We start from the raw sequence: 72,089 nt of genomic DNA on the forward strand, positions 1-72,089 counted from the left end.
GCTCAGTCGGTTAGGCATCTGACTTCGGCTCAGGTCATGTTTGGTCATGTTCTCACAGTTTGTGGTTCGAGCCCCGCGTCGGGCTCTGTGCTGACAGCTCAGAGCCTGGAGCCTGCTTCAGATTCTGTGTCTCCCTCTCTCTGGCCCTCCCCCGCTCACGCTCTGTCTCACTCTCTCTCAAAAATAAATAAACATTAAAAAAATTTAAGGTATTAATACCCGTCAGTCATTTCAGGATCATGCTAATGTCTAGGCAGCCCCCTGCCCGCCACCACTGTATTCTTTATACAACCATTGTATCCCATCCACTTACTACATGTGCCAAGAATACAGAATGGGGAACAGGTAGTGTCTTCAATAAATGGGGCCGGGAAAACTGGGTATCCACAGGCAAAAGAATGAAATTGGAACTCTTATCTTACAGCATACACAAAAATCAACTCAAAATGGATTAAACGTTAAGACCTAAAACCACAAAACTCTGAAAAGAAGACATAGAGGGAAAGCTCTTTGTGTTGACCTTGGCAATGACATTTTGGATATGACACCAAAAGCTCAGGCAACAAAAGCAAAAATGAACACATGGCACTACATGAGACTAACAAAATAAACTTAAAACAGTGAGGGAAACAATCAACAAAATAAATAAGCAACTACGGATTGGGAGAACACATGTATCTGATAGGGGGTTAATATCCAAGGAGTTTATACAGTTCAATAGCAAAAAAAAAAAAAAAAAAAAAAAAAAAACAATTTAAAAATGGGCAAAGGACCTAAAAGACACACAAATGGCCAACAGGCACATGAAAGGTATGCAGCATCACTAATCATCAGGGAAACGCAAAGCAAAAGCATAGTGAGATATCCCCTCATACCTGTTAGGATGGCTGTTACCAAAAAGATAAAAACAAGTATTGGCAAGGATGTAAACAAAAGGGAAACCTTGTGCACTTTTGTTGGGAATGTAAGTTGGGGCAGCCACTGTGGAAAACAGTATGGAGGTTCCTCAAAAAAACTGAAAAAAAATAAATAAAAGGAACTACTGTATGATCTAGCAATCCCACTTCTGGATATATAACTGAAGGAAATGAAGTTAGTACTCAAAAAGATATGCACCCACCCTGTTAATTGCAGCATTACTTACAATAGCCAAGACGTGGAAAAAACCTAAGTGTCCATCAACAGATGAACGGATAAGAAATTGTGATATGTAAATCGAGAGAGATGTATATATATGTATACATACACATACACACATATAATGCCATGTTATTCAGCGTTTTAAAAGATGCTGTCATTTGCAACAATATGGATAAATCTGAAGGACATTATATTAGGTGAAATCAGTCAGGCACAGAAAGAAAAAAAAATTCATGATCTCACTTATATGTGGAATCTAATGAAGTCAAATACATAGAAACAAAGACTTGAACGGTGCTTACCAGGGGCAGGGAGGTGGGGGAAATGGGAGACATTGGTCAAAGGGCACAGAGTTCTTTAGGGTGGGTAAGTCTAACGATCTAATGTACACCTAATGACTATAGTTAATAATACTGTACTGCATACTGAAAATTTACTAAGAGAGTAGAAAATTTTTAAAAAACAAATTTAATGTTTATTTTTGAGACAGAGAGAGACAGAGCATGAGCAGAGAATGGGCAGAGAGAGAGGGAGACACAGAATCTGAAGCAGGCTCCAGGCTCTGCTCTGTCAGCACCGAGCCCGACGCGGGGCTCCAACTCACAGACCACAAGATCATGACCTGAGCCGAAGTCAGACACTCAACCGACTGAGCCACCCAGGTGCCCCACTGTGAGAGTAGATTTTAAGTGCTCTCACCACACACACAAAAAGAAAATAACTATATGATGACATAGATATGTTAATTAGCTTGACTGTAGTAATGATCTCGCTATATAATATGCATATCACATCATCCTGTTGCATACCTTAAATGTATACAACTTTTATTTTGAAAAATAAAAACATAATAAAGTAAAATGAAGCAAAACCTGAAAACTATATGGGCAAAATGTACTGGGCCAAACAACAAGATCAAAATGCCCTGCTTCCCAATTTTCTGATACATCTCTGTTATCCCAGGGCCTTGTGAGGTGTTTGGCCGGAGAGTTGGGCAGGCTGTGCCAACCAGCTCCACAGTCCAGATGTTCCCTGGACTGCAGGGGAGGGACATGTGCCAGCTGAAGCAAAATTTCATGAAGCCACTTGCCCCAGAAGCAATTGCAAAGGGATACTGACCCCACTATAGCCAATATAAAGAGTGGGCCTTGGCACTTGCTGCATACTAGGTGCTCACTAAATGACTCAGAGTTGGACAAAGAGGGGACCCCTTCCCAGACTCCACTTCTTCCTCACAGGAGATGGAGAAGTCATGGCCTGCATCAGTATTGCTCTATTCGGCATAAATATAAATAAATCCTAAATTTATTTTTTAAAAAGCAATCCAGAGTCCTGCTGCTGCTGTCGCCCTGGCTGATAAGCACCTGTAGATGCCAGAATGGAGATGAAACAAAAGATCAGATGACCCCCTCCTCCCTCCCATGAAGCTTTGTAAATAGCATATAAGCCTTCATCACAGCCCTTGGAAAATCAGAGACATGAGGTGGTTTTGTCATTTTCCCCGTCATCTGGTGTTTTGGCTTGGCGGGGGGGGCGGGGGGGGGGTTGTTTTCTGGTTTTTGGTGGGGTTTTTTGTTTTGTTTTGTTTTTAGTTTCTGCATAGTTTGTCATTAATACTATCTGTAAAGTTTGGTAGAGATACAAAAATGCTAACACACACATCAAAGGGAGGGTTTTTTTTTTAAGCATCTGATTCAGCAAACGTATCTTAAGTATCTATTATATGTGTCAGATGCCTTGCTGAGCACTTTTAAAGGTGAAACCAGGGAGCTATATAGCTTTTCATTCAAACCAGAGCTCTTTGTAATTAAAGGGGGCACTATTAATAATTACATTTGGGTATTGGCATAGACCAGCACCATCCTGGGCAGACCAGAAATACGGTCCCCTCGTTGTAGCTTGCTGTCTTAAGTAACCCTGAATGAAGATCCTGGGGCTCAGAGAGTTTGAAACGTCCAAGGTCGTGCATTTGAATCGAAGTCTTTCTTCCTAAAAGCTTACGCCAGCTCCGTCCCACATGGCAAAAGTAGCTATAATACAATGCAAAAGTGACAAAGTTCATTGTAAGATGACAGAAAAAGAGGAAATACATTTTACAGGAAGAATCAGGGAAAATGTGAGGGAGAAATGTGCCGTTTCTACCTACTCCTGAGTGGTGGGGAGGATTCAGGCTCGCGGAGGTAGAGGCTGCATTTTTGAAGGGAGGGAGAATAAGATAAAAGGAAGAGGCTGGTCAGGAGCTGGGAGTGTCAGGACCTACCAGGTAAAGCAAGTTCCTGCCACCCAGCATGGCCAAAGGAAAGGAGCTGAATCTCATTAACTGACATGACCCTTGAGGTTTTCTTCCGTTCTCAGACACACAGAAGCAGAATAGGCTATAAAATTTGCAAGCCCCAATCCAAAGTGAAAATACAAGGCCTTTTAGTTCAAAAAGTGCTAAGAATTGCAAGATGGTAACAGCACAGCATTAAACCAAGCTTCGGGCCCTTGTAAGCACGGGTCCCTATGCAGCTGACTAGATCACATGCCCGTGACACTGGCCCTATACAGAAGGCTTGTTTTGCCTGAATTCTCACTGAATCATGAACTGTGTAGAAACCGCCTGAAAGCCCCGCTTTGGTCCAGGCAGCAGAACGAGTGGGAGATGAACACCTGTTCTCTGCCGCAGGAAGATCTGGAATTCCAAGGATGGCCCTGACTGCCAGTCTGGAAATGTCTATTCCTAAGGCCCCATTCATTCTTTTTGGCCCTGACAAGTGAAAAGGATCTATTTTTCTGGTTCTTTCCTCCTTGTCTCCTTCCATTTGGTTCACTTCCATTGTGAGGCAGTGAGTCTTTGGGATGCAGTTGTCATCTTGGGATCTGTGGATTCAAAGGGGGCTTTTGACGAGTGCCTCTCTGTTGACTTCTTCCTTCCCTTTCCTTACCAAAAGGCCGTAAAAAATCTGCACGGGGCGCCACGAAGGAGATAAGGACAGGTATCTGTCGTAAAGCAGATGGCAGGGTTCTGCCTCTAATCCCAGAAGTTTGGAGTGGACTCAGGATTCTCTCTGGGTCCTAGCATACAAGTTGGTAGGCATGCAGTAAGCCAGGATCACTTCACGTCATCCCTCTCGGGAAGAGAAATTCAGATTTGCTGCAGAACCCATCTGCAATGCCTGCCACTCGCAGCCTTTTGGGAGCCAGCCCCTGCCCCCCTGTCCTTGCTTCTTTCTTGCCACCACCTGTGATGGATCTCAGTCTCCAGCCAAATATTTATTCCCAAATGTTCCCTGTGCTTTGGGCCTCATAACTTGGCTCTTACAGTGTCCTCTTCTGGAACCGCTTTGCCTACATTGGTGGGCAAATCCTGTTTACCTCTTCAAACATTTCCACCTGTTTCCTGAGCTGTTTATTGAAGTGATCACTCGCTTCTAAATTCTCTCAGCATTTTCTCCAGAATTCCCTTCCCCCATAATGTCATGGATCCATGCTGTATCAGTTGTAACTCTGTTACACAGGACTAATAACTCCAACTCACATCACTGTTAGCAATAAAGGAAAACACACTGGCCCTTAGCTTGGGGCAGGGCAGTTTCTTGGATCTACTCCCTCTGGGTTGGCTCCATGATCCACCTGCTTCCCTCATACAGCCAATTGGTTGCAGAAGCCTCAAGCCTCACATCCTTCTTTCTAACCAGTAGAAGCCAAGGTCCCCTCCAGCACCCTTCATGCCAAGACCTAGGGCTCCTATTTTGACAAGAATTGGCTCAGATGCCCACCCCTGAATAAATGTGATTAATATGATCAAGCGAGATCCAGGGCAGTCTCAGAGTGCAGAAAAAGTCACCTGACCTCCGCTTTTTGCAAGAGTGAGGGCCAGAAATACTTCTTGGAAGAGGTATCCCCTATACTGAATCTTGAGGGATTTGAGGTAATCCCCAGAGTATCTTATTTAGTGTCTGGCCTGGGATAGGTTTTCAGTAAATGACTGATAAGTGAATGCACTAATATAAAAAATGTCCAAGCCTTTCCTTCAGGGAGGACAACTAAATTAATTAAGCTTCGTCACAATGACCCATCCAATAGAGGGAAGAAGTGTTGCTTGAAAATCTGCGAATCACTCATTTTTGGTTAGAAATACATCATGATCCTCATGCATCCTAACGTTTTGCCTCAGCTAGTATGGGAAGGCGTTTGCTTCTCATGTCCTCACTGGAGTTAGTAAGAAGCTGTCAGAAGTAACTTAAATGAAAGGAAAAAATCAATCTTGGACCGAAAGTGACATGAGTAATAAATGAAGTGGATAGATCAGTTGGGATCAGCTGAAGGTTAGACATATTCAGGGGGAAATCCCCATGTAGCATAATGAATTGCCTGTTCTTGCCTCAACTGTAAAATCAGGATAATAATATCTACTTTATAGCGCTGTAGGAATTGGAGATTAATGAATGCAAGCATTCAGCTCTGGCCTGACAGTATTCGCTCAAAACGTCATACTTGTTTTTATCATTGCTTTTGTTGCTGAGGATGCTGTTGCTGTTGCTGTGCCCGGAATGCGTTGCATTTGGTCTTCCTTTCATCCTTTTATCCATGATGCTCCTTCATCCAGAGTTCCTTTTACCACCAGGTTAATTCCTATCCATCTGTTAAGTGTCATTGTCTCCATAAAGCCTTTTCTAACTATCCCTTTCCCAGGTTGGTGAGAAGCCATCTCTGGGCCCTGCTTGGACACAAGCACTAATCACTAGACTCTTACTGCCTGTGCATGTGTACATCAATCCCCCTGGCCTGGAATTTCCTCAAAGCCAGGTATTGGATACATTTTTTAATGTCTGCCTCCAGCTGTGAGCACATAGCCTATGTTCTACACATGTTTTCCAACTGAATGGAAGAATGAATGAATAAGCTACCCAAAATTTCATATCTGTAAAATATTAGAACCAGAAGAGCCCTCAGAGATCATATCATCTAATTTTAATTAGATGAGGAAAGAGAGGCAATGACTTGCCCAGGGTCACACGGTAGCAGAGAGGATAGAACTGGACTTAAAACATGGGTCCCCACTGGTCCCAGATACCCTTGGTCCTGTGCCTCAGAAACAGTGGCCGAGGGCTTGAACCCATTAGGCCAAACCTAGTGTAGCATTTCTCCAAGGATGATCTGCTGAACGCTAGCTCTGGGAGAAAATGATTATGTGGACAAATAGGTTTTGGAAAAGTTCTATATCTCATCTGCCTGAAGATTCTCAATGCACTTCAACTCCCTGAAGCCTTTCAGTAAAGAACCCTGTCTGATTATGTATAATCCAGTTTGTCCATAGACTCCCGCCCCCTCACTGTGTTCTTTGTTGCTGTTATCTGGTTTGTGTTTTATTTTGACTTTTGCTTCATACCTAGTAGCATCCCATGGAACAACATTTTGAGAAATGTTGACTGCACACAGGCGACCCTGGATGAATTGTCATTCCCCATTACCATGGATATTGTATCTGAAGACAACCTTAGAGAACATCTACACCTACACCTACTCCCTCGTTTATCAGTTGGGAAACTGAGATCCAGGGAGGCAAAATGGCATCACCTGCATTATACAGCACAAATAGTAGCATATCTACTTTTTAATTGGTTTGGTCAAAAATGTGGTCTATTTAAATCATGTCATCCAGAACTCTCCATAGACTGCTGAAGTCTTAAAGAGTGACAGTTTAAGGAGTTGGGAGCTGAGTTCCAGGGAGGGCTGGGGAGAATCCCTGATGTCCACTACCTGTTGGAGAAGTGAGAGTGAAGTTCATTCCCTCTCCCCTGCCGTGATGACCTATTGCTCTGGGCCATGTTGCTATTATTCATTAAAGTATTATTCCCCAGATTGACAGAGTGCCTTCCCATCAGCGACTCCTGATTGTTTTATCCATACTGTCAGACTTAACCTTATGATAGTTCCTCAGACCATTCTTGACCAATGGGGGAAAAAGGATTAAATAAAGAAGGTCAAAAGCCTTGCCTAACTAAGGTGTCACATTTAGTCAGAATAGGAAGTGCCACAAAATTCCTGGGGTCCTGCAACCAGGTTTGAAACTCGTTTCCAGGCTTTTCTACTCCTGCCCTGACTCAGCGTCTTCCTCATAATCAGGGGCATGTATTCCAGGCTCTCTAGCACCCCCTCTTCTCAGCCCATCAAAGCCCTATCGATATTTCAAGACCTAATTCAAAAAGCACCCCCTCGTTTAAACTTTATCCTAACCGTGAACTTGGCAGTTCACCTGCCTCCAGGCTGGGACTGATCACATCTTGACCAAAATCTTAGAGCTTCTGTTGACATCTAAGTCTTACTGGCACAACTAGTTTCTTGGGTACAAGGTCTTGTTTTATCTCTTCTGCATCCTCTCTAAAACAGGACCTTGGGATTTGGGGGAGCTCAAACACAGCCTTTAAGCTGGAAAGGTGGGACAGAATTCCCAGAATGGCACTGACTAATCATCACCTCTCTGGATCCCAGTTTCTTCAGAGGTGAAATGGGGGCAACCATGCACAGCCTGCAGGTTGTTATGATGCCCCGATGAGACTCTATGGGCGAGTGCTTTGCAAAGTGCATTGGAACACGCTCCACAGCCGGAGACTCAGCAGATCAGAATCGTACCCAGCTCATGCATACACATGCACACGGCACATCACGTCCGTCACCCTGCCACTGCATCATCACTTGCCATTTTCCAAAACCCTCGCAGAACCATATACTTTTCTCGGTTCTAACACTATGCCATAAACTTGAACACACTCCCCTACCTTCTTTACCTTGGATCCGCTTCCCTCAAGGAGTCCCTGACCACAGGTGTCAGAATTAACTGCCCTTAACAGTGTATGGGCTTGTCATCCTTCTTGAATTCTGCCTTTATACTTCCAATGTTGACAATATGGTGACTAATCCAGTGTCAACACTCAGTAAAGGAAGGATGAATGAGTGAATGAATTCATGAATTAATGAATTCATGAATGAATAAATGGGTTTATTTTTTATCTTAAAAACATTTACAACTCTTGACAAAACAAATCCCGTTTAAAGTACTTATCACAAAATGATATGTGCTTTTTTTTTTTTTCATCTACTTCATGGTTCAAAGAAAGTTTATAAATGCTTGTAAACCGGGTCACTTCCGGGTAGAGTATTTGGCATATCTTCCATGCTTCCACATCCATATTTGGATGAGATGCACCGTAACACCCCTCTATTTAGAGATCAGCGATCCCTGAATCCCAATAGTCTGAGATGTACTCTCAAGTTCGCCGATGAGAAGAAAAGGCCTCTGGATTTGTCAACCAGCGACCTCATAGTTCAAGCTTCAGGTGTAAGTGAAAAGGGACTAGTACGTATGGAGTCTCTACAGGTACCACCTGCTGTGCTTTGGGGCAGGCAACAGTTTGCTGAGCACCTCCCAGGTATCAGGTCCTGGTCCAGGCATTTTCATCTGTATGATCTGATTTCATCGTCGCCATAATCCTGTGGAGTCGTCAGTGCCCCGGTTTTCAGACCGGAAACCAAAGGCTGAAAGAGTTCTCAAGACAATGAAGTGGCTGCCCCAGCATTTGAATTCAGGGCCAGCTGTCTCCGAAGTCCACGTCCTCTGGCTCATGCCATTCAGCATCTGATGTCAGGAAGTTACACGTGTGTGCAGCGCACCAACTCTGACAGCGCTAGGCAGATGAGGCTGTGTAATAGACATTCGCCACAGCCGCAGCTGCCCCGGCCCGTGATACATCAAAAGCAAGGGCCCGTCCCTGAATCACAGGCATCCATTCCTCACTTATAATTGAGAATTGCCTTTCATGTTTTTCCCCACCACTGTAAAACTCCTCTATATTTATTTCATCGTTATTATCATTTTCATCACCCTAACGATTATTCAGTATATACCAAGTGTCTGTGATGAAACATGCAGGGGATGAAAAATCCTTGGGTGGGTTGGCACGCTTCAAATTGTTAGTGTATTATTCATTAGTGTATTAATATTGCATGGGCTGTATTTTTATATGCAATTTAAAGAACAGGTAGCTTAAAATGGGAATGAGACAATATTATCAGATCAATCAGAGGCTTGAGCTTTCACTCAGAGCTTTTAAATGATCATTCCAATCTGTTGGGTGAGAGAATGTGTTGTCAGAAACGTGATGTATCTGCACTGGCTATTTTCAGGAAAGGAAAATGCATCTCAGCTGAGAGAGGGTAAGACTGTTAAAGTAAATGCTTTTCTGCAGAATGCAAATGCAGGGAAATTGGGTCAAGCTCATGGTCTGTCCTAGCAGGAGGCAGTCTCAGGCATGGGTGCCACAAGGATGGAGGGTGGGTTTTGAGGTTGCCGTGGGGGCTCGTGCCTTGGCACCCCCAAGTCTGTCCTTGGTAGAGAGTTCAAAGTGCTCAGGTGCATTTTCATATAAATCCCCACCTTCCCCACCTTCCCCACCTTTGCATGTTCCTGGAACCAAGAATGCATGTGAGTTTTACAATTCGAATGGTTCAGAGGGGAAGGCCCAGTCAGCCATGTTCAGGAAGTTCCCAGGAAAAAGGCCCCTGTATCCTGAATACCTGTACGCTCCTTACCAGGCACCATTTCACTTTAAAGCCTTCAAAACTGTTCAAGGTAGGGAGCAGAATAGGATGATCCCAGTTTTTGTAGATGAGAAAACTGAGGCCAATACCATTTGAGACACATCTTTTGTCTGAATTCTCTGTTGTCGCTATTCAAATCTACTTCCGGGAAATCCACTGACAGCCCCCAGGGTATAAGCTTTATGCCAGAAACCTTCCTGACCCCGTAGCACAGGTCCTTGAGCCATATCTCTAGACTGCTCTGGAGGAAAAGGCTCTGGGTTGAGAGTCAGAGCTGCTTCTGTTAAAATTTTTTTAAAGTTCCTTTCTTTATTTTGAGAGAGAAGAGACAGAGACAGAGCACATGAGTAGGGAAAGGGCAGGGAGGGAAGGAGAAAGAATCCCAAGAAGGCTTTGCACTGCCAGCAGAAAGCCCGACATAGGGCTTGAACCCACGAACCACGAGATCATGACCTGAGCAGAAGTCAAAAGCTGGACGCTTACGCAGCTGAGCCACCCAGGCTCTCTGAGAGTCACGGCTTCTTATTGAAGTCCCAGCTGAGAGGTCTTGGACAGGTCACCTTCCCTCCTTCTGAGTGGATGACTCACGTATCTGATGAAAAGACTTGACTTTAGGAGCCACAAACTCAAACTCCCCAAGTAGCCGGCTGGCAGTAAGAATCAGTAAATCAGGATATATTGTAAGACAATAAGAGATTTTAAAACATTCAAGAATGATGACCACCAAACAAAACCCTTCTGTGGGCCACACTTGGCACGAGACACATCAGGGCATGAGCTCTAGACTGGCAGACCACAGTGATTCCTTTTAAAATTTGCTCGGGCATGTGCAGTCTTAATCACCAATGCAGCCTATTCAGGTCAGTGCAGCATCCAGAAGCTTCCCAGGGCTCCAGAAAAGGACGTCCAGAAAAAAACCTATGCAGGCACTCTCTCTTTTGGGTATTTCTGAATTTAAAATCAAGCCAAATACTTGCTTCAAAAAGATTGATACGGACCTGAGTTTCTGAGTGGAGAGAGCCTTACAGGTTGTTTAACATGAACTTCCCGTTTGATAGGAGAGCTGAGAACCAGAAGGAGGATGGGAACTGGCAAAACTCACACAGCTAATGAATCCCACTCATTTGTGTGGGACCCCAGCACCCTGCTCCAGTCAGCCAGCGGGCCTGGGCTCTGTAGACGCAGGCAGTGGCCTTGACCTCCAGCGCCAGGCCCGTGAGGCCTGGGAATACAGGTACCAGCGCAGATACAGGGGCAGTAGGAAATGGCTGCCCTCTGAGCCCCATAAACATTCCCAGAGAGCTGAAAGAGAGAGAGACTGCAACAGCCCTCTTGTCTAATTACTGCCGGCCATAAAATAATTTATCATCTTTCACTGTCTCTGAGAACAGGAAGGAAAGTCTCTTAGGTACCGTACTTCCTGAGACCAGAACCACACAGCTCTGTGACGTGCCATGGACCCATATTTGCAGGGTTTATTCCTTTCGACATTGTTTTCACAAGTGTTCATTAGTTCACTTGTCCATGCGTTTGTTCGTTTACTTATGAATTCTTGTTCTTTGGGCCAGGCCTCCTAGGAGGCTGTGAAGAATCAGAGGCAGATGAGACAAGGGCCCTCATTAGCAGCCAAGGGAAACAAACTTTATATTTACTGAGCATCTAGTCTATGCCCAGGTCGGTAACAAATCCTGCCTATTTCATCTTGACGTGGGAATCATTAGACCTCTCACAGATAGGAATCTGAAGCTCATAAAACCCCTTGCTCATTATCATCCAGCAAGCAAGTGATCAAAATGACAGGTCCACCCAGATCCCTGTCTCCTGCTAGTCCCATATAATACCACAAATATGCACAGAAATCTTTACAAGACAGAAATGCTCAAATAGAAATTTAGTTACAGGAAAGGAGGGTGGGGGTGGGGGGAGGGGGGCGTGATCAAAAGGGAGCAACAGACTTACCCTCCTCCCCTTCACTACCCTGGACTCTCACCTTCTGTGCCCACACCCCTGACCCTCCCACTCCCCCACCCCCCGTCCAGGGAGCCAGGAGCACACCTTGTTAACAGGTCTCTCTGCCACCGGACAACTGTTTATGAATTTCTCAAGCTGTTCCTAATGTGTTACAAAAACTGTCATCCTATGACCTCAGCCCTATGAAAAGGATGATGAGAAAAATAAACAGTAACAGCCTCTAAACTCTGAGCACCTTTTTTGTTGCAGGCGTGGTACTTGCCAAACATTATCTCTGAACCTCACAACAACCCTCCATTCATAGCCCTAACCTTAGGTGAGGAAACCAGCCTCCCCTAAGCTCTCCGTGCTCACCAGCCAGTAAGTGTGCAAGCCTAGGTTCCATTCCATCCGGCTCTGTCTGACCCCACAGGGCACCTCCTTGCCTCCATGCTGGGCTGCCTCCTTAAGCACCGATGGCAGTTGTCATTTATTCAGCGCCAAGGATGGGCCTGCCACTATGTGTATTTTTTTTTTTTTCTAATACAGCAAGTCAGAGAAGTAGGCATTAAGTATCTTCATTTAATACATGGAACTAAGGCTTGGACAGGTGAGACCACAGAGCCAGTAACCTGGATTCCAAACCGGGATCTGCCTGTTTCCAAAAACTCCGTCCTTCTTTTTGACCTTTTCCCACCCTTCTGTTTTAGAAAGCAAGGGCTTCATCCCCAAGCCAGAGAGATAAGCACCCTCTCACTGTGCGCAGTAACCCACCCCCCACCCCTCAGTAGTTCTCACTGAATAGATTATCTGCTCACACTGGTTGCCTTCCTGTGAACATGCTCAGGACTATCCGTGCCTGAACCTTCTCTCTGTCTTGCTACCGTCTCTTACCTCCCTTTCCGCCCAGAGCTCGCTGACACACTGAAGAACACTCTTTCCCTCTCGCCCCCTCACTTCTGTGTCCCCCACAGTCCGGTTTCTGCAGCTACAGACCTTCGGAAGCTGCTCCTTTAAAGGCCACCAGCCACCACATGCTCATCAAAGACCACAGTCTGTAGCCTCAGCCTCACGCCCCGCTGTGGGGCACCTCAGCCTGGGCCATTCCCACCTTGAGAATCTCCCCTTCACTGCTGTGCCGTGCCCTGCCCTGCCCTGGGCTTCCTCTAACCTGACCAAAGATTCTTAGAGCTACAGGGAAATTCAAACATCTTGAACGAAAACCCTTACTCAAAGCAGGACTCCCAACACAACGTGGCATCAGCTGTCCCCTTTCCAGCACTCTATCTGTGGTGGCTGGCCCATCCCCTGGGTCTGTTTGATAACTGTTATAATGTGTTCATTTGTTCTCAGTGCTTCTCTTTTTATATTCCCATTCTTGGGTTGGTTTGTTTGCTTGTTTGTTTGCTTGCTTGTTTTTAATTGCAAAAGCAGTGTATGTGCATTCTAACTAAAGATGAACAAGTAAACATCTATATATCCCCTACTGCACACACTTTGCAACACTTTGCTCCAAGCCCATAAAAAATATTCACACGTGCCCAAATAGCATGGTTGCTGTTTGTTTTTACCCTCAAAATTATAATATATTCATTATGCTTGCTTTTTTCATTTAGCAGTACCTTGGGAGAGTGCCCCGGGTCAAAATTTATAAAAGGATGTAAAGCTAGCTTCTGGAACATAACTGCACAATATTCCATAGTATAAATGCACTACTATTTATCCTCTATCCTCATATTAATGGGCATTCACATCGTTTCCAAGTTTCTTTCCTTACTGTTTTGTATCGTTTTGCTGCAAAAAAAAAAAAAAATCTCTAGAAATGCATCCTTACATACCAATATTTTTAAGTGTAGGATACATTTCCAAATCGGAGGTCAAATGGTATGTGTCATATTATTTTCAAAAGACACTGTCAGGTAACATTCTGAAACCATCCCTGAAGCTTCCTCCCTGCAGGGATGTGAGACCACCTGTTGCCCAGCCAGCCTCTGTAGAAATAGATAGCATTGTTGTTTCCAGTGTTTGTCCATGTAGATAGTGAAAAGTGGAATCTCACTGTCGCTGCAATTTCTATTTCCCTGGGTACTAGTCTGGTGGGGGGTCTTTTCACATGTTCATTTGCCGTCTCCATGTTCTCCTCCATGAATTGCCTCTGCAAAATCTGTGGCCCATTTTTTTAAATTTGCTTGACTTTCTCCTGTTAATTTGTGAAAGCACTTTATGTAGAGACACATTTACCTACGTCCCCATAATCTTATTTCATATGCATTGCAAATATTTTCCCAAAGTATCATTTATTTCACTTTGTTTGGGATTTTGGCCTTTGTTTATGGTACCTTGACATGCACAAATTTTAAATCCTGATATATCCAAATATATTTATCTTTTCCTTTCAGGCTTCTAAATTTCCTGTCTTGTTTAGGAAGGTTTCCCTAGTTCCCAAGGTTATACAAATACTCTGCTAACTTTTGTGGTTTTTTTGTTTTTTGGGTTTTTTTTTTTTTCATTTAAATTTGTAATTGACCTGGACATTCTCGTTGTAGATGGTGGAGGCAGGAGATTCTTGATAATATTGCTTGCTTGGATCAAGCCAGAAGCTGCCTCCCTAAACTCTCACCCCTGGATCTTGCCCCTGCCCTTTATGCTGCACAGCTCAAGCTAAACTATGGGGCTCCAACCCTGGTTCTGGCTTTCTCCGCTTTCTCCCATAGAGGCTGAATCCCCAACCCTTGACTGGGTTCCGAAGAATCCCACCTAGGAAGACTTACGACATTTTATTTTAATTATAGTGCTGGTTTATTTTTTTTCCTATTTCCTTCTCTCCATAGTGAGTTCCCTAACGGTGTAAGTTCCCCCTGAAATTTAGCAAACCCCAATAACAAGTGCTTGTCATGTTGAATCCCCATCTCGACACCTCAGATGTCAGCACCCTGGTCCCCCTGAGGTCACAATACCCTCTCCTCTGCTGTCTGGGGCCAGAGCACATCTGAAGTGTTTTGTCCCATTTGTCTGGGGATAGGAACATGGGAAAGTGCCACTCAATTAAGCCCTTTCGGGTTTCCTTGGAGCAGTTGCCAAAATCATAATTGCATATTAATTTGCAACTCAAGTGGGTTTCATAATTGCTGCTGGGGGGTGGGGTGGAGAGTCCGTGTGCCTCCTGTGTCTGAGGGAGGCCGGGGATGCTGCTAAGTCATGAATTTTCCAAGAGGCAGAGATAGAAACCCCACAGAAACTCTCACTTCATCAGCCCCAAAGGCCTGTTGGGTATAATGGTGACTGTTTCGTGCATGGCTCATTTTCACACACATGTGTACTTTCAGGCTCTAGGAAGTTACTCAAGAAAGAAAGGAAGAAAACACACACACACACACACACACACACAGACATAGAGGGCAGAGGAAGGAATTGCAACTGCTGCATCCTTCCCATTCAGTCAACATTTAGTTGAGTGACTATTATGACTTTTGAGTTCTGACCCCTACTAGTTGATTTACATTTTGCCACCTGTAATATGGGTCCATAGTTCCACGAACTCAGGGATATAAATAAAACGAATCATGTAAAATATTTCACACAGTTTCTGACACTGAATGAGTGCTCAATAAAAATAGGTGCTATCATCACCATCTTTCTCAGCAGCAGCCGCCACAGCATGCTTGGTTCCAGACACTGCGTGAGGCTTTGAGGATAAAGCGATGAATGATGCAGAGTGCCTGCCCTCGAAAAACCAAATGCCTGAACAAGAGGCAAGAATCAGGGCACCTGGGTGGCTCAGTCGGTTAAGCATCTGGCTCTTGATTTTGGCTCAGATCATGATCGGCACAGGTCATGATCTCACTGTCATGAGATCAAGCCCCACATCGGGCTCCTCTCTGGGCATGGGGCCTGCTTAAGATTCTCTCTCCCTCTCCCTTGGCCCCTCCCTTGCACACACGTGCACGTACTTTCTGTCTCTCAAACAAAAAGAAGAAGAAGGAGGAGGAGGAGGAGGAGGAGGAGGAGGAGGAGGAGAAAGAGATTTGTTCTAAGTAGGAACGGGGTTTTTACAGAGAAAAGGTGTGTAAGATGTGAATTATTAGTAAAATGGGAGAAATGGAGGAAGGGGGAAATTTAAGATGATTGTGTATGGTAAGCAGAAATAGGGGAGTATGGGGTTAGAAATAGATGGTGAAAATTGCCGGATGGCACAGTCGGTTGAGTGTCCTACTCTTGATTTCGGTTCAGGTCATAATCTCACGGTTTCGTGAATTTGAGCCCCACATTGCAGAGTCTGCTTGAGATTCTCCCTCCCTCTCAGCCCCTTCCCCACTTGCACTCTCTCTGTCTCTTTCAAAATAAAAAAAATAAACTTTAAAAAGAAAAAAAAAAGAAATAGTGAAAATTTAGGAGTCCAAACATAGAGATGCAGAAATGAAGGAAAATTTTCAGCTCCATGCACTTCTTCAACATCGACTGACCATTGAGGGTGGTTCTTTGTTTGCTGCTGGGGCCACAGAACGTGAATCAGTCATGGCCCCTGCCTATGGAGGCCATGTCTCTGTCGCACCAGAACTTCAGTGAAGACAGTGGACCAAGCTGTGTACTCTCTTCTCAAAATCCAGTCTTCTCAATACGCAGCACAGAAGATACCTGAGTTTGGGAACTCATTCACAGCAGCCTGCTTCCAACTTCAGAAGGGCCTCCCAATGTCAAATGTCAAACCCAAGCTGGGACTGTTGGGGTTTCCCCTCTGCGCTAAGTTCTAGCTCTCTCTGGCGTGCCTAGTTGCTGTCTGACAAGCAGTGTGCTTGGAGTACCTAAGCCTGAAAACCCCTTCAAGTTCCGCTCTTCTGGGAATTCTCTCACTCCCTTGGAGGGTGACTCCCTCTCACAAGAGGAGTAACCAATAACAAGAGAATAACTATTTGTAAGATGAATCAGTGGTTCCTTAAACTTATTCTTCAAACATTTGTTGAGTGTCAGCCACTCTTCCAGAAGTGAGGTTGCTACCATGAACAGATCAGCCCAGCACCTGCTCTCAGGAAGCTCACAGTTCAGTGGGACAATAGACAGTCTGCAGCATTGTCAAGGAGAGTCCGCTGAGTTTTAGGAAGAAAATAAAGTAGGCTAAGGGGGCGTAAGAGGGAGCTGCATGAGACGGGGTGGCAGGAAAGGCCAGGCTGAAAGACAATATTTAAGCAGAGGAGGGGGAAAGAAAGGGAGAGAGGGAAGGAGTCAAGGGGTTCACTATTTCTCTTGAGTTAGCCACAGTCTATTAGCCACAAGATTAAGCCACAGTCTGAAAGGATCCATATGACCTGATCCTCATCCATGTTGTTGCCTGCCAGCTCCTTGGTAGCAACCTCCGAAATTTTGTCTAACGTGATCCAGAAGGAATCATTTATTCCTATTACCGAGGCACCAGATCAGAAGTTCTGCAGCTCCTAAAGATTTCACCATGATTCTTCCTCTTCCATGCCTGATACTGTTTACAAGCTCTTATAGTTAATGACCTCTTATTTGACCCTCGCAAGAGCCCTGTAAGGTAGGTCAGGTTATCTGGTCCAGTCCTTTGCCATTACAGATTATGAAGAAGAAACCCCTAGAGAGGAGAGAGGCCCATTGAGGCCCAAGGACCCACAATGAATGATAGACAGTGGGACCCAGACCTCATGGCCTGCAGGGTAATGCTGTTTTCCTCGCTACCATTCAGCTTCTTGTCAGCATCCAAAGATCTTGGGAAATGTCTGGCGTTCTTGTTCATAGGCCAGCAAAGAGTACTCAGAAAGCTACAGAAACCTGTCCACATTACATATCTAAGCCCATGTCTTGTAGTTCTTTGCTCTGTTTCCGTCTCACCACTGTCTCCATCTATCCCACAGTCATGATATGACAGAGAGTACAAGCTATGGTGTCAGACCTACCTGGGTCTGAACCAGGGCTCCTCTCATTTGGTAGCTATTCTACCTCCTTAGGACTTAATTTCGTAATCTGTAAAATGGGATCACAATAGAACCTGTCTGCACTGACCAGAACAGGTCAAGATTTGCTGCAGTAGCAAATATCCCTCACACCTCAGTGGTTTATAACGCACTGTATGACTTCTTATGCTAAGTCTGAGGTGGGTAAGGTACCCTTTCTCTATCTTGCAGCTACCTATTTGGAACATATGACCTCTGAGGTTGCTAGGGCAGGGAAGGAAAAAAATGGAGGGTTAAACAGGAGCTTTTACAGCCAAGACTGGTTAGAGGTATAATATTGACCCACATCCTCTCGGCCAGAACTTAGTCATACGGGCCCCCGAATTACTGCAAGTTGGAATGGAAAATGCCTCCTTTGTATCCAGGGAAGAACAATAGTATGATGGACACATAGCAATGTCCTCACTAGACTAGTAAACAGAGTAAATGTGACGATTATATCAGGTCAGGCTGTCAAGGTGTCTTGCAGCCGATATCATAAATAGCAGCAGCAAGTAAAATGCAGCTCTTTTTATGATGTCATCACCAGCTAACTTAGCTCTGGGCCCGAGCAGGGCTGTGTTAGCAGCAAGCATTCAAAGCTACCTCTCCTCTCTGGGCCTCAATTAATCAGAAGCAGAGTGAGGAGGATTGGAGTAAATAATGTCTCAGGCTCCTTGCAACTGTCTGCAAATCCTGTCACTGTATGAGGGCTGGTTCCTCCTCATACTCACTAGTTCTAAACAGTAGACAAAACAGCTCTCCTTTCTAGGGTTGACTCTAAGACTCCTTGACAAAGCTTGGAGGAGTCCTGCTAAATGAGGGTTGGGTTCCCCTGAAATGCTCCAGGAAGATCTGATAGGAAGTGGACAACCCTTCACCCCATCTTATAGCCTCATAGCTTTTCACGGTTGGGCCCCACCGGGCATCCTGCTGTGCTGGCCTTGGCAGGAGGATGGACTCTGAGAGTCTCCACCAGTGAAAGAGCTCACATCAGTCACCTTGCAAAGGCATTGTTGTCATTGCTGTTTTGGACAGAGGAAAAATGGAGCATCGCGACCCCTGTCTCTGGTTCCCCACTCTTAAATGTCTCACATGTTGGTCTTCTGTGTAGAATGTTGCTAATAGAAACACTTGTGCTCATAAGAAAAACTCCGGAAGTCACTGCTGGAAAATCCAAGATACCTGAGCTTCTGTCCACTACTTAGTACACCTCTACCTCCTTAATTTCAGACAATGTCTGCTGGAAGCAAAGGCTGAATCTCCTCCTACTTCCCTCGGGAAATATCCCCAGGCTCTGCTAGTAAATCATTAAATAAAATAGGGCAACCTCTTTTAACTTATTTACTATTTATTTATATTTACACAGATCCTGCCTTTTAGCCCTAAAAGTACTTTTTAAATCTTATTTATTCCCCAGACTCCAACCAAGCTTTCCTCTCTCACCCACCATGAAGGCATAGCATCTCAAGCCGATAACCTCTCCTGACCTGTCCGTGTGCACAGTACTGCCTCACCCAGAGACAGGAGCAAAGACCAGGAGGAGCCCAGCCCCATAGGCTAGACATGTCGTGTGAGAAAGCCCAGAGTCTACCCTACAGCTGTGTTACCAGGAGCCTTTGTTTCTATTCAGTGGTGGCAGTTTTCAGGCAGCCTGACCAACCACAGGGGGAGCAGATAACCTAGAATGATAACAGCAGTCGCTAATGTTTTGTGCGGTCTTGCATTCCTCCTTAGTGCCCAGCATTATTCTAAAGTTCTTTACATGAATTCACTCACTTAGTCTCCCCAGCATCACCAAAAGGTAGGTACTTCTTTTTTACTCCCATATGAAGTTGAGAAAACTAGCTCTTAGAGATCCTCCATCCTTGCCTGGGGTCTTGTAACCTGTAAGTGACTAAGATGTGAACCCAGCTAGTCTATCCCAAACCTCTGCTCTTAATCTCAACATGTTGAGACACCATACATTTCACCTGCACTCACTGATTTTTTTTTTTTTATGGTTGCAAAAAAGTCAACTGCAGGCACATGGGAAGGGAAACCAAGATGGATGTTTACCAGGCACAAAGGGCAGCTGAGGTGGAAGCTGAAGGGTGAGAAGGACTACGGGGCGGAATGAGTGACCTCACTTGCACCCCCACCCTAGGACCAAGGCTTGCCCAGCTGCCCAGAAGCATGCCTTCTCTTCATACACAAAGGGTTCAAGCAAGAAGGTTCAGAAGAGCAAGGTGCAGATTTGGCAAGCTTCCTCTCTGGCCTGTGTGCCCTGATGGGCTGTGGGCAGTCAGCTGATGGCTGGATCTTCGGTAAGCAGAGACGTCCAGAAAACCACAGAATTAGCACGCAAACTCGCAATTACCAGTGTTGCCCTTTGAGTGCCTGGCGAGACAAAGAAAAGCCAGCATCTCCTTTCAGGTAGACTGGCCCCCAGCTGCCCTCAGGCCACTCAGTGAGGGCCATCCTGACACTCAAAAATGGCAAAGTTCATAAAGAGGGTGACTTCTGCTGACATTGGTGTATGAGGTATTAGTCACAGGACACTTGTGGTTTCATTCCATTTAACCTCACGATGCCCACAGGGAGTTATTTTCAGATTTGTTCTGCAGATGAGAAAACTGAGGTGTAGAAAGTTTTCATTTTAACCCAAGGTCACATGGCTGGAAAGTTGCAGCCTTTCTAGGATGAGATCGTTGTAACCAAATGGCTAAATCCCAAACATTTACATGCTCATGTAGCCAGTCCATAAATATCAATTGTGTGCATATTATGTGCCAAACGCTAGGGATAGTCAGATAGAGACCTGGACCTACCACCAAGAAGCACAGAGTCTCTATTATATTTTATAAGGGAACTTCAAGAGACAGTTGCCTGATCCAGAAGTAGGAACTTCTGGAAGCATATAGCAGGCAAGATGGAAAAATGCAGATTTGGCCATTGGGGAGGCCTGAGTTCTTTTCTCATTTCTCACTGTGTGACTTGGGCAAGTTACTTCCTCTCCTGGTTCCCATTCCTTATCGTATCCTGAAGCCAAACTGCCTGTGTTCAAATCCGTGCAACCTGCCATCGTGTCCTCATCCGTAAATGAGGGTCCTGTTAGTACCTACCTTACAGAATTGTAGCAGAGATTAAATGAGTTACTAATGCAATGATTATTATCAAATAAATGAATTATTAAGTCATTGCTATTAATTGAGTTATTGCATGTAAAGCGTTTAGGACAGTGCCTGACACACAGGAATCATTCAATTCACGTTAGCTCTCGTTAATAATATTGTCATTATTATGAAAATGGTGATTGGGCTGGATAATCAATCTCAGCGCTCCCTACAGAAATGCATTTAGCCAGTTGCGGGTAAACCAGAAGTAACTTTGAAAGGCCTGCCTGCTCCTGAGACAATGCCTGGTTTAAGGATAATCTAAAGAGCGGATGTAAACAGGTCCCTTGTTCCTTTTTAACCTGTCCCTCATTTCCATTCACAAGCTTCACACCCCAACCTTCTGATGCTCTTGAGGCAGAGACTATGACTTCCATCTTTTACCCCCAAAATATGTGTACAATCAGGCACCTCGGATGCTTTCAATAATTCTTTATTAATGAACGAACAAACCAGGGGGATTGAAGAAGACTCCATGCCCTGATGAGCTGAACGTATAAGGAAGGATTTCAGCGACATCTATTTTCTCTGTCCTGGTAACATGCTAATGAGCTGGAGAGCTCTGACTAAATTGCGATTTCCCAAAATGAGTTAATTAATAAACTGATTTTGGGATGATTAACAGGGGGGCACAGTTAACATGATTTTAATGGGAAAGCATCAGTGAAGCACAAACTCATTAGCGCAAAACTATTTCCTGCCCCAGCAGGCTTGTCACATACTACTTTTTATGGAGGAAGCAGGAAAAGCCATCCTGACCGGGATCGGGCTCCTAAGCAGCCATGAGTCCCTAAGGGCAGCACACATTCCTGAGGGGGTATCCTCCATGGTGGGTCTGGACAGCACCTTTGTAAGTGGATTCTCTGCTGACTGCTCGTTGGTTTCAATGAGTTGTCAATTGCTAATAAGCATGCTTGATCCCCGAAGTTCCAGGGTACTGTTATTGAAGAACAGTAATAGTGAGTGAGTGTGTATAAACTAGCTCTGCTTGGTCCCCAAACATTAAAAAACTAATAATTGTGATAATAAGTACTATTATAATAATCTTTACATGGCACTTTTCTTATATGTAAAATGGAATTGTAATATTATTTCCATTTTGAAGGGTTATCAGGAGAATCAGCACTGATAATTAAAAGCTGCCATTCTCGGAGTGCCTGCTCTGTGCCAGTTACTACGTGAGATGCCTTCCCTGAGGATGACCTAGTCAAACCCATTTTCCAGATGAGGAAACTGAGGCTCAGAAGAGTAAAGAGAATCCACATATGTAAAAAATAGTTCAAGAAGCCCAATTTACATTTATTATGTTACTACAATCTTATGAGTGGCCTTAAGAGATGGATCAAAAAGGTGCTAATGTCCCTGTTTTCCTGGTGAACACATGGAGGCTCGAGGAGGTGGTGAGGTGCCCAATGTCCTAGGGTCAACAACTAATGCAAGTGAACATTTTAGATCAATTTCAGAAAATAAACCCTGTGTTCTTGTTATAACATTCTACTTCTTGGTAGACACAGTATACAAATAGAACGTGCAAAGCAAACAGTGCTACACATCCCTGATTTGAGGTTATCAGAGAGTAATAGACGAGTCTGTGCTAGAAATTTGGTATAATCAAAATTCTGTTCTGCATGGGACAGAAGACCCACTTTTATAATTTTTAATTATTCTTTGGACCATGGAGATACCTAGGCAGCAGATTTCTGAGTATATGTGGATTTTTTAATGATACGTAGTGATAGATAGCCAGCTTGGACACCTGAAATCTGGTTGGTGTAACAGAGAAGAAGCTAATATCTGTGGAGAGGGGGAGAAGTAGAATCCAAAGACCTTGTAGCAGACCACTAGTCTGTCCTTAAAGATCTATGTTAAATTTAGAACGCTAATACTAGAATGGACACCCTAGAAGAAATTCCCTAACTCACGTTTCTTTTAAAGATGAGAAAACAGACATCTAGAAAGGTGGATTACCCTATCCCTGGCTGGGCCAAGTGTTGATGGCTGAGCCCACATCAGAATCCAGTTACCCTGGCACCCAATCTAGCCTCAGGATTAATATGTCTTTTCAACAAAGGAGTAAGAGAAACAAAAGAGACTAACTCTTGTTTAGCACTCACTGTATGCCAAGCAAGCACTGCCAGGTCCTTTTAATATGTTATTTCATTAAATTCTCTCGATCCTGAGAGGTGGATGGCATCCTCCCTGTTTTGCAATTAAAGACATTCAAGCTTAATGAAGTAACTTGCCTAAACTAGTCAGCAGCAGAGCAGGAACTCAAATCTTGATCTGCCTGAGTCTAAAATCTACACATATTGTCTTTCCACAACACTACAGGCCATCAAACACGTCACTGTGTACTGAATGCCAACCTGCCTCTGTCCCATCAGAGACTGACTTTCTAGTTCCAGAGAGGGAGCAAGATGCAGGCTCTTTTCCCTCTAAGTGAAGGGCTTTATACAGAGAATACAGGATGAAAACCCTTCCTGTCCTCCCCAGACCTCAAGAGGAAGAGAAAGATCCCTGGCCAAAAAAGAGAGTCCAGGTCTTGCTTCTCATCCCTTGAGACACGTACTGTTCACTCTTACAATAGAGAAAGAGGTGGGAAGATGTCCTAGCAGTATGTTGGTCCCCAGGAAATTTTTGGTGGGAAGGAAACATCTAAGGACTAACTGTGATGTAACAGCCCAAGCTCAGATCACATGCATATCTTAGGGCTTAAGCTGCAAAAAAAAAAAAAAAAAAAGGTGGCTATAGCAGCCTGTTGATTCATGGGTGATCTGGGTGTGATTTTGGCTTTTGTAAAAGTGTCCAGGCATCAGGACTCAATGGCCCAGATACAAGTAAGCCCACCAGCCCCATTAAAACATAGAGCTACAATCAATTTCTCACATTTCACAATGTATTTTGCCTAAATTAAAATGACTACAAAATAGTTGCATCAGCATCAGATATTAGGTCTACAGGCTCTAGCTAAGCCAGGGAACAACTGGTGGCCACAGAAAGAAAGCATCACTGCCAAGTGGTCTTTGTTTGGGTGTGAGAGAGGGAGGCAGCAAAAGGGGTTTATCTGGGGATGTGGGGAACGAAGACATAGCCCTGTGCTGAACGCTGGAAGGGCACAGTGATAAGTTGGTTGAGGTCACTGGGTGCCAGGTGACTTAGGGCAGAGATGACACAGACACAGATGCTGCTAATTCATGGGGAAAACAACACGACCCATAAAAAAGGCATAGATAGTGATGTGGAAGGTGACAATCACCAATATATTACTGTTAGGTTTAGTCGTGGTAGTAGTAATGGTGGGAAATATAAGCTACCTTAAGTTAAGCATTTATCGTAGACCAAGCTACATCCAAAGAGTTTTATGTGCTCCTTTACATGCTTAGGTGACTACTAAGCATGTAGGTGACTACCTTACAGAGGAGAAAACTGAGGTTCAGAGTGGTTATATAATTTCCCAAAGTTTCCAGATCCAAAATATGAACTCAACATAGGCTCCTGAGCATCCACATTTAACCATTATATTAAGCACTTGTATAGCCAAGAGGTTACGTGTTGGTCCTTGACCCCTTAACATCAATATGAAACTGGCTCAAAACCCCATTTTATATCTTGTAAAAAGTCCAACACTTTCATGAAGAACGTTGCAAATTCCATTGTCTCTAGTCCTACCTCGAGTCCCTAAAGAAGTTCTACCAGGAGCCACCGTGCACCTGAACTATCACCCACGTGTGGAAATGTTTGTCTCTGGGTCTCCTGCCAAGCAGCAAACCTACTTCCAGAACTGTCCTGGACCCAGGATGGCAAGTGGCAGGTAGAGAGAAATGCACCTGGCATAATAAAAGCTCCCTTTGAGCTCCCTATAATTCTGTGATTCAATATAGTGATTGTAAACTACTCGCCAAGACAATTTTGGCATTCCATCTCGGAAAAGGACCCTTACCTATGTAAACGGGATCAGAGGCCAGCAATTAGACTCTTCCTTCAGTGTTTGGAAGACTAGACCAGAACTGTGCTTGAATTTTTTCACTGAACCTGTGTAACAGCAGAAACTGACAGTCTCTCTCTAGAGATCTGGAGGCTTAGCTCAAGACAACTGCTGCAAGCTTAAAATTTCTTTAAGGGTTCCTTTATTAATCTTAAAATGTCATATAAATTTGTATATCTGTTGTGTAAAGCATGTCTTTGTTTTAGTATAAAGATACTGCAATTACTTATCACTTAACTCACCAACTTTTTTTTTTCCCAGTCAGTGATTTGGAAGTAAGGGAAGTATATGCCAAGAGGTGTACTTAGAGCTTGAAAAATGCTGTTTTTAATAATTCTCCCAAGAACCCTAGGAGAAAGGTATTTTTATTGCTATATGTTAGTTGCGGAACTAAGATTGGCAGTGGTTAAAATGCTCACCCTTTGCCACACAGCTGGTGAGAGAAGGATTCTAAGTCCAGGTTGTCTGACCCCAAAGTCTAACCTCCTGAACAGAGTGACTCCTCTGTTGACTTTATATGGTTTGCTGACCATCCATCCATTTACATGTCCTTACTGAAAGAAATGTCTACATCCAGTTTAATCTAGCTTGGGGATTGCACGTAATTTAGGAAAAAGATGGTGCGACAGCTCAGCCTGCCATCAGAGCCCAGAGGCCCACAGAATCTAGAAGATGATTCCATCAGATAGAAGGAGCCTCTCCAGCCCCCAGAGAAGCTCTATCAGGAGCTCCCATGCACCTGGGCTAACACTGCCTATGCAAACTTCCACCCCAGTTTCCCAAGGCATCACTGGGGCAATTAGCCTGGCCTGTGGTGGGGTGAAATGCACCTGATAAAATAAAAAATCTCTGCACAAAAACACCCCATATCAGATAATATGGATCTCAGCAAGTTGTCTGGAATCCAAGTCTGAAAATAGCTCAAGCAATTTGGCTACAACTTGCAAAATGAAACAAATCCTGTGTATGAAGATAGATCTCTTACCCCACAGGCCTGATCCCACTTCTTTCTGGAGATTTGAGGATCACTTTTCAAACTCATGGGGAATTTTCAGAACTGAAAGAGAATACAGCTTCAGAAAAGCAGACCCAGTGTTCACCTTTGGGTTGAAGTTGATGATAGTATGTGAGGGAATTGATGGTGAATTCCAGCCCCTTAGCCAGCTGCTCCCTGCCCCTCTGCATTCACCATGGGAGTAAAGACATTAGCATCAGGGAAACAAGTACTCAAAATTCAGCCCTGCCTCTTTCGGCTATGCGGTCTGAGCAGGTTGTGAAATGTGATCACCCTTTTTCTTCTCCCCTCAAAATAGGAAGAACAGAGGTGCCTGGGTGGCTCAGTTGGTTGAGCATCTGACTCTTGATTTCAGCTCAGGTCGTGATCCTGGGGTTGTTGGGATGGAGCCCTGGGTCAGGCTCCATGTCTCTCTCTCTTTTCCTGTGCCCTGCTCCCACACTCATATCCTTTCTTCCAAAAAAAAAAAATATATATATATATATGTATACATATATATATATACATATATATATGTATACATATATATATACATATATATATATACATATATATATACATATATATATACATATATACATATATACATACATATATATACATATATATATATACATATATATACATACATATATATACATATATACATATATATACACACATATATATATATATACATATACATATATATACATATATATATACATATATATACATACATATGTATACATACATATATATATACATATATATACATGTATATACATACATATATATATACATATATATACATACACATATATACATACATATATATATATATTTATATATATATAAATAAAAAAAAATAGGAAGGACAACACTTCCTGGCAAGACAAGAGAGCAAACAAAACGTGTTAGCAGATCTAAAACTCCTGCACATAGTAGGGCCTTAGTAACTCTGAGTGGTCTTCCTCCTGTAGCTCTACATCCTATATTTTTACATCTCCAAAACTTTGCTAAACCGTGTCCAGGCCCTTTGTTTTGCCTAGAATGCCCTTCGTCATTTTCTGATCTTCCATGGCCCATCATAGAAGCCATATATTCAAGGAAGCCTGCTATGCTCTGCCTCATACCCTCAGTTACAGGGATCACACTTCCCCGTCCATGCTCAGCAGCCATCAGTCCATACTGGGAGCTGGGGATGATTTGGGGCAGCATGCACACAGCAGGACCGGCAGGCTTTTCTGCTCAGTCCTCAGCCATATGGTCCTAGTGTAACAGAGCAACTGCACGGTCCAGTGACTGCCAGGGAACGTGTTGACTGGTGCTACAAACCAAGGCTTCTGCAATCCCTGTGCCACAAACAGTGATCGGGTACCTACTCCGGGCAGGCCCCCTGGAAGATGCGAAGATGCGAAGATGCGATACCAGATGCGAAGATGAATCAGAAGATGCTCCAAAAGAATCCATTGCCTAAGAGAGGAAAATATATGGACAGAGAGACTCTAAAAATCAGATGGAAAATCAACCAAGTCATTGGAGTGACTCAGACAAAGTGCTGTGGAAATTGAGAAAGGAAGCAAAGTAGACATGCACACAGCACTCAGTTGGTGCTACGCACTGTGCAAAGTGCACTTACAAGGTCATTTCCCAACCAACCTGAGAGGAAAAGGTTATCAATCCCTATGTTAGCAATGATAAATCTGAGACTGAAAATGGGTTCAGCAACATGGCCAAGGTTATCAGGCTGGTAGGGAGTAGAATTAAGATGTGAGCCCATGCTGCTCTATGCTGCCCCCTTTGACTCCACGAACTCCAACTTGCATGATAACCTGGGAGCAATCACTATGAATCTAAATGACACCGTTTCCTTTATATTTGAAAGGACAGCAATTCTTTCATACCCACATTCAGACAGTGCATGTAACAGTCTGTTATTAATATGCCGATACCCTGCATTAGGGCCTGCAAGTCAATACTGGTTCATTTTGTCTTAATAAATGAATGCTTAAGTCAATGTGGCTAAAACTTCCATTGCCTGGCTCTCGGTGCCTGTATTAGGGCAGAGCTGATCACTTTCTCTATAGCTAAGCACCACCCCCACCCCATGTATGTAAATGTTACACAGTTAATTGCCTTCCACTCCCAAAGAGCCAGGCATTTGGAGTTTCCCCTTGCAATAATTCTTCAGTACTTTATCTTCTTGACAGCCAGCCCATCCATCACAGGGCCCCTTTCATAATTTGTATTGATTTGAATTTATCCACAGCAGAGCCCCTTTGTAGACCATCACTGGAGTTCTTGGTTAGTTTTAGTGACCAAGAAAACTGTCCTTTCTAGTTGACACAACCTCAAAGCGTCCATGTGAATGAAACTCAAGGTGTTCATCCGACTCACCTTGATGGCCCCAAGATCAGCCCAATATCAGAGGCTTTAAATGATTTGATCACAAACTCAGTTGGAACTTGTCTCTCACTCTGCAAGTCTGAGCACTTGATCCATGGTACGATCTCCAGGGAGGCCTTTTGGAGATTAGAAGCATGGGCCACCACTTGGCAGGCTGAAGCCTCACCTGGCTTATAGAGGAGATGTGTTTGGACCACATGATATTTTTATTAGAATTAGTTGGCAACATGAAAAATTGTGGGAGCTATCACACACAGATTTTCAACTTTCCATGAAACCTGACTATCAATCTGGCAGAGTTGAAGCCACATACCCACTTCATGATTGTCAACTGAGGTATTTGGTGGCTTCCCTTTTACAGACAGGTCTTCCCTGCCTCAGATTGGATTTCACCCACATGCTTTCACACTTGTGTAATTTTCCCAAGTCCCTTTTGATATTTGAGTGTGGGGCCTCTAAATATAACAGACTGATGTTCAAGTCTTGATTCCCCTGGCAACCAGCTGTATGGATTTGGGCAAGACAATTATACTTTGAGCTTTTGTTTGTCATTCGTAAAAATAAAGAAGCAATTCTGTTCATTCTTTTGCAATCTGGACTAAAGTCTCTGCTAGGTGTGCTAAGGATCCAAAAACAAATTAGAGATAGTACTTACCCCCAGGCTTATTATTTAGGATAACAAGCAAAATGTATTTCAAAATGTGTCTGTGCACAGCAGTGCAGAAATGTACAGGGTACTGAGGAGTGCACAGAGGGGTCCTCCATTCCAAAGATAAGGGGGACCTAGAAATCTGCCCAAGAGTAATGCCTGGGCAAGGACCACAGGGAGTGGAGGATGTGGGCAAGGCATGTTCCAGGAACAAGCCAAGGTCCATTCCTGACTTAAGTCAATAGAACAAGAGACAGATTTGGAAAAACTTGAGTACCTTACTGTAAAGACCTTAGACTTTGGTCTTTGGGCATTGGTGAGCCACTGGAGATTTGGGAGGAACATGGCCAAAGGAGTATATTAATAAGGTCACTGTGAAATAAATTGGACACATGGGCTCTTCTTGTCTGCATGACACTCCAGGGCTTGGTCCAAGAAGGCTGTGAGGGAAGCTATAGTTTACCCTCAGAAGGGAAACTACCAGGTATCCGATCTCCTCGCATCTGTCAGATCTGACAGAAACCATAGGCTGGAAGCCAGTGGGAAGGGCATGTGGGTGTGCACCGTGGGAAAAGATCTTCAAGGGTAGAGATGCATTTGGATGATAAGAAACTTCAGAGAATCCAGGTTCCTATAGGGGTTAAATTGTTTCCTGTGTGCCAGATGGTCAAAACCATGACAAACGCTGAAAGGGCAGCTGCCATGTACCTCAAAGAAGACCACACATGGCACTTCTAGAATCAATCTGGACTTTATGTTTTACTTTTAGAGTTGTGGGTGTTATGGTTTTAAACAAGAAAGAGAAAACAATGGGGCTTACATTACAAACGTGAGGGGGCAGACACTTAACAAGTAAACACATCAATAAGGAAAACAAGTTGAGCCAATGAAGCAAGATTTGAAGAAAATGAACTAGGATGATACAATAGAGAATGGCTTTGATAGAGTGCTAAAGGAGAGCCTTTTTCAGGTAGGGTCATATGAGTTAGAAACTGAGAGTTGAGGGAAAATCAACTTTGAAAAGAGCTGAGAATCAAGACCCTTGCAGATCTCACAAGCTAGCAGGACCTGGTCCAAGAGCATTGAGAGGAGACTGAGTCCCAAACAGTGGAGCTGCCATTTTGCCATGAGTTCCGGCAAGATAGGATGCAGAAGAGGACCACCGGGAAGGCTCTCATGGCCACATGCCCAAGAAATGAAGGGAGAAAGAGACCTTCTCCACCAATTTGCCAAGCTTTAATGGAAACGTTTCTGCTCTGTTGTAGTTATGAAGTCATGCCAAGACAAAAAGCCACACTTCCATTGTAAATCCTTCTCCCCATCTTCCCATCTCCCCATTCTGCAGCATGTTCATATTGTCGCCATCCACATATGAAGTGGATGGAGATCCTGGCAAAGCTCAGGTCACATTTTATTTTTTTTTATTTTTTTTTAACGTTTATTTATTATTGAGAGACAGAGAGACACAGAGCATGAGCAGGGGAGGGGCCGAGAGATGGAGAGACACAGAATCTGAAGCAGGCTCCAGGCCCCAAGCTGTCAGCACAGAGCCTGATGCGGGGCTCAAACTCACAAACCATGAGATCGTGACCCGAGCCAAAGTCTGACGCTCAACCAACTGAGCCACCCAGGCACCCCAGCTCAGGTCACATTTTAGAATGAGGACATGCCCGCCCCCACTTAACTGATTAGGGATGAAACGGGAAAGAACCAGAATAGGAAACTAGCTCATGGCTATCAGATAAATAACTCATATACATCTCCTTCACCTCCCTTGCACATGGCAGACATTCTTAATAGATCATGACTCTCTTTCCCGCTGAGACCAAATGTGACTGCAAAATCTATCCCAACTCATGGTTCCAAGCAACCACAATAAATTGACCAAATTTGGAAAAAGAGCTGAAATCTATTTGTCAACCCACAACCTCCACCATTCACTGAAACAGAACATGACATTGATGTGGCTAGGTGGCAAAGGAAAAGCTGATGTACCAAGTAATGTGTGCCGAAATATCCTTGTTCCCCCATCCCACCCGCCCACTCCCCACACACACGCAAAGCTCTCATCACTGATTTATTCATTGGCTTGGGTAAAAAATGGTCCCACGTCAAAGGTAGCTATGTATGGTGGTTACCATTCTGGCCCCTCTAGAGAGGAGTAGTCACTAAGCCCCACTGAGTCCCCTATGTCGTTGAGTCTTACCGTCTCACCTGCTGGTGAAGGAGACATAAAGCGTCCAGTCAAAACCCTATAAACAGTGTCTAATTATGAGGAATTCAGGCTCGAAACCAGATGCCCAGGTTTGTATTGGCTCTGCCATTTCATAGTTGTGTGACTGTGTTATTCGTCCTCACTGGGCCTCAGTTTTCTCATCTGTAAAATGGATAACAGGTATGCCTATGTCATAGGGCTGTTGAAAGGATAAAATAAATTCATACACGTAAAATGTTTAAAACCATGGCCACGACATAGCGAAGGCTTAATAAATGTGTGAACATATTAACAGAGTAAGACAAAGCAGAATTCAGAGGCAGCCGAGATTCAGAAAACCAGGCAGGAAGTTTGTCATCAAGCAGTGAAGAGCTCTGGTATCAGAGAGGATAATTAGGGAGAGCACAGCAGGGCCCAGCCCCAGGAGGGACCAGGTTACTCTGGGGATGGAGTGGATGTGGGCTCCAGGGCCGGGCTGAGCTGGGTCATGATCTCAGGTCAGCAGCTTCTCAACTGAGTGACTGTGAGCAAGTCACTTGCCCTCTAGGAGGCTCGGGTTCCTAGGTACAGGTGCTAATACCTGGCTCACAGCGCTGGTGTAAAACTCAAGCATGAGCTTTGTGCCCGACTCAGAGCATGCTCAGAGCCGTGAAGTGCTGCTAAACTATGGAGGTTCTCAGGGCCGGGGAGGCAGGGAAAGATGGGGTGGGGAGGAGGAGAGAGTGTACAGTGTCTTGAAGGGGACCCCAGGTGGAGACTGGGAGTCAGCTGCTGGCAGAAACCCCATCGTCGGAACATGGCAAAGTCAGAGCCAGGCCCGGCGCCAGGGCCATATGCTGCGAGTCGCGTGGCATCATGTTGGATCCTTAACCTCTCATCTCCAAGGGCAGAGAGGGTCTTAGGGGTGGTGAAAGGGGCCACATGTGGAGGCTGCGTGGCAGAGGCATAAGGGAGGTGCTGGGGCCGGCAGGGACTTACCGCACAGATATGCTCACCCACAAAAATGTCAAAGCTCCTAGATCCTGTACAGCTGTGGTTTTCAGCCTGTTTTCTCAGGAACTGGGGGGGAAGGGCAGGAGGGCAGGGCCCTGAACGTTAGCCTTAGCTGCTTCAGCTTTCCTTGTTTTATAAACCGAGATTCCGTAGAGTTTTGTCTAAAGGTAAAGTCATGCTGCTTTTTAAAAAGGGTTTCAAAGCCACTAATTTGAAGCATAGAAATCTTGACTTTCAGAATCATAACAGCTTAGAATTAAAAATCCATCTTAGGAAGCATCTAGTCTGTCTTCTCAAAGCAGGAAAACACTCCCTGCCACTGCTAGGGCATCACCTAGCGCCTTCTTGGGTGTGTTTGTTGACAGGACATCACTACCTTGTAATGTCAGTATGGAGCCCCTTTAATTATTAGAAAATTCACCTTGTCATCTCGAGATGAAATCAGACTTCCTCTGGCTTCTATCTGTTGCTCTTGTTCTGCCCTCAGGAAATTGACTCTCATTGGCCCCCACAGCAGGCCATCCGTCACCTTTTCGAAAGAACATGTCTGCTCACATCACTTTCCTCCTGAAAGTACTTCAAATTGTTGCTCAAATGTGAGCTTACTGTGAGTGGGAACCATGCTGTATCCTCCTCTACATCCCCATGGTGTGGTAGAACGGAAAAACTCAATAAGAGTTCATGAGCGTATGGATAAAAGGATGGATGGATGCATGCTTGCATACTCAGGCCCTAACAAAACATTAATTCAGGATCATCGTTTTACTAAGGAGCCATCTAAAGCCCCAAGAAATTATGTGAATTACACAAGAATGCTTAGTGGCAGAGCAGAATCAACATCTAGGTTTCCCAATGCTTGTATGTATGATATGATCTCAGAACCTGAAAAACGACACTGGGAATTGTGATTTGCATGGGCACCTGGAAAGTATGGCTTGCAAGAGCAAGGCTCTGTAACCCAGAGCAGAGCGGGGGAAAGGTGGAGAACGATGCTGAAGGCACACAAGCAAATGACTGCTCGGACACCAGAGTGAACTGTGCACTTTGCAGTTACCTAGTCAACTCCACAAACCCTTACTGAGTGCACTGTGAGTAAGGCTCTTCGCCAGGGCCTCGGGGAATCCAAGATGACCAAATCTCCTTAAAGAATGTGCATTCATAACGAGGTATAATCTAATATAAGCTATTTCACAAGTGTCAGCAAAGTGCTATGAGAAAGCAGAGGAGGAAGTGATTCATTCCACCTGGGAATATCTGAGAAGGTTTCATGGAAAAGCAGGCTTTTTTTTTTTAATTTGATAAATTTGACATGTTGCATTTTGTTAATTTAAGATGCACAGGATGTTACTTTGATACATTTGATATATTGCAATGTGATTGCCGTTGAAGCAATATTTATCACATCGCATCATTATAGCACAGTATTAGTGCCTATGTTCATTATGCTGTGCATTAGATCTCTATGGCTTATTTACTACTTGTTACAAATTTGTACCCTTAAACACCATCAATCTTATCTCTCCACTCCCCATCCCTTGGTAACCACCAGTTTACTCTCTTGCTTTTTTACAGATTTAACTTTTTTAGATGCCACGTATAAGTGATACCATACAGTACGTCTCTTTCTCTGACTTATCTGGCTTAGCATCGTGTGCTCAGGGTCCATGTATGTTGTCACAAATGGCAGGGTACCCTCCTTGCTCGTGGCTGAGTGCCGTTCTCTTGAGCATATATACCACATCTTATTTTCTCTGTTCATCCACTGATGGGCATTTGGGTTGTTTCCATAGCTTGGCTGCTGTGGATAATGGTGTGATAGACATGGGTGTATGCGTATCTCACTTCACTCCTGTTTTCATTTCCTTTGGGTATAGACCCACAAGTAGAAGTGCTGGATCGTATGGTAGATCCATTGGAAAAGTAGATATCTGAGTTAAGTTATAAGTGGTGAAAAAATTATGTGAGTAGAGGCAAAAAGTCCTGAAAGGAAGAAGAGACACAGCTCGAGTTACAGGGACAGGTGGTGAGGGGCAGGTTAGGGATGTTCTAGAGACAGTCTGGGCCTCACAGAGGAGCCTGAAGGCCCAGCTCAGGACTCTGCCTCTATTCTATGCCAGGAGGAGTTACTGAAGGGTTTCAAGGGGAGGGGTGATGTGATGAGACCCGTGTTTTAGGAATATTGTGGGCAGCCAGTCCTTCAATGCACCAGCCCTGCCAGGGTGGCACAGATTCCCCCCTCAGCCCTGGCGGCAGCCTTGAAAGTTTCCTCTAGCTATTGAATTAAACAGATGGACACCCAGGGATCGAGATAACACAGGTAGCAGAGACCTTGACCCATCTTCTTTCTCTCTAAAGTCACGAGTAGAGGTTCTAACAATAGTTGCTGGGAAGCTCTCCCTGTGGGCTCCATGTGTACTGTGGGACTAAACTCCCAGGACTTTATAGTTCCAGACAGTAACGATTCAGACGTATCTCCCACCAGACACGGGCTTCTCTCAGCAGAGGCATGGTAAAATGCCGGTCAGCCCCAATCCCTCCACTTTCTAGCTGTGTGATCCTTGGGCAAACCCCTTGGATTATCTAAACTCAATCCCTTTATCTTCAAGATGGGAATTATAGTGCCTATCTCAAGAGGATTATTGTAAGGATTAAATATAAAACTCCTAGCCCAATGCCAGCCCGAAGCAAGCCATCAAGAGATCGGAAATCCTTTTCCTTCTTCTCCTTCAGAACAGGAAGCGAGACTTACTCCACTGTGTTTCTCCAATGCCTAACGTACAGTAAGGACTTAATAAATGATTGTTAAGTGAGTGAACGGGCAAAGCTTGACCTCATGCTTGTGACCTTTGCACCAACTACTTCAAGCCCCTTGATTCACCTCTCTCCTCCCTTGCCTCTCAAGGTGCATCTCTCCTTTTTGGAACATGAGGTGCAATTTGGCTAACTCATCTGTGACTCACCATGCAGAATGAATAGAATACTGTTCTCTTGCCAACTGTTTTGAGTGGTGCAGCTGCAAGGTATAGTGGAAGTACAGAGTTAAACAAGAAACCACAGAGGTGTCTTTTCATGGAGCTCTCTGTTTTCTCACATTTAATTAATAGAGAAGTCGGAGAGCTCTGGAACGATTTGTCATCACTGCGTAAAGTGGTCTGGGAAGTTTCACTGGAGCTGACACAGCCTGGGGAAAATGAGTCATAGAAGGTCTGAATTAAGAGCTAGAAGGAATGTTAGAGATTGTCATCATGACAGTGACTTGCATAGTGCGTAAAAGGTCACAAGCCATTTATTCACAGGCACATGATACATGTATATATATTCTACCCCATCATATGCCAGAGAGAAACAGTTAAGGTGGTATATACACACAGGCTGACATTTATTACAGAATTACATTATACGAGACACTGTGGTAAGTCATTTATATGTAGCATCTCATTTACTGCTTGAAAAAGCCGTATGTGAGGTTAGTACTAACATACAAGCAATTGTGTTTGTGGGTCCACAATGCCCAAGCGAAGCCTCCGGGTCAGGAAAGCCCACTGGCAAAGAGCGTGGGCTCTGGAGTCAGAAGCGCCAGGCCAGCTTCTCTGCTCTTCCAGGTCCTTGCCCTTTGACACGGAGCACTTGCCCTTGTGTCTCAAGAACCTCCATTCTCTCATATGCAAAATGGAGAAAATGATGCCACCTTCCTCATCACATTAGGAAGATGCATTGAGATAATCCAAATAAAAGTTTAGAATACTGCTTGGCATGTGATACCTACACAGTGAATCCTAACCAGCATCACTGAGTCGTTCACCCAAGACTGCACAGCTAGTAACCGGTGAGAACTGAGCCCCAGCCTTCCAGACCCCAAAGCTATGCTCTCCCTACTAAATTATTGCTTTTTCTTTTTCTCCCTGCTGCCTTGCATTACCCCCACTCCGCCAGTTAGAAACTTGAGATGCAGGGAGGCTTAAGAACTTGCCCAGGGCCACAGAAGACCTAGGTTTTTGATCCTAAAGTAGAATTGCTTGTGGTGACACCACCCCTGCCTCTCCAATCTTCAGGCAACTCTACGTTGTATGTTCAAAAAATCAAGGTTCAGAAAGATTAAGCAACTTGCCTGGCGATCCTCAATCATTAAGTGGCAGAATGAGGGCTGAAACCCAGATCCTAGGCTCCCTCGTTCTTTCTCAAGGATTCTTTCCTGTATAGTGTACTCCACTGCCTGTCAGGGAGATTGAGGGGACAAAAAGGAACAGAGAGGGAGAAACACACAGACAAAGATACAGACACAGAAACAGAGGCAGACAGAAAAAATATAAAGAAAGAGAAAGAGTCCTACAAGCTAAGAACATCTTTTAATCTTTCTTCTTTCTTCTAAGAGGTCCTTAACATGATGAAAAGTTGGTAATTTTTAAGAAGAGCGTGAAAAGAATACAGTCCTTTGGCAAGCCTGAATAAATCAGGAGCAGCCCTGGAATCACTGAATCATGACTCCGACAAGCTTAAAATTGTTCACTCAAATCCTTACCCTCTCCGCCCCCTTCCTGCTCCTGATCTATAGAAGAAGCCAGTGGTGGAATGAGGATTATCCAGGTGCCCTTGTGCCATTGAAGATGTGAGAATCAACTAATTAAACACTCAGAAAGTAGAGGCAAGCATTTTTCAAGTACAGGTCCCCGTTGCTTCTTAGAATTACTGCGATCTCACCTCCACCTGTTGAATAGCAAAGACGTCCTGCACAAGACAGCCAGGGGATTTCCAAGCCTTTACCTGCATTAATGCAGAGCTCACCATTGGGGAAAGGAGGAGCATGGGTCTGGATAAACCAGGCCACCAAACCACCTCATGGGAAAATGAAATTTGGGGACTTGAATTATATCCCACCCGAATTTGCCTGTGATCTGACACTTGATGAGGGCAATGACTGATCTTGGTACTCAGAAGATACTAAACAAAACGACTCACTGTTCTGCATACAGATGTACTTTCCCAGTCCTTTCTCTGTGTGCATGCTTGTTCCTCAGCCTGATAGGCCCTTTCTGCAAAGTCCCATCTTCAGTCCCTATCTAGGCTCAGCTAAGATACCTTTTCTCCACAAAGGTTCTTTATTTCACTAGCTGGAAGCAACCCCACCTTTCTCAGAACATGCATAGCATCTCTCCATTTCTTGTGGCTCTTGTAACTTTATTTTTCATGAGACTTTATAAAGAAGACAAAAACATTTATTGACAGTCACCAAGGAAATGATTTAGTTTATTATATGTGCAATTCAACATGTATGGGCTTCCCATGCCCAAGGGGTCCCTTCCAGCAGACTGTCTTGCCTGCCATCCCCAGCTCAGGAAAGAAAGTCACCGTTCCTTACAAAAGATACTCACTGGCTGGCCTAGGGCAAGCACTTAGCCCAAGGATGGCTTCTTTATGAGCTGTCTGGAGACTCATTCATTAATTCAGTAAATATTACTTGAGTAGTTATTACATGCCATGCATTTTTCTAGACCCTGGAAAGATGGCTGAACACCAAACAAGGTTGCTGCCTTCATGAAATTTACAGTTTGGGGTGGATAGCCGTAAATAAAAATAATAATAATACATACCTAAGTCAGGTTAGTAATAAGTGCTTTGGAGAAAGAGAAAGCAGTGTAAGGGAATTTGAAGGAACACAAAAGGGGCAAGGGTATCATCATATATAAACGGCTAGAGAGTCTCTCTTAAAAAGCAACATTTGAGCAGAAACCTAAAGCAGGTAAAGGAGTGGGTATGATGGTTAATTTTATGTGTACTGTTCCACGGCTGCCCCAATATTTGGTCAAATATGATTCTGGGCATGTCTAGCATGTACGATAAATGTTTGTTGGCTGATTATCAATTCAGTTTAGCAAGCATGTAGCATAGAGCATGTAGCTAACTCCTATGCTAGGTGGTTGGGACAAAATTATTTCCCTACATTTAACACACTCTAATAAGGAAGATAAATATTGAACAAAGAAAAGAAACATAGTGTTGAGTATAAAACAGAAGTGTGTTGAAGATACAGACTTAGCCCAATTAAAGAAGTGATTAATTTTTATTAAAGAATGGAGCAGCTTCTGAGAGGACAGGCTATCTGACCTGGGCTTTAGGGGATAAAGCATTCAGCACATACTCAGGGACTGTTGGCTGATGATAGTGAAAATTACTTAAACCTCCTGCTTGGCACAAGTCACCAACACAATGCAGGCATGCCTTGGGAACTGTCAATGGTAAAATAAAGCAGTTTTTGGAACATTGTGAGTATGAGGACAATTGATATTCATCTTCTTTTTTTTTTTTTCTTTTTAATTTTTCTTCCTAAGGACGGTTGAATCTAATTTAACATGTTAAGCAATTTGTTCAAATGAGCCAGACTGCCTTCCGGTGCTGAGGGGAACTCCAGAGGCTATATTACATAGGAATGTAAGTGTAGAGCAATCCAGTTGATCAAAAATGAATTAGCCAGAGAGTGCCATGAGTTATGTGATCAGAAAAGATGCTTCACAGGAAGATGAGGTAATTAAGGATTTAGTCTTGGAAAAGGCAGCCAGGGACAACCACCGGTCAAATGCAGAGGCATTCATGGGGCCCACCTACTATGTGCACAGCCCTCCCTGTGAGGCTATTGAGATAAACGAGGTGAGGCCCATTCCCTTGAAGTTCTCATGATTCAAAGAAACAAGTATGACTGTAAGGAAAACAAGTATTTTTTGAGCACCCACTACATGATGGCCATTGTGGTGTGTCCAAAATGTCATAACTCCCCTTCCATTCAACACTGTGGTACGTGGTTAGCCCCGTTTTACAGACGAGGAAACTGATAGATGGATATGATGTGCCAGATCAACGCAGAGACAGGATTACCAACCCCACAAGGGGCAGTCTGAAAGGGTTCAACAGAGGAAGTCCTATCTCATTCACTCCTTCATTCACATGGCATTCAATGTATAATTACCAAGCACTGTGGTAGATGCTGGAGATACAGTCCTGAACGTGGAAAGATGTGCCCCTGCTATCAGGATGCCCGCAACCAGGATAGGAGGTGGATTTAATCAAATCAGTGCATAACTGCAGATCAGAATAAGTGTTCTGAGGAAAGAGGCGTGGTTTTCTGAGAGTGTGTGATGGAGAATAATCACTGGTTGGGGGATGGGGAGAACGTCGCCAAAGACTTGCAAAGGAAGTGATGTTTGAGCTAGCGAGGAGGAGATGGGCTTTTTGGACACATAGGTGGCAGCAGTAAGAATTGTAGTATAAACCAAAAAATGGCCTGTAGAAGAAGACAGCACAGCACACTCCAGGAACTGAAGGCGGCCAGGTCCCGAAAGCCAAGGTGAGAGTGGGGTGGGATGGGAGTAGGGCTGGTGCTTTGGGGCACATAAGCCATGTGGAGGATTCTGGTCTCGACTGAGAGAAATGGATTGCAGTCAGATGAGTAACATGAATGCATGGGCATTGTGAAAAGATAACTCCGGCCACCATGTATGGAATGGCCTGGAAGGGAGCCAGAGTGGGTACAGAATGGCCAAGGTAGGAGACTGCTTAGGTGGCAGCCTGGGATGGCAGCACAGCTTAGGGTGAATGAGAGGGGTGCGGGTGTGGTGACTCGACATGCAGGAGTGAAAATGACAGCATTTGCGGATGGACTGGAGGGTAATGCAGCAGAGCAGGAAAGAGCGCCAGGGCAGTTCAGGACAAGGGCAAGGTTTCTAACTAGTGCCCACTTCTCCTTAATGAGGAACAGGGAAGAAGGGCTGAGTCCTAGAAAATAGGTGGGAGATTCGAGCAAGATGTTTTATTTCAGAATTCCAGCGCAGAGTAGACATCACTGAGGCCATGCCGCAAGGGGCCAGCACTGCCCAGGGTGAAAGGTTGATGGGCCTCCTTTAGGTGTACCCTAGTTGTAGGAAAAAAAATATTTCTCCTTTATGCATTTATCTTTCTTTGTGGCTGCATCTATTGCTAACAAACTTTCTGGGGAGTTACTGCTTATGGGAATGAAGCTTTTGAAGTCTGGATTCTCAGTACCCCCCCCAAGCACCCACCATCCCTTCTTCTTGGTACATAACCGACCACATCCAAAAGTGCACTTGTTCAAGCAAAGGGGCTGCTTTCCAGAGAACAGTAAGATATGCAGTCCACCCAGAACCTCCCCACTCTCCTGCAAGCTGAGGCAAAGTTCCCAGTGACAAAGTTGGATATCCATGTGAGTCTCAGTACAGAGTGAGAAGATACAAAGAGACTACCTTCTCTGGCCAACTCCTACATGGGAAGTTCTAGACTGGCCATTGCCTTTAGCAGTGCTGCAGTGGATTCTGCTGCTGTCTGGGAGTCAGGAGACCAGGTTCCCAGCCACTAGTTCATGATGGACCCTTAAATTGACCTCTTGGCCTCACTCTTCCCATGTGACAATGAAATAGGATGACTTATTCCTTCCAGGGTGAGGATTTCCCATTAGCTTCATGTGACAGGAGACACATTTGTCCCGTGTGACATAAACAGAAGCTAAATTTGGGATTACGCAAGTATATGTTTGTCATCCCTCTGCCTGCTATACTGAAAAAGTAAAGCACTTTCCTTCTGGAGGATGAAATAAAGGAGACAAACATGGGGACAGGAGATTCTGAAGGAAAGGAAAGGCTTTGGAAATATAGAACAGGTCTTTGGTGTTGACCCCAGCAAAAGCCCCAGGGCGGAACTGTCACTGGAGTAAGTGGCATCACCAAAGAAGCCAAGCTCCATGATGAGGAGCGGATAGGCAGGGAGGGAAGCACGGTAAGCATCAGGGTTGTTTCTGGTCATAATGATAGCTTAGGCTCTCCCTTAACAGTCTGCGAAGTTCAGGGAAATATTAAGATACGGGGGAAAAAGGATCTCTTATATTCCACCACCCAAAGGTAACTTCTCTCCTTCCAATGTCTTTTTCAATTGATTGTTCTCATTGTTGAGATCACACTGTATACATCCTTTGCATCCTGTTTTTGTCGCATAGCATCATATCTCGTTGTGTGCTGGAACTGGCTTGGGTTTCTTCACTAGAGCCCAGCTCATCTCTTCCCAACTCAGTGCAGTGACATCCCACGGGTATCCTGAAACCAGCCATGGTGGGAACACTTACACCACAGAAATTGTCAAACACTACAAAGTAGGGCTGTTTTGTTTTATTTTTCTCAGAGAGCCTGGTGTTAAACACATACTCACATATCACTGATTGTATCAAAAGTATATCTTGGGTCTTGAAATTTTCCTTGTTATTAAAATTTTAATGGCTACACACTAATCTATTGAAGGTCCTAATTTCCAGATATTATATCTAGTTTTTCACTATTGTAAATAATACTGTAATGAACATCTTAGTGCATAAATACATTATGTTTCTTAGGTTTTCTTTAGCTAGATCCCTAGATAGGGGATTATTGGGCCAAAGCATATAAACATGTTTCAGGCCTTGAAATCTATTGGTAAATTGCTTTTTCTGTAAAGTCACATCAATTTTAATCCCACAAAATTAGTGGGAAAATGCCCATTTAACTCACTAGCCTTAAATGTAGTACTATGACACAAAAGAGAGTATTCAATGGAATAGAACAAATATTAATATATAAGAAACATATATTAATATTAATATGGAATATATAAAAATGAACTTTCCATAAGCATCACAAATAAAATTTAAAAAAATCTAAAATGTGATTAATTTGATATATGGGAGGTTATTATTTCAATATAGGAAGAATTTCTACAAACCAATAAAAGACACAGATCATAAGTAATGAGCTAAGACTTTGAATATACTAGTATTCTAATTCATCTTTCACATTCCAATTTGAGGATGTTTCAAGTTCTCAATTCAGAGAGCAGAAGCAGAATAAGTCTTGGGGCATCAGGGCTCCCTTGCAAGTCTCTGTCAGTTATTTGAGCAGTGTTCATAAATGGGACTGGAGTTTCCTCACATTTGTTATAGTCTGAATAAAACCAAATTCTCTCTTCTACTAAAAAACTCATGTTTAACACAAGGACCATGATATAAATAGGTCATGTAGTCTACCATTCAGAAAAAGAGGACTTAAGAGGATGGAATACCATTCTAAGAACAATTCCAGCAGAACAGATGGTTCTTCTTTGGTGAAACGGAAGCTCTGTCGTGCTGCCCACCTCTGAGGCTCCTGAAGAGCGATTCATGGTTCCTGGAAGACTTTAGCTGTTTATAGAAAGTTCTGGCTCAGAGACTGTGGAAACTGAAGGAAAGGGGATAAACAGCACCTGAGGCACCCACTGTCCCTAGACGTCAAACTGCTGTCAAGAGTCTGGGGTGTGCATAAGTTAGAGAAAATTAGTCTTCCTGCCAGTAGAAATCAGAGCCAAAGGGAAACACGTTCTTGTTTGCAGCACTTTCCGTTAGGTCAATTGCATGATAAGCATCTATGGAAAGTTGCAATCATTGGCCAAGTGTGTGCAGAGGTACCAGTCAGTATTTGTCTAAGTTAATGAGGAACTATGGCATTGAGGCCATGATCCTCATCTACAGAAAACTCTGAATCTTTTGGAGACAACTGTCTGTTATGAGAACCAGAAGTAAAATAATGGGCTAATTTCTGTGGAGCAGGAAGGAGAAGAACAACAGGGACATGTTGTAGAAAGCTTCATGAAATTCCAGAAAGCTTTGTGAAAGAAAATGCTGATGAGCCAGGCTTTGAACTAAGGACAAGACCAGAGGAGGCTACTACTTGTCAGTATTCTATACCAGTACCATTTTTTGTTCCAGACCAAGATCAGCACACATGTATTTGCACAAATAAATTAAACAGCATCCTGAACATGATTGAATTATTTGGCATGAATAAAAGTTTCACAGGGGGGCGCCTGGCTGGCTTAGTCAGTGGAGCGTATGACTCTTGATCTCAAGGCTGTGAGTTCGAGCTCCTCAGTGGGTGTACAGATTACTTAAAAACAAAACCTTTTTTTTTTAATGTTTATTTAATTTTGAGAGAGAGAAAGAGACAGAGCAGGAGTGGGGGAGGGGCAGAGAGATAGGGAGATACAGAATCCGAAGCAGGCTCCACGCTCTGAGCTGTCAGCACAGAGCCTGATGTGGGGCTCGAACCCACGAAATGCTAGATCATGACCTGAGCTGAAGTTGGCCGCTTAACCAACTGAGCCACCCAGCCAATACAAAATCTTCCTTTAAAACAATAAATATAAAGGAAGGAAGGAAGGAAGGAAGGAAGGAAGGAAGGAAGGAGAGAAAGAAAAGAAAAGAAAAGAAAAGAAAAAAGAAAGAAAAGAAAAGAAAAGAAAAGAAAAGAAAAGAAAAGAAAAAGAAAAGGAAAGGAAAAAGAAAAGAAGAGAAAAGAAAAAAGAAAGGAAAAGAGAAAGGGAAGGGAAGGGAACAGAAGGGAAGGGAAGGGAAGGGAAGGGGAGAGGAGAGGAGAGGAGAGGAGAGGAGAGGAGAGGAGAGGAGAGGAGAGGAGAAGAGAAGAGAAGAGAAGAGAAGAGAAGAGAAGAGAAGAGAAGAGAAGAGAAGAGAAAAGTTTCACAGTCAGTGCATGAGTTAACCCAACATGGGCCTCTCACTGGAATATTGAAAATAGAGGGAGAAACAGGTTATTGTTTTGGCTCTAACTTATCAATGCTTATCAATAAGTATTTAGCTATTATGTCCCCTATTTATTTTTTTAATGTAGTAATATACACACAACATAAAATTTACCATTTTAACCATTTGTAAGTGTACAGTTCAGTGGCATTAATTCTATACACACTGTTGTGCAACCATCACCACTGTCCATCTTCAGGATAAATTTGCCTAGTCTAGGTTACTTACATAGATATCAGTATTCCTCTTTTTTAATGTTTATTTATTTTGAAAGAGAGGGAGGGAGGGAGGGAGAGAGAGAGAGAGAGAGGGAGAGAAAAAAAGTGGTGGAGGGGCAGAGAGAGAGGGACAGAGAATCCCAAGCAGGCTCCTTGCTCTCAGCACAGAGCCCATTGCAGGGCTTGATCCCACAGGCCATGAGATCATGACCTGAGCCAAAACCAAGAGTTGGACACTTAACCAACTGAGCCACTCAGGCGCCCTAAAGGTATTCCATTTTTTAAAGATTGTGTGGTGACTATCAGTAAGTTTCCAGTGAGAAACAGATGGCACATTCAAATTGGATAATGAGGTGAACCTAAGAAAGAGTGTATTTGCAAGAATTTAAGCAGGATTTAAGGAAACTACAGGGAGGATGTAAACCACATGACTAGCAACAGCAGGGAGCTATTACCAGCCGTAGGCCTAAAGGGACAGTTTCCAGAACCAGAAAAAGTGGCCATAGAGAGAGCCCCTGGCAGGAGCTTTGGCTTTTGTTGGAGGGATCAGCCAGCCCACAGCCATTCAACAGGATTGGACCAGGGGCTGGATACCCTGACCTCCACTCTCCTTCCACCCTTGGGCCCCTGCCACTGCCTCCATTGGCTAAACCCAATCAGGTGCCAGAGGTCAAGGGAGCCCATCGATGCAGTCCCTAGAAGGGTGGCCTCTGTGATGTGGGCAGGGTGGGGAAGAGCGGAACAGGGATCCAGGGGTCAAATGAAATAGATCCAGCATCATGACCTCCTTTGACATATACTGGGTATGTGATTAATGTGGTTGAACCCGAGGTTGAATACATAATAAATTAAGATGGAGATGATGTGGGAAGAGGAAGTGAAAGCAGTATTTTAGAACTTGTCAGGGAATGAGAATAAGCATCTCATTATCTGTCAAAACAAAACAAACACCCCAAATAACTGTGTCTGGTATTTGGGCAGTGAGTTTGAAGAGCTCATGGCAGGCACTGCATGATCACAGACTGTCGGAGGCAAAAGATTAGAATCTTGCCCACTTTGATCATTTTCCATGTGAGGATTCTGAGATGCAGGAGGGGGCCATCTCTATGCCCTGCACTTTTCCCAAAACTCCACCTACTCGAAGATGTTTAAATCAGTGGTTCTCCTTAACCCCCTGTTAAGTTCATATGAATGTTGACTTTGAACTTATCTCTCACCTTGATCAGCAACACCTCCAAAACCTAGGGGGTCTAGGTTTTTAACTTTCCTGATCTTTTGGGTCTCCATGTGTGTGGCAGCATATCTGTCAACTCCAAATGAATATAAAGGGATATTAAATTGTCATCCAACATTAATTTTAAAAAATGGGGGAAAAAAAAGGTAATAGTAGAAACTAGACGATGTAGTTCAGTTAGCTTTGGTAAGGTATGAGGGAAGGCAGAAAAGATCATGTGTAAAGTCTAAAGAATCCACCAGTGTTTCTTTGTGCTAGGCACTGGACTAAGTCTTATAGGACACAAGAAAGTATGAGAGGTAGACCCTCTACAGAGCAAAGCTTCCAGTTGGAGAGATAATCACAAAGATGAACAGGAAATTCACAAAGCAACAAGCAGAGAATGTGAGTATCCTGTGAGTGTCAGAGCCTGAGAGGCCATAGAAGAGAGAATACCTCCAAAGTATGGGTGCTGAGTAGTCGCAGAAGGCTTCCTGGAGGAGGAGTCAGTTCAGCCAGATCCTGAAGACAGATCACGATCTGGATAAGACAAAAGAAAGGGCATTCCAGGATACCAGTGAGCGTTGGGACCCAGCACTCATGTATGCCTTTATACATAGTCAAAGTGTGCTATGTCACTGCTGTGCTGGGTTCTCAGTGCATCTCTTCAGAAGCCAGTTAGCCCCTCCCCCCATAAAGCATCAAGCTCAAATGGAAAGGCCACTGGGTCATTCCAGCTACCTACCTTTTACACAGAGGCTGGGAACCAGCACTCAGGGAGCCTGAATCTTGTTCCAACCCTGCCCCCACTTCCTTGGGCAATTCCAGAAATCTTCACAGCAGCATGAAGGGACTTCCCTTCTCGGCCTCAGTTTCCTCGTTGGGAAAATAAAGCAGTAGGACTCGATGATCTCTAAGGTTCCTTCTGTTTTCATAATTTTGTGGTTTTTCTTCTGAAGACTAATTCGCTGATGCGTACTGTATTGTCCGCCTTCTCGTCGTAACTACCTATATTTTTACCTTGTATCTTCTTCTTTGAACGAATATTCAAACTTTAGGTTCCAGCAATTCCCAGCTTCTTCAAGATCTCCAGACATGCCGTGCTCCCTTTCAGGCTTTTGTACAGTCCATTTCAAATACCTAGAATTATAGCCACCATGCCCCTCAAGCCTGGCTGGGAGGCTTTCCTTGGTTTCCCACAGCAAACCTAGATGCCCCTTCCTCTGTTTCCATTTCACCTTTTGCATTTACACACTTTACTACCCATTGTGGCGCCGTGTCATTGTCCCTTTACAGATTTCTCTTCCCTTCAGGACTGGAAGTGCCTCAAGATCAGGGCCTTACCCCAACCATCCATGTTCACCCTCAATTAGCCCCGGGCTTTGTTTAGGCCTGTTTAATGAGCAAACACATAAATAGGGCTTTTGTGGTTCAAGGATCAGACATCCTCACAGGGCTCTGGTCTCTCGAATCAGGATGCCTGCCTTCTCCAAGCACCTGTCCCATTCTGCCCTCCCACTCGCCCACTCACACATCTCTACGTCTCTACACCGTGGCTCCTGCCTACTCATTTTGCTCCCACCTAACTTCAGCTTGCTTGTGGCCTGTCCATCCCCCTCTGGTCTCTCTCTCTCTGACTTCTCGGCTTCAGCCCCCACCGCCAATAGCGTCCTTCCCTGGGAATCTCTCAGTTCTCATTCCCGAGACAATAAGTGCCATTGGCCCAGCTGATCTTTTTGTACCAAACCACATCACAGGTCACTAACAACACTCTAGATTGGCTTCCCTTGATTTCAAACACCGCTGTCCAGAGGGCAAAATCGTGCCGATCACTCAGGGCTTCAGAGGGCCAACACCTTCCGCTTGGGCTCTAAGCAGAGTAAGTTTGGCCTGTAGAAAAGATCCACACTGACCCATCAGGGCTGACTTCCACCTCTGACTTCAGGCTAACTTCCTGCAGAGCACCTCACCCCGATTGAGCCTGCAAGTCCCAACTTCGAGGATGAGACTATTGTAAGCAATTCCCAAAGAAGAGGTGTTCCCAGGTGTGGCTGCCAGAGACATCATTTGGTATCCGGAGGCATCAGGCATGGAGACGAGTTTGCGTAAAAGACCTCACTGGCCAGCAGCCTTCACCCAGCACCAGGAATATCACCCAGATGCCAGCCGTGTGGTCTGCAACCCTGGGACACGCCGCTTCTTAATGCCAGTCTGTTTTAAGGGGAATCAAATGTTCTAATCTCTGATTTCCTAAAATTGCTCCCAGTAATGAGCACCAAGCATCTTCCTCAAGCCCTGGTGGGACTCTGGCCAAATGTGGCTGGAATGCAGAGTTAGTGGAGGAGTAACAGGACAGCGCCCACAAGCCTCCCCTGCTCCCAGACCGCCAGAACGCATTGGAAGATTGATTTAGAGAGGGCCCTTTGTAATAAATTGTTCCTTTCTTCACTGGCAGCAGGGGGCCAGCTGCTGCCAGCTCACTCAGCATGGAGGGCACAACTGTGGATTCAGAACGCGAGGAGAGCAGATGGGCGGCCTCTCAGCATCTTGAGGATGGCTGCCAATTTGGGTTTGTGCTGCCATTTGATCTATTTTTTTTTCTCCTGATGCTCATATTATGCAATGTGTGGAGCAGCGTGGTGTCTGGGAGAGAGCACTGGACCAGGAGGGCCAGGCTGGTTTCCCGAGAGTGCTCCTGGTTGCTCTTCACAAAGATTTGAGCTCTGCTCTGCAGCGTGTCCTCTGTTAACCTCAAGCTCCCCAGCCCCTGTCCTAGAAGAGCTCACAGTCCCGTGGGAGATAGGCCAGTAAGCAGTCACCATCCAGGATGGCAAGTGCGATGATAAGTGCACAGAGCCAGGGGAGTGCTATTCATGGAAGGCCTCCAGGAGGAGGGGATGCCTCAACGGAGACTTGAAGGGTAAATAAAAGGAGGACCTGCCAGATGGAGAGAGCAAAATGAACAAAGGCCCAGCCACACACAAAAACATTCATTTGACATTTATTCAGTCAGTCCATACAAGGGGAGAGCCACTGCTGTTCTGCTTTACGCAAGAGAAAGCAATGAGGTGAAAAGCAGCAAGAGCAAATCCTGGAATGAATGGTAGGCAGGAGCCAGGCCGTGCAGGACTGGGAATGTCACCCTTAATTAAGGGTGTGCACAGGTTGGGGATCATGAGTGAGGCCCTCAGGCAAGTAAGTCTGGTGGCCCATCCGAGCTTCAGTTCCCTCCACAGTGCAATGGGGATAAAAAAGGTCTGTGTGTACTTTGCAGGGCTGTTGATGGGATCATTCCCTCCTTCTCGCTGAACACGTATTGAGACCCTGTGGGAAGGCTGGGGATGCAGAAAGGAATAAGGCACTGTCACTGACCTGAAAGTGTCTACTAAGATGAAGCTACCCACAGGAAGAGATAATTAAGCAATCAATGAAGTGAGGGCACATGGGGCACAGGAACCAAAAAGAGCAAGGAAACTGGCATTTATTGCATGGGCAGGCGTTGTGCTACACGCTTTGGGAGATTTCACAGGAGGTAGCCTTCCCAGAAGCCCTCTTTGGTAACGCAGAAAGAACAGCTGTCATAATGTCCCATCCCAATGGAATCACAAACTTCACGGGAGACAGAAGTACTAGCCCAGGACTCTGGGCTAGGCTCATCTGCCTAGCCAGCCAAAGCTAGAAAAATGAGCTCTTCAAAAACTATCCAAGCTGACTCTTTATTTCAAGCATTTTGGGTTTATCCCCCCCACTCTCTAAAAGAGAATATTCATTTGCTCTCTTGACTCTATGATGAAAACTTGATTTATAAGACTCACAAAGAACTGTTTGAAAATGCTTTTGAGGCTGGGTATTTTGGGGTGAAGTCAGTCTCGTGCTGAGATACCTGTTGGCAAAATAATTCATGCACAGAACAGAAGCGAATTTTTTTTTTAATTATGATTTTGTTTCATGGAATATTCATCACCTCTGAGGTTATGTTTTACATTATTTCCTGGCCTCATTGCAGACCTATTGTGAAGCAGAACTGGGCTATTGGAACTCTAACAAGAGCCACAATTTTCAGCAACATTCATTAACTAGCATCATCATTAATGATAATGACAAATGAAATCACCTTTTTCACTCATCCATTTGATCATTGACACAATCACTCATCAAATGTTTATTGAGCACCTAGCATACATTAGGCACCTGTCTCAATTCTAGGCATATGGTAATAAGCAAGACAGACACAGTCCCTGACCTAGAAGGATCTTAGAGTCTACAGAAAGAAAATAGATGCCAGAAAAATGAACAAAAATGTGTGATTATATGATAGCACTTGATATGTTGCATAGCATATACAAATGACATGTGTTATAATCAATATGACATAGAAGTATAGTATGCTTTGAGAACATCATGTAGGGAGATCTAATCTAGTCAGAATGTTCAGGGACTGTTCCTTGGAGAAACTTTGTTTAGGCTGAGCTCTGAAGGCTGAGTAGTATGAGTAAGATAAAGTGGTAAGCGTTCTCCAGTTAGAGCAGTATGTTAGAGAGACCCCTCCATTGATTTGAAAGACAGCTGGGATGGCTGTTGAGTAGTCAAGAAACCGACAGAAAAAAAAGAAAAGGGCACTATGATTGGTGCTGAGTGAGCCAGGTAAGGAAGAACAAGGTGGGCCTGGGGAATGAGACGAGGAAGGGGAGGGTGGAGGGGCAGGAGGTGTTACAGCCAGGCCCACAGAGTCCATTGCCACTATGGCCAGCTAGTCCACAACCAATCTAAAGTCTCATACTTAAGTTCTACTGCCCTTCAAGGCACAGCTTCAATATCACACCCGTGTACTTTGGGAAACTGTACATCACACAGTCTCCTCCTTAGAGACTCACAATGCAGGTTAGAGATTAACAACTCTGAGAAATCCTATAACTGAGACATACGATTATCCCAGCATATCCAAAAGATACCAGGATAAAGAAAAATATGAGGCAATAGTGTTCCAAAGAATATAGTTAGGGAATTGCTTATCTAATAGATTGAGTTGTGCAGACTTGGAGTAAATTCTGACTGTGATGCTTCCTAGTTTGTGTGTGTCTATGGACAAATTGTTCCACTGCTCTGAGTCACTCTGTGACTCTCTGATATTCTGTGACTATCATCTATAAGATAGTGATGCCAACAGCTGTATTAGAGGTTTTCTATGAGCATAAAATAAACAGCACACATAAAGTCTCTGTTTTAGTGACTGACACATAGCAGCTGTTCAATAAACACTAATGGATTCTCTTTTTTCTGTCTAGAATAAAACATATTAGGTCACACTTTGGGGGATCTTTGCACTATAAATCAATGTTACACGAGAAAATTTCCCAGCAGTATAGAACAGGAGTCTCCAATGGAAAGGATTCATCAGGTTCTGAGTGTAATGCATGCAGAAAGACGTACATGAAATCACATCATCATGAAATTTCTGAACTCAAAGAATAAAGAGAATATCCCAGAGTTTCCAGAGAGAATAAAAGGTCACATGCAAAGAACTTGGAGTCAAACTGGTCTCAGAAGTCTCAAGGCTAAAATCAGACATTGGATGACAAAGGAGAATTGCTTTCAATATTCTGAAAGAAAATCATTTTCAAACTAGATATTTATACCTAGCCAAACAGTCACTTAAATTGAAGTGTGTAATAAGGCAGCCAAAGACTCAAAAAAAATGTATAGCTCACACACCTTTCCTTAGGAAAACAAATTGAGAAGTAAATCACAACATAGGAAGCTGTGGGCTGCAGGAAATGAGAGACCAACACAAAAGATCCACAGAAGGATCCCAGGATTAAGGATCAAGAGAAGATCCCCTATACCAGCTGTGTAGCCATCTCAGAAAGCAAGCAGTTCACAGTGGAACAGAGAAGGATGACCTCTAGGGAAAAAAAAGACTAAAATTGGTATGTTTGAGGTTATAGAAAAATTACAACAGGTGACTGATTGAAGTGTGGGAACATGTGGGGAAAATTAGATCAGTGGAAAGTTATGCAAATGAAAAAGCAAGGCAATTATTACTTTTAAAAAAGCAAAGTATAATACAAGAAAGGAGATGCTGCTTGATCCTACATAATACCCACAAATCATGACAGAAACCCTGATGACTGAGAGATCAAAGTATGCTAGAACTGCATGTGGTGTGGACGGGAGATGAAGGGAGAGAGAGCCGGCTCTCATCAGCCATTCAAGGAGGTCAATGTCAAAAAACCGATAAACCAAGAAATAGCAATATAAACGTATTATTTACAGTGTGGAGATCAGTATCAGGAGCAACAGTTAGAAGAGATCTACGAGACAGGGATGGGTGTTTTCTAAGGTGTGCATTTTACATTATTTGGCTTTAAAAATATGTATTACTTTGATAAGAACAAAATCTTAATACCAAACTGTAGCTGTAAAATAACTGAAGTCACAATTATGTAAAATTGTGCGCCTGGGTGGCTCAGTCGGTTAAGCATCTGAGTTCAGCTCAGGTCACGATCTCACGGTCCGTGAGTTCGAGCCCTGCGTTGGGCTCTGGGCTGATGGCTTGGAGCCTGGAGCCTGCTTCCGATTCTCGGTCTCATTCTCTCTCTGCCCCTCCCCCATTCATGCTCTGTCTCTCTCTGTCTCAAAAATAAATAAACATTAAAAAAATTTTAATAAAAAAATAAAAATAAAAAAAATAACGTGCACGCATGGGCAAGGCCTGGAAGAGCACACAGCAAATGGAAACAATTTGATTGGTTAGGATCATAATATCCAAAGATAGGGGCAGCCTAAGCAGTAGGAGTCCGACGAACCTGTTAGACAGTGATGCAGCATCTCTTTGAGCCTCACTTCCCTGGTCTGTAAAACAAGGATGAAATAGCACCCATTTCATAGAAGCGTTATAAGGACCACATCAGAAAATACCCATTACGTTGTTGGCACAGGTTTTGGCCCATAGGATCATGAATGGAGGATACCTTTTGTTAAAGAAGGAAGAGAGGGAAGAAAGGAGACAGGGAGAGGGAGATTTTGTTCAGCCTGCATCCTGAGAGGGAGGGCCAACCATGCAGCCTCCCCAGCAGCATGCCTTCTGGGCAGGCTGTCCTCTTAGCGACCATCTACTTAAAGGGACTTTGTCAAGGTTGACAGGCTCAATTTAATATACATTAAAAAAGAACTTAGCTTGTTTCCTCAGTTCCAAAAAGGCTGTCAGTGCCTGGGAGAGGGTCAGCCTCGCTGCAAGGTTAAAAGACTTGCTCAGGGAAAACACTCCCATGGTCCAGCGCCTCCCTAATCGGTCCATTTTGCTTTTACCGCGACCAGGTTCTCACTTGGAAAATGCTCTTTGCCACACATTCGCATCACGGAAGGCCCAGATCCTGCCAGGTGAGAGTCATTCTCTGGGCATAATTAGGCTCTTCCAGGCAGGGTTCAGCCTCCCTTCCCAGGAGGTCCATGCTGTCAAGCTGCCTTCTGTGGACTCAGAGGGGCTAACAGAGACCAAGATTCACGCCCCAAGGGGCAGTTTCCCCTCTCTGGACTCTGTTGTGTTTGCTTGTGTAAAGCAGACCACAGAACAGACTGAGAGAGTCTGGTACAGTAGGAAAACATGGAGAGTGGAAATATATTGCTAAGAAAAAGTGAAGTAGAGATTTGGGACCGGGTCTGGCTGACTGCCAGTCCTGCGCTAGTCTCCAAAGCCCACTCGGCCTAGCCTTCAGATGGGGCACCAAGTAGCATGGACACGTAGGAAGAGTTTCTAGGTTTGATTCCAGCTTTCCCACTTTATAGTACCGTAAACTTGAACAAGATCCGTGATCCCCCTGACTCTCGGTTTTATCATCTGTAAAAATAGGATAATTGTGTAATTGACCCTTGTCTTGATAACTTCATGGTTATGCTCACCCAAGTGGGTCTGAAATGTACAAAGTTAAGAAGAGAGAACAGTGGAACTTGCCAAGGAGCAGGTATCAGCAGCTCTCTTCCTGGGCCCTGAAATGGCCTTGGCTCACCTTGCCTCACACCAGGGAGAGCCGGGCATATCAGAACTGTAAGCAAGCCTGGGCTCACCTGGAACCACCCTCCTGCTGACTGGCTTTCCCATGACCTCACTACACATATCTCTCTGCTCCTCCTGTTTCTAGCCGTGCCCTGTCCCCTATGACTGCTCTCTACCCTGTTGACCAAGTCAACTCTCTTCATCTGACTCTCAACCCCCAACAACCCCTGGATTTGGGCAGCACCTGCCACTCCAAATTAAAGATATTTCTGTGGCCCGTTTGTGAGTCATAGCCCAGGCCAGAAGATTGAAGCATATTCCCAGCCCCAGATGTGGGCCATGGGCTCCTCTGGTCCCAGGCTGCTCACTACTGCCCTTCAGTAGTAGTTGGCTCACCCTCAATGGCTCCTGACAATTGGCAGCTCACAATTATGTTAAAGGAAAGTTTTCTTCCTGGGACTCCTTTTATGTTTTCAGAGTGACAACCTTATGGCTGGTTCCTAACCAAAGATGGATTAGAATAGGGAGGAAGGAAAAAGAATAGAATATTGTGTAAAACCAGAATAACTCTGCCTGCCACATAGTACTGTTTAGAAGATTAAGAGTAATGTGTGGGAAAAAGGGAGTACAGGATCTGGCACTCGGGAAATGCTCAGTAAAGCATCATCACAAGATCATTAGCTCCTCTGGATGGAGGACCCCTGTAGCTGTCATGGACGCCATGATGCTGTTGTTCACTGATGCTCAGAACAGCATGTGCAGCTGGTCCTGTTTCCCTTTGGTGAAGAGGCTCTGCCCTCCACCCACTTTTCCTCCTTTGCTTTATCTCTTTGCATTAGTTTTGTTGCAGCTTCTCAAGGGGGACACACAGTTTTTAAAAACTCATGCAGACTTCTGAATTAGCACTTGAAAGCAGTTGTAACTTCATAAGCCAAACCATCCGAGGAAGTGCTACCATCTCAGAGGACGTTGTCTCACAGCACCTGCATCTCATCAGGGTGTACGCACAAATGTATGCTTGGGAGAGGACGCGGGTGCCCTCCAGACCACGTGCATACCCTCAGGTGCATGCGACATCAATAGCTCCAGGTCCACTTTGCCCACCCCCATCCTCCAAGGAACCTTTCGAATTCCTAGCTCCTGTGTGCAATTAAGTACATCAGATTGGCCACTGTAATTGAGTTCAGTTCAATTTCTCACTTCAGACTTGGAACATTATGTGTAAGGAAAGATTCACATGCCTTTGTAATCAGGCAGAGTTGACAGGGAAAAGAAAAAAAAAGAAAAAAGAAAACTTCTGATCACTCAACCATTAAACAAATGGCAGTGACAGTGCCAGTCTAATTACTAGGTTGCTATGGGCTTCTGGTATTTTTAAAAACAACACCCTAGGGGCGCGTGGGTGGCTCACTTCATTAAGGATCCCACTCTTGATTTGGGCTCAGGTCATGGTCCCAGGGTCGTAGGATTGAGCGCCGCATCGGGCTCCACACTGAGCATGGAGCCTGCTTAGGATTCTCTCTCTCTCTTTCTCCCCGACTCATGCTCTCTCTCTCTCTCTCTCAAAATAAATCAACATTAAAAAAAACACACACAAAAAAAATAAATTTGTAGGCCTCCACATTCCAGAAACCAGTGGTTTCTCCCCTTCGACCCCTTTGCTTCTTTTTTTAAAAAAAAATTTTTTTTTCAACGTTTATTTATTTGTGGGACAGAGAGAGACAGAGCATGAACGGGGGAGGGGCAGAGAGAGAGGGAGACACAGAATCGGAAACAGGCTCCAGGCTCTGAGCCATCAGCCCAGAGCCTGACACGGGGCTCGAACCCACGGACCACGAGATCGTGACCTGGCTGAAGTTGGACACTTAACCGACTGCACCACCCAGGCGCCCCTCGACCCCTTTGCTTCTATATGGGCTACTTGGACAGTCTCAGAAGCACAGTTCCTGAGTGAGCAGTGATCTGACACAGAATGGCAGTAGCTCTAACCACATTTGGGGAGCTCACACCACAGGGCACCATTCCTTTCACCACCGTCAGCTCCTTCACTCGTTGGCTCCTTTCCTGGAGGTAGGCATTCAAAATACAGAACAAGAGTTCATTGAAGTGTTATTCACAATAGCCAGAAGGTGGAACCATCCTAACTGTCCATCAGTAGAGGAACGGATAAACAAAAGTGGTGTATCCATACAATAGAATATTATTCAGCCATAAAAGAGAATGAAACTCGAATACATGTTACCACATAGATGAACACTGAAAACAGCATGCTAAGTGAAATGAGCCAGATACAAAAACAAAGATATTGTATGATTCCACTTACGGGAAATATCTAGAATAGGTACATTCATAGAGATGGAAAGTAGATTCAAGGACACCAAGAGCTGGAAGGGGGGTAAATGGGAAGTCACTGTTTAATGTGTACAGAGTTGCTGTTTGAGGTGATGACAAATTGTAAAACTAGATAGTCAAAGTTGCACAACATTATAAATGAAATTGGAATTAATGCTACTGAACTGTACATTTAAGAATGGTTAAAATGAGGGGCACCTGGGTGGCTCAGTCAGTTGAGTGTCAGACTTTGGCTCAGGTCATGATCTCATGGTTGTGAGTTCGAGCCCTGTGTTGGGCTGTCTGCTGTCATCTCAGAGCCTAGAGCCTGCTTTGGATTCTGTGTCTCCCTCTCTCTCTCTGCCCCTCCCTCATTCGTGCTCTGTGTCTCTTGAAAATAAATAAATGTTAAAAAAGAGAGAGAGAGAGAGAGAGAGAGAGAAATGTATCTGGTCTTTGCTCCTAAAATCCTTGGAACGTCCTAGGTGATGGGAGCCATAAAGTTGTCTTTTGTTATGTTAATGAGGTGACTTTGAGATTGTACCTGTGGAGGAAGGCTGATTGCCTGGAGAACCAACCTTGTAGTAAGAGGTAAGGAACTTTCAGTCCTGCCATTCCTCAGCTTGGGGAGGGGAGAGGGCCTGGAAGTTGAATCAGTCACCAACTGTAAATGATTTAATCAATTGTGCCTATGTAATGAAACCTCTGTAAAAACCCAAAAGGACTCAGTTCCAAGAGTTTTCAGGTTGGTGAGCACATGGAGACTTGGAGAGAGTGGTGTACTGAGAGAGGACATGGCAGCTCTGAGCCTTTCCCCCATACCTTTCCCTATGCCTCTCTTGAGCTGCTTCTGAGTTATGTCCTTTTATGATAAATCAGTGATCTACTGAGTGAAATGTTTCTGAGAACGGTGGGCCACTCTAGCAAATTAATCAAACCTAAGGAGAGGGTCTTCGGAACCTCCAATCTAGAGCCAGTCAGTCAGATGCACAAGAGATTGGCATATGAAGTGGGGGTAGAGTGATCTTGTGGACTGAGCCATAACATATGGAATCTGATGCTGTCTCCAGGTAGATGGTATAGAGGGTGTCAGAACTGAAGCAAATTGTACGTCCCCCAGCTAGTGTCAGAAAATTGCTTGGAAGCATAGGGTGGAAACCCCACACACTGTAACTGGGTGCAAAATATTAGGTACCAAAAAGAGAGTAAATGGAAACCACTTGGCAAAAACCAAAGCTGCATGGCAGTCAGCTGTCCTGAGGTCTCACAACTGATAAAGATTCACACCTGTTTGCCTGACACCAAACTCAGCATTTTCTAGTATTATCTGCTCTTTCATTGGCCACTTTTCCCAGGAAATCTTTCTGCTAGGAAGTTGGGCCAAGGCTCAGGAAGGGGTTCATATTAAGTGTTAGAGTAGGAGTAATCATAAGAGCTAAGTCAGGGAGAAGGAGAGGCAGCCTGAGCTAGGAAAGAGAAGGAGGATGGGATGAAGTACACTGTCTAGGTCATCCAAGCTTGAACACCTCTCTCAGCTTTCACTTCCCAAGATACAGCAAAACATAACCAGGCAACTGCCATAGAAGATGGCCAGAGAAGGAAAAGTTGGAACTCAGGACCAGCCAAGGAAGGAATCAATGTGCCAGGAACATTGGGAAGGGAGTTAAATTTGGCAGGCAGAGCGTGACCTCTGAAAGTCAGGGCAACAATGTGCTTTCAGGTCAAAACACGAAGTAATCAGGGATGAGCACACCTCAGAATTCCAGGAAAGCCAGCGGGGCCTGAGTTAACTAAAGGGAGTAATTTGTTTGGAAAGCGAAGCTTGAAAACAACTCCCAGAACAGTAAATGATATTTACTTTCTTGGCACTAATCAGGATCAATTTAAAGTCTTTTAGAAAATACTTATTGATCACCTGGCTCCAACCTAGGCGCTAAGTATATACAATGCCAAGTTCTGCATTGAAAGGAGGCATTTGATGTTACATTGCAGTAAGCACAGGGGGCTGTGGGAGCACCCGAGGAAGGCCATCTGGCCAACAGCAGTGGAGGAAAATAGGGAGGGAAGGGGCCATGAAGGCTACCCAGATGAGGGAGCACCTGGGCTGAGTCCTGAAAGGGATGACAGACTGAAGTACTGTGGAAAGAACTAAGAGTTGTAAGACATGGATTCGAATCTCAGCCATGTCACCGAGGTACTTTGGACTCTTATCAAGTTATGGAATATCCAGACCCCATCAGTAAATGGAGCGCCCCTTTGGGATAAAGTCCTTGAAAACTACCTCCCTGAACTATGTTGAATGCCTCTCCCTCAAGGTCACATAGCACCCTGTGTGACCGCCCTTGTAGCACAACTCATCTGTCCCTTCATTAAATAGGTATTTCTTGGGTGCTGACTACCTGCCAGGAATGATGAATAAAATCCTCACTCTGGGTTATCAGGACTCCTTTGTTCCTCTGTCTGTCCATCCCTAGCCCCACCCACTGGGTTTTGAGAGGCTCTGGGATAAAGACAATGTCTCCTGAATCCCCAGTGACTAACACACAGCTCAAGAAACGTGTTTTACAATGAACAAGTAACTACCTGAAAGAAAGAAAGAAAGAAAGAAAGAAAGAAAGAAAGAAAGAAAGAAAGAAAGAAAGAGAAAGAAAGAGAAAGGAAGCTAAACAATTTTTAAGATTGCTCCTATCCCTAAAGCACCACACAATCCTTTAGATGGTAAGGCACAATTGGTCTGTTTGGGGGATCAGAGAACAGGAAGAGCTGCCTGATGTGAGCCAGGAAAGGATTCTTAGAGAATATGAGTCTGTAGCCTTCTGAATATCACTGCTGACACCATCTTTACCTGGCCTTTAAATATAGGACTCTTCTGGTTTGGTTATTGATAGAGCCAAGAGTCTGATGCCTTTAGGCCAACTTAAGGGCCCAACAGAAGTCCTGAGTATTCACCATTTCAAGAGAGAAATAAAGCTCTATAGTTACCTTTAATTGTATCCCCTCTTTTTTTTAATTATGAAATAATTACTTGATCATTGTAAAAAATTGGAAAAGTCAAGGAAATGTCATCTCATCTTGACAGTTAACCTTGGTAACATGTTTCCATATTCTTCCCATAATTTTTAAGCATATTTTATCTTCACATCTTACTATTGATATTTTTTTTCTGAAGTTTGTTCTGCTTGATTTTGCTTAACATTACATCATAAGCATTTAGCCATGCCATGAAAATGCCTTCATAAACATCATTTTAAATTACTACAGAATGTTCTATCCTATAGAGATGAGTCATAATTTACATAACCAATCCCAGATCAGACATTTAGATTATTTCCAATATTCATTATTATAATAAGAAGCCCTGTGATAAACATGCTTGTGTGGAAAGTTCTATTTACATTTCTTATCAAGTCCTTAGGCTGGGTTTGAGGAAGAGGAATTACGGAGTCAAATGGCAGGAACAGTTTTCAAACTCTTGCTATTTGAGGCCAGGTTATTTTCCAAATGATTTTACCCCACTGTGGACTCCACCACCAGAGCATGAGGGAGTGATCTCTCCATTGGTCACTTGTCTTTATTTTCGTTCTCCCTCTCTTAACCTTCCCCATTTAGGTTGTTATCCTCTTCTCTTAGTCTAAACCTATCTGGGAAAGGAATGAAAGGGGCTCTGGATTGATTGCATTTAGACCCTTCTCCTCCTGCCCAGCAGGGAAAGCAGGTCCACCTCAGGTCCTGGAATTTTAATTAACCTCCTAGCAGCAGAAATCTGATCCCTGAAGTTAGTCATTGCTCTGTGCTCAGTGCCAGGCCCCCAGGAGATAATAAGAGAGAGGTTGTACAGGTGATTGACAGTAGCTGGATTTGATCATACCTATAAGCAATGATCTGGGTGATAAGGAATGGTCTTGACCTTCTGGACAGAGAGGCCACATGATTTCTGTTAGCCCTGGAGCAGGGGATGAAAGAGCCCATTAGGCATATTCAAAAGTAGTCAACTTGGCTTCCACAGGCTTGCATCAGAAGCAAATATGCCCTGTGACACATGACATTTCAGGTCCAGGCACAGGGCTACATTGCCAAGGCCCAGGAGAGGCTGGCTTATATCCAGCTCAGACAAACATCTTTGATCAAATGGACTTGAGTTTGGGAATCACAACAAAGAGAAGCAGAGCTTAGAAAGAAAGTAGGATACTGCAGGAATCACAGACTATTAGAGAAGTCACCCAGGTTACAAATGAAGAAAAGGCTCGGAGAAGGAATGTTACCAAGTGTTCAATGACAGAGGCGAGGTAGGAAACCAGGCTGCCTGACTCCCATCAGTGCTCTTTCTGCTATAACATTCTGCGTATATTTTGTTCTGTGAGAGTTAGTCTGTTGAGTTCTTGTGGAAATGGAGTCAAGTTATCTGGACAGAATAGTTTCTAGGTGAAGCCACATTCTCCAGTGGGCCAGACCCTCCTGGCCCCCCGCCTCCACCCCCAACCTACTTTGTCCTGCAGAAGTACAAGGATATTGCACATGGTGGGTGTATACTTTTTTTTTAATGCAGTGCTCCCTGAATCTGTAGTCTAGTGACCCTCTTCTCCCTCCGGGGCTCTCATCCCCAAATCACACACAGGCTTCTGAAAGAAAAGCACACTGGCCTAGACCAGGCAAGATTGCTGGCTTATGTTTCTTCTTAAGAACTTCACAGTAGGGGCACCTGGATTGTTCGGTTGGTTGAGTATCCAGCTCTTAGTTTCAGCCCGGGTCGCAATCCCAGGGCCATGGGATTGAGCATCACGTCAGGCTCCATGATGACAGTGCAGAGACTGCTTGGGATCCTCTCTTTCTCTTTCTCTCTCTCAAAAACAAAAGCAAAACAAAAACAGACAAACAAACACCCCGCCTTTACAGCAAAGTGGAATCTGCATCATGAAGTTACCACAAAGACAGGCAGACCCACAGAGGACTGGCACCACTACCAGAGCCCGGAATCTGCGACTCTGCAGCTTGCTCATGGTTTGCAGCCTGCCTCTTCATCTTTAAATTGGACAGGACCCTACTTCTTCAGTGTGTATTTCATGAATCATTGCTGGAATCAGCTGAGATGCTATGTGAAAGCTCTTGGTAGACTCTAAAACACTTCCCAGAAGTAAGCCAGATATGTTATCTGAGTAAGAAGGTACTGGGGGTGAGGGAAAGAAGGGTGTAGCATTCAAGGTAAACAGCAGCTGTCAGCCACCCCCTCTCTCCCCTGCTCTGGAGATCTGGACATCTTCCTGAGCCATCGTGTGGCAGCTGATCACTTAGAGCAGTTTTCAACCATATTTTAAAGAAAAGAATCCTTATGTATAAAGAAATAGTTCACAGGAGGACCCACAGCTATGAATTAATAATAGCAATATTGCTTTGGTTAGACTGGGGCTAGATGGTGAGAAAGTGGGACAAAGCCATGGCTTCATTTTTAACTCCTTAGGTGCTAACTCACAAAAACTGAAATATTTGTCCATTTGTTCAGAAGACATTTACTAATACTCCTAAATATCTAGATTCTGGCCAGCCTAAGTCTGCCTCCCGCCCCCTGATGGCTCAGGAAAGTGCCTCTGCTGACTGGATACATCCACTCAGCAGTAGGACTTTCCTTAGCTGGCCGGTGAGGTTTTCTTTTATACTTTTGGACAGTTAGTGCCCTATCACTCTTTGTTCATTTAGTCATGTAATCATTCGAGAGCAAAAGATTACAAGGAGTCTTTCAAAGTAGTGTTAAGTCTTCATCAGTAGCAAAGGATAAGTAGGTATAGAAGAAAGAACTTTGTGTTTGAAGTTAGACTGATCTGGTTCCATCCTTGTACCCAATTTGTATTATCTGGCTAATCTTGATATAATCTCTTAATTGTTCCAGGCCTCAGTTTCCTCAATGGTAAAATGGGGCTAGTAATGCCTACCTCCCAAGGTTGTGTGTTAAGAAAGAAAGTGTAGCCTCCATACCACTTAGCCACCTCTCAGGGAACATTCTTAGAAAGTGTCCCAAATAAGTGTTCCCCTAATGTCTGTCTCACTAATGACACCACAAACTGCATGAAGGCAAGGACTAGATTTGGTTTGCTCATCATTGTATTCCTAGAACGTAGCACAGCCCTGGCACACAATTAAATGAATGAAGGACTTAAAATGATCTGGGCACCACACTAAGCACTTGGCCTGCATCAGCTGCCAATCTTCACATACCCTATATCATAATTACTTCCCTTTACAGGTGAGGAAACCAAAACTCACAGGGGCTAAATAAATTGTCCTCATTCATGGGGCACCTGGGTGGCTCAGTTTGTTGAGAGTCTGACTTCGGCTCAGCTCATGATCTCATGGTGCATGAGTTCAAGCCCCACGTCGGGCTCTGCTGACAGCTCAGAGCCTGGAGTCTGCTTCACATTCTGTATCTCCCTCTCTCTCTACCCACCCCTCCCCACTTGCACTCTTTCTCTCTCTCTCTCTCTCTCTCTCTGAAAAGTAAACATTAAAAAAGGTTTTTAAATAAACTGTCCTCTTTCATAGAGCCAGTAACAGACTGGACCTGCACTGAAGAACCCACATCTCTCTGCTCCTGAGGCTCTGCTTTAATGTTACACATAACTGCCTTTGGCTGGAGAACTGGAGTGGCTTGTGTAGGTCCAGCTATGAGCAGACAGTACTTCTCCAGTACTTGGAGAAGGACACAGAAGGCCCATCAGGACAAGTTGAAAAAAAAAAAAAGGCAGGGGTATTCAGACTCTATCATGTGGTCCAGGATTGTAAGGCCTATGTAGCCTGAAAGAGATTGGAGTGAGTTCATAGGCAGCCTTCAGCACAAAGGTGAAGATAGGGAATTTGTCTAGGGGATTAAAGAGCCTTTGAAGGGTTTAAATCAGGACAGTGACAACACCAACTTGGAAAGAACATTCTGGCAGCAGCATGAAGGATGGATAGAAATGGAAAGAATGCACATAGGATCCATTTAGGATACAGTTTAAGGCTTTCAAGTCAAGATTCCTCTCTGCCATCTACCAGCTCTGTGAGCTTGGGTAAGTGATTTCCCCTCTCTGAGTTCTGGTCTTCTCATTGGTATTGTGGGGATAATGTAGTACCTACCTCATGGGGCTGCTGGAGGGGTGAGAGAAATGAGGCGCAATGTCTGACACCCACTGGGCTGTTTTTATATAAATGGAGGTGGAGAGGGAGGATTGACAGTAGAAGCATTTCAGAGGTATAACTATGAATTTTGGCTATTTCTCCAAGGTAGGGAATAAGAGAAAGATACATAGTCAAAAGGTTCTGGGTATCTGCAGAAATGGTGATGTCGTTAGGGAGGACATGGCATTATACACCCTCTGCCCTGCCCTATTTGGAAAGCACCTCCCACCATGTGCTAGGTGTTTTGCAACCCTGCTTAATTCTGTGTCACCCCAGACCAGGAATTATGCTTTGGATTTCTAAAATAACATTGAGAGAGAGAGAGAGAGAGAGAGAGAGAAAAACCCTTCTGCTATTTCTCTATTCCTATTTGTCATGATTATTAATCATAAGTAATATTTGTGTAGTATATTCCAGTTTAGAGAACATTTTCATCTATATTATTATATCATGGATGAAATAAAATTCATCAACCATAACTGGACTATTGAACAGTCTGAACTCAGCAGGGCACAAATGCAAACAGGTTTGATTTTTTTCTCTCTCTCTAATCACCACCTTCATCAATGGGATCAAATGGCCCTCCCCTACCCCTTAATGACACCTTCGGTACACCTTCCATGCTTTTCTGGTTGCTTTTTGATCTAAAAATGCCCCACCTTGTTTACGACTTCAATCCCATGTCCTAATTAATATTTACCCCGACCTCTTTCCACAAGGCTGGTCAGTCTGTGGCCTCAGTGACTTGTCATTGAGGTAGGGAGGAGGGAAGCATGCCTGCAACTTAAAGTAGGGAATGAAAGATGGGACAAAACTAGTTCTCTTACATATCCAGATTTCTGTTGGGATCATTTCTGCTTTAGCTTCTTGGGCTATGTACAATGTCTGTGAGATGGATGTCAGGTGTCTAAACACAGGGTCCCCATAGGCACATGTGAGAAAGCTTCAGGGGACCTGGCAGGGGCAAGAGATATTCCTGGGGTTCATTTCTGTGATGAGAGAGGGAGCTCACACCCTAGACAACCTCTTCCAAGCCTGTCCCCTCCCCCAGCGGTCATTCTATGTGTTTCCCCCCTCCCCCCCACCACAATGTCTTACAGCCAGGGTCCTTGTGGGTGGTTCCTTTCCCCCTACTCATGGGCTAGGCTAGTGACTTGAAGTTGAAGAATTTCCCTCTGTGTCCCTAGTCTCCTACTTAAGCAGCTTTCAGGGTGTATGGGCAAGGAGATCAGGGCCAGGATGTGTGGCCACTGAGCATTTTTCTTACAGTGCAGCACTGTACCCATTTTTTCCTGGCTTCAGAGTCTGACAGCCAATTCTCTGCTCCCCATCACTTACCCAGGGTAGAGTGTCTGCGACCTTTCCCCCTCCTCCATCCCTGTCTCTAATGGAAGGATTCTAGTCTGCAGTATCTGCCCCAGGACCCTCTGTTGGAGGGGCCACTTAGGGGGGTCGTGGTGGTAGGAGAAGCCACGGAAGGCAGGGATGGGAGCAAAGGGAGAACAGAGAGCTCACATGTGCTGGTTTTATGAGTGAACCTGGGCATAACTGGTGTCTGGAAGGAAGTCTCTGGGGAGACTGCAATGTGCAAAAGATGTTGAGAAATAGAGTGGTGAAGAAAGCATTGTTTCAGTTAAGTGTGCAGTGTACTAGAATATGCTCTATAATTCGTGCACGTGAGAGAGAATGTGGTAAACGTTAAATTGCTTGTCAATTACTTTTAATGCCATTTGGAAATATAACACTAATTAGGGTTGGTCTTCAGGCAAATTGTATTACCTTTCATGAATCTTAATTGTACCATTCCCATTCCTAAGATGTAGAAAGTGAGGCAAAAAGAGGTTAAGAGAATTTCCCGATACCATACGATTATAAGGAGTAGATCTCAGACTCAAACTCCAGTGTTGGTCTAAGTACAAATTTGTTCTATGATGTAATAGTGCTAGTATGTTATATGGAAGAGACCACTATGACTCACAAATTCTCCCAAAATCAGAATTGTTCAAGGGAAAATACCTCCAAAAATGATAAGAATTTATGTAAGGTATTGGGGACCCCCCAAATCCATTTCTATAAGCTGAAGTTGGAGACACCTTGAGAGTCACCTTGAAGAAGCAAGCAGTCTGTATCCCTCCCACAGATGCCCCTGATTCCCACCACAGCCTCTGATAATTGGAGCTCAAAGACCCTAGTCATAGTTACCAGAGCCAGGCCTCTGGTAGGAACACTCCAGAGAAATAAAGAGACATTTCTATAGAAAAGTAGAATCTCAAAGTCCATCTTCAAATACAGGTACCTGGAGAGAGGGCCGCTCTGGTCTTGAATTTCATGCCAGTCCACAATGGGAGAAGCAGAAATGATGCACTAAGGCAGCTTTGCAAGCAAATAAAGCAGGCAAGAGCCCACCAAGATGGCTGGGCTACGAGAAGCCATTGGAAGCTGAGAGCCTTACCCATTATTGAAAGTTGTGTCGATGTTTGTTTGTTTTCCTATATGTGAGCTAAAATATATCTTCCTGTAGCTTTTGTGCATCCATCCTTTAGAGAATATATAACAGAGCACATACGTATAAGTCTATACCTTCTTTCTTCAACACTGTTTAATATTTTAAGACTCCAATATTGTCTCCCACAAATTTCTTCTCTTCAGATTTGACATTGCATCTCCTTTCAGTCAGGCACAGGACATGTGTCAAGTCCTTCATCATCCTGGTCACTCTTCAGAGAACATTTTAAATACCATATAGCATTTGTGTAGGAGAGAACAGACTAGTCCAGGGGTCATCTGACCAGTACACAGTGTTGGAACCAATAAAGAACCATTATGGATTGAGCGGCATTTAGCATTCTTTCAGTTGTTTTATCAACATTATCTCATTTTAATCTTCATTGAATGATGAAATGGCATTATTATCTCATATTTACCAATAAGGAAATGGAAGCTCAGAAAGAATAAATGACTTTCCTTAAGATACACAACTAGTAGATAGCAGAGCAGGAATCTGAACCTTGATCTGAACACCACCAAATCCATACTCTCTGTTGCATTATCAAGATCATTCCTTATGTCTAGATATTTCACTTCAGTTAATTCAGCTACACGGGAGTCAAATAGAAAAGCCATGGCCTATTTTTTCTTGCTCTGCCAAGTGTCCAATGATCATCTTGAATTTCCTAGAATCCAGATAGTTTTCTGATTTGTAAGGTCAAATCTATGATCTCAGTTCCCCTCTTCAAGAAAATTAAAATAATTGATGTTCTTCATCTCATCTGTTCTTTAGCACCTCTCTTATGGTGCCAGTTGCTGAATAAACATGCCAGCCAAAATAGTTACATCTTTACCAGTCTCCATCTGCTTTATTGGTTTCTTCAAATAAAATAGTATTGTGATGAATAATACCATCTAATTGTAAATATGCACATTGAAGCTCGGGAAACACTCTTCCAGTGGCTTCCGGAGTGCGTTGATGGGGCCTGCAGACCTCAGTCTGCATGGCTGCATGGCTCTCAGAAGTACCCATGAAAAGTAATTTGAACAGGGACCACAGTCCACCTCTCACCCACACCTAACACCAATCTCAATGTCTCCCATTCTCTATTGCAGCCAACATCATCCAAGCATTCTGTAAGGTATAGACGTGATGATATCCAGGCACTTTCCACTACACCACAGCCACTCAATTAAAGACAAATGAATGGGTTAAGTAACTAAGTAATGAGAGAGTAGATGACAGGATAGGTGGATGGGTATTTGTTGGTTGGATAGATAAATGGATTGATGAGTGGAAAGATAGGGTGAATGATACTTAAAACAAGAAAGGGAGGGAGAAGAGAAGGGAAAGAAGCAGGAAAGGAGATTCAGACGAAAGCTATGGCATTCTTGAAAATTGACAGCAGAGAATTTAAAAGGGCTACTTGATAATAGTAGTAATACCAGAAAACTTTAATTGAGTACTTACTATGCCCCAGGAAGTGTTCTAAGCATTCTATAAAATTATCTCATTTTACCCATCACAGCAACATTATTATTAATGTATTAACATAGATGCAAAAACTGATAAAATAGGCCACAATAAATTTTCCTCTCTGTATCCACCCGGAGCCAGGTCTGTCATCTAGAGACACACAGACCAGGGGGCCACCTCTTCCCAACAATCCAATATTCAAATTAAAGTCAACAAACATTTTTTGTAGAAGTGAGATGTATGGGTAAGTAAGACCAAGTCCCTCAAAAGCCTCATGGTGACAGAGAAAGGACAAGTAAGCAAATTTGTAGATTATAGTGTGGTCTGCTAAACAGCCACACAAAGAATGTTTAGAGTTTTGAGAGAAGATATGAAGGTTGGCCCTCTGAGGGGGCAATAATCCTATACACCCACTCCTGATTCTCCCTTCTCTTGCAGGAATTTCCTGTTCTTTCTTACAGCCTCTTTTCCTAGCCCCTCACCAATCTGCCCCCATTTCTGGGTGGCTCCAGTTTATCTACAACTTTCTCAGAATGTGATTCCTGGGATACCCCGACTGGGGAGGAGAAAGGATGGTATGGAGAAACATTTCCTGCCCCATCTGTATCACTATTGCCGAAATAAAATGGTTAACCAGACTATAGGATCTGAAATCCTAAACCACTTCCATATACTCTTTTGGTCTACACATGTGCTCTTGGCCTCAACAACCAGCTATCTCCACTCTTCATGGCGAGGAAATAGTAAGAGCAAATAACATCATGTCACCTGTCTTTGCCCATTCATTTTCTCTATTTCTATTTTAGGTAAGGTTTCCTTCTTTGATTCTTTTTTTTTTAATATTTTTAAATGTTTATTCATTTTTGAAAGACAGAGAGAGACAGAGTGCAAGCAGGGGTGGGGCAGAGAGAGAGGGAGACATAGAATCCGAAGCAGGCTCCAGGCTCAGAGCTGTCAGTACAGAGCCTGACGTGGGACTCAAACTCACAAACCACAAGATCATGACCTGAGCTGAAGTCGGACACTTAACCGACTGAGCCACCCACGCACCCCATGCATCTTTGATTCTAACCCAAATATGACTTAATGAAATGTGTTACAGTCACATCAATACCAAGTAATATCACTCTACCTGTATTGAATTTCTGACAGTGATGCATTGTTACCAAATGGAAAGATTGACCACATATTCCCAATTAGCTGATGATAGCTGAAGCCTACATCTGTGCTTTTCCATATTAATGAACATGATGAAATTAACAGTACATTGTCTCAAAGCATATATTATCAGATGTCATATTTTTCCTATACTTAGTTTACAGGGTCATGTACTCATAAAAGAATATGGTGAGTCATCTCCTGAAATGTAAACTTTACACAGTATAATGATAACATTCCTCACTTATGTTCCCTGTGAGTTTTTGAAGACCCAACCCAATCCTTCCTCCTCTCTGATGGCTCCCTCGACTGGTGGTTTTCAAAGTGTAGTCCCTGGACCAGCAGCACCAGCATCTCCTGGAAACTTGTTAGAACTGTAAATTCTCAAGCCGTACCAAATCAGAAACTCTAGAGGTGGGGCCCAGGAATCTGTGTTTTAACAAACTTTCAAGGTGATGCTGATTGATGCATGCTAAAGTTTGAGAACCATTGTCCTAGAATGATGGCCCCTGGGGAGTATTCTGTTCAGTTCAAACCACAAACATTTATAGAGAAACTGCTATGAAACAAGTCCTGAACTAGACCCTAGGGACTGGTGGCATGGAGGTGGATAAGACACAGAACATGTCTTTGAAAAACTAATGTCTAGTGGAAACTGCAAATATGTCTAAGCAGAGGCACAATAGTGTAATACTGTTCTGCCTGGCCAGAGCTGGTCAGTAGACTCTCCCTTTTTTTTAAGCTTATTTGTTTATTTGGAGAGAGAGAGAGAGAGAGAGAGAGAGAGAGAGAGAGTTCATGCATGAGCAGGGGAGAGGGGCAGAGAGAGAGAGAGAGAGAGAGAAAACCAAGCAAGCTCCACACTCCACACTGAGCCCAGTGGAGGGCTTGAACTCACAACCATAAGATCATGACCTGAGCTGAACTCAAGAGTCAGACACTTAACTGACTAAGCCACCCAGACAACCCTAGACTCTTTTTTTTAAATTTTTTTTAACGTTTATTTATTTTTGAGACAGAGACAGAGCACGAATGGGGGAGGGGCAGAGAGAGAGGGAGACACAGAATCGGAAGCAGGCTCCAGGCTCCGAGCCATCAGCCCAGAGCCCGACGCGGGGCTGGAACTCACGGACCATGAGATCGTGACCTGAGCTGAAGTCGGATGCGCAACCGACTGAGTCACCCAGGCACCCCTAGACTCTCTTGATGATAGATCAATTGATCAGTCTCCAGAGATTCAGGAAGTCTAGCCTGGATACCAGGAATCTCACCTTGCTTGAGAACACTGCTGTGGTTAACAGCACAGGTCTAAAGCGAGACTGTGGTATAAACCTTGCCTCTGCCATTTGTTAGTTGTGTGATCTGTTGCAAGTTGGCCACTCTGCTCAGCAAAAGGATAAGGCATACTGCCAAGAAGTATGCAGGCTGAAGCCTGATTGCCTGGATTTGAATCCCAGCTCTGCCACATACTAGTTGTGTAACCTTGGGCAAGTTGCTTAAACTTTCTATGCCTCAGTCTTCCTATCTGAAAAAAATGTCTGAATGTTTCTAAGATTTCCCAACTGTACCTGTTTGATATTCCTTACAAAGTGTTGTGAGGGTCAAAGAAGATGCTGTATGTGAAACCACTTTGTAAACTAAATCAGAGCACAAAAAGAAGAGATTCTTGCCAAATTTACAGCTAGCTACGGATGTGCATGTTCTGTGTCTTCATTAGCCCCCTGAACCAGAAACCTGGCACACAAACTCCCTTCCCTCCTTCCTCACACTCCATCTACTCTCAGTCTTAGATCTCAGGATGGGTTGGGGTTCAGAGGAAGAAAGGAGAATCACTCTATCTAGCTTAAGCAGAAAGGGAGGTATTCCACAGAGATCAGCAAACTACAACCCAAGGGCCAAATCTGGCCCACTGCCTGCTTCTATAAATAAAGTTTTGTTGGAATACAGTCATACTCATTTATGTGTTTTCTGAGGCTGCTTTCTTCCTAAAATGGCAGAACTGAATAGCTACAACAGAGAGCATATGGCTTACAAAGCCTAAAATATTTACTACCTGGTTCCTTTCTGAGCCCTGACTTGTAGAACCACTGAGAAAGCTGAAGAAACTGACTCCAGGCTGAACTCCCAGAAATAACCCTCGAAGCAACACAGTAGAATCAGGCTCCCAAGAGAGCCACTGCCTCTGCTGTCATCAGGAAGCAGTAGAAACAGGAAGTTGTGTAACAGAGTGGGAAGCTGCCACTGCACGTGCTGGCTGCAGAGTGGTGCCCACTTTGCTATGATAAAAAATGTCCCTCTAGGAACCTCTGCTATAGCCACACAAAAAAAATCAGATGTCAATGACTGTCCGGGCCACCAAAGACATTAGAAGCCCAGCTACACAACCCTCCACCTTGGGTGGATATATACATACATATATATATATATATATATATACATATATATGTGTGTGTGTGTGTGTGTGTGTGTGTGTGTACACACACACAAGGTGGAGGGTTGTGTAGCTGGGCTTCTAATGTCTTTGCTGGCCTGGACAGTCATGGACATTTGATTTTTTGTGTGGCTATAACAGTATTATATATATATATATATATATATATATATATATATACACACACAGAGAGAGAGAGAGAGAGAGTAAGAGAGAGAAAGAGCACACATGAGCAGGGGAGAGAGGGGCAGAGGGAGAGGGAAAGAAAATCTTAAGCAGGCTCTTAAGACCCTGATGCAGGGCTTGATCCCACGACCCTAGGACCATGACCTGAGCTGAAATCAAGAGTTGGATGTTCAACTGACTTAGCCACCCAGGCACCCCTTACATGGATATATCTTCATGGGGAAACCCAAATCACATCTAGACCCTGATAAAAGGAGATTGAAATGGATGTTGAGCAAACCAGTATTCACCAGTTCTCAATCAGAAGCAGATTCTGTGTGGGCTTCATTCCATTCTGTAAGATTCCCTAGTTTTCTAGGTCCTTGCGTAATGATTCCAAAGCTGTTTGGGTTCCTCTCCTTCACAGTGCCGAAAGGAGTTCAATAAAATCAGAACTCTGTAAGTTCAAGGAGTTATTTATTGAGAACTGAAACCACATTATGGGAAAAAAACTACCCAGAGCTCACTAATAGATCATTTAAGCACAAATATGTCGGTGCAATTATGAATAACTCAAGGACCAGCCCACCCACAGAGGGGTGCCCATGAATCTTTCAGAGGAAAACTGCACTGATACCCTGTGAAGCTGTCTCTAACCTCTGAGTGGCTTGGGGAATTGTCTCCTCCCTCTCTAGCCTTGACTCCCTGAAATGTCTGTTTTCTGAGGTCCCTTCCCACTGTAAAAGTCTACGATTTTCGAAAGGTGTTCGTTCCCCATAAATGCGGGGATTAAAGGGCATGCTGAAAGGAATCAGGCTGTAGAAATCAGGATTTCATTAGCCCAAGGCAGAAGAGGAGGTGGCCTGGAGCTTCAGTACCACGTGGGAGCCAGGCTCTGTGTACTGGATTAATAAAGGACCTGTCTCCTGGAGATTATCTGTTTAATTCCACATCCAGAACAGCCATTTCTGAGGAAGCACTGACCTGTCACCCTCGCCTGGGGGTTTAGCCACCCTTTCCCAGTGCCTCTCTCCCCCTGTGTCTTCCCTCAATTTCATTCTGACAGCTGAAAAGATGACAGTGACAAGACGGACACAGCCCAGGAAGATAAAAACAATGTGAAATACAGAGATTGGGAGCTTATCAGCCAAACAGGACATGGGATATAAAAAGTAATCAACCTGAAGCTCTTATCAAAATCTCTTTCAGGGAAAGGTTTTCAAATTCTGTCATTGCTCAAGGAAAAATTATCGGATTATTATGAATTTTATTCACTAGGCATTCTGTACACAAAGAATGTACATATTCGTGCTAGAGGCTACAGGTAGTTTATGCCTTGAGAATTATGTCTGGGAATTTTAATCATCGCATTCTTTAAAACTGAGACATCAATGACATACACGCATAGGCTTACCAAACCCATTGCCATCACGATAATTATAACACCCCCTATAGCGTTCTTAAACATCATGCTAAATATGTTGTATGTGCTGTTTCATGTGGTCCTTTCAGCACTTCTGTCCTACTTGATGTTGCCATTTCCATTTTACAGGTTAGGAAACTAAGGCTCAGAGCAATTGCCCAAAGGCATACAAGTAAGAGAGTCAGAGCCAAGATTCACTTCTAGGTCAGCACCCCTCCAAAGCCCACGAGACATTTAGGTAAACTAAAACCCTTCCGTGGCTTCCTTATATTTTTGGAATAAAATCCAAACTCTGCCACCCCAGTTTTTGCAGGGAAGTGCAGTATAAAAATCCTTTTGCTGTTTCTTCATTCTACCAAAGGAAGGAGAGGCCAAGGAGGAGCCCTGAGCGCCACAGTAGAGGGAAGGGGCCAGCTGGGCCACGGGAAAG

Source organism: Prionailurus bengalensis, chromosome D1 (genome assembly GCF_016509475.1).
Source record: "Prionailurus bengalensis isolate Pbe53 chromosome D1, Fcat_Pben_1.1_paternal_pri, whole genome shotgun sequence".
NCBI classification, from domain to species: Eukaryota; Metazoa; Chordata; class Mammalia; order Carnivora; family Felidae; genus Prionailurus; species Prionailurus bengalensis.